The following is a 72089-nucleotide window of genomic DNA, read 5'->3' as shown; positions in this document are numbered from 1 at the left end:
TGCTGTCAGGTAAAATTGGGTAGTGAAGTTTGGGTTTTGAAATGTACAAAATTGACAACAAAAACCAAAAAGCAAAGATTAAAACTCTAGAGTAGAGGTTGGATTTTCAAAAATACAATATTAAAGAGAAGAAGCAGAAGGAAAAAAGAAAAAAGAAAAAAAAAAGAAAACAAGAATTATTTAAAAACACCAACAACAAACACACAAAGACTATATATGGTGTTTGCCTTAAAAAAGTAGAGTCTTTTTTTTGAAAAGTAATAGTAGGTTATAGAAATAAAAATTAGAGGAGAAATAGAAGACTTAACAATTTAAAAAAAGTTAGAAAAAAAGAGAAAAAAAAAGGAAAGAAAAAAAATAAGGAATGATTGTAAAAATAGTAAAGATATATCTGGCCCTTCTCTGATGTTGTGGGCCGTGTGGGGTCACTTCCAAGGTGGTTCCCTCTGTTTAACTTCTGTTTGCTGGTCTCTTCAGTGTCTCAATTCCGTCCTGACACAGGGGGGCGGTGGTGGACACTTTTTTTTTTTTTTAGGCTCACTAGTTCAGTCGCGCTGTGGGGAGGGGGGGATGCTGCAAACAAATAGCACTGTCGTGGGCACACAGCGTCTCAGCCCTGCTGGACCTGTCCCTTCTCACGGTGCACAAACCACTCCGGCTCTACGGTGCTCAGCCGGGAACCGTCTGAGGCCGGCCCTAGGCTGCGTGCACCTCCCCGGTCTAAGCCGCTCAGGTTTGGCGCTCAGGTAGCCCTCAGAGGCACAGATTCAGTTGGGACTGCGTATTGTGCCCTTCCCAGGTCTGAGTAGCTCAGGAGTTTGGCGAGCACAGTCGCTGCGACTTGTCACCTTTTCTGTCTCTGCTGCTCAGTTTTCTGGGTGTACTGCTGGCACTCCTTGTGAGGCGGATGGTGACTGTCCAGCACCCCCAGAAGTCTTAGCAAAGAAGCCTGCCTGCAGATTGGTAGGTAAAGTCTCTCTGGGGTTGCAATTGCCCCTTTCCAGCTCTTACGGCTCTGGCTGCCTGTCCCTGGCGGGGGATGGTCTGCAGCCGGCTATTTCTGTTCCGTCCTTTGTTCTGTGCGGTGTCTTACGGTCCTGGCGGTGTCTTACGTTCGAGCTTTTCGCGTGGTAGCTATCCCCCAGTTGGTTTGCTCGCCCAAGTTCGATTGCTCTGGTTACGCGTGGGGCGTTTCTGCCCGATTCTTACAGAGCGCGGCAGCCCACGTCTCCCGCGCTTCCCTGCCCTGCCCCCACTTGCTAGCGGCGGTTGCAGGCGTCTGCGCTGCTTTTCCGCTGGGGGAGTTACTGTTGGGCTTGTAATCTGTTGGTTTTAATTAGTTATTTATTTTTCCTTCCTGTTATTTTGTCCTCTGTGTTTCCAAGGCTCACCACAGACTCGGCAGGGAGAGTGTTTCCTGGTGTTTGGAAACCTCTCTTAGAATTCCCTTCCTGGGACAGGCTTCCCTTCCCGGGACGGAACTCCCTCCCCACCTTCTTTGTCTCTTTTCTCGTCTTTAATATTTTTTCCTACCTGTTTTTGAAGACAATGATCTGCTTTTCTGGTTGCCTGATGTCCTCTGCCTGCATTCAGAGGTTGTTTTGTGGAGTTTGCTCAGCGTTGAAATGATCTTTTGAAGAATTTGTGAGGGAGAAAGTGGTCTTCCCGTCCTATTCCTCCGCCATCTTAGGACCGCCCCCCAAAACAGTCTTTATAAAGAAGAACAGAACTGGAAGAATCTCACTCCTGAACTTCAGACTATATACTACAAAGCTACAGAAATCAAAACAGTATGGCAGTGGCCCCCAAACAGACATGCACATCAATGGAACAGACTAGAACCCAGAAATAAACTTATGGTCAATCTATGATTTAAAAAAAGAAAGCATACACGATGGAGAAAAGACAGTCTGCTCAATAAGTGATACTGGTAAAACTGGACAGTGGCATGTAAAACAATTAGAACGTATTCTCACACGATTACAAAAATAAAATGGATTACAGAACTAAACATAAGACTGGAAACTATAAAATTCCTAGGAAAAAACATACGACGGAAACTCTTTGATGTAAATCATAACACTATTTTTTGGATCTGTCTCCTAAAGCAAAGGAAAAAAAAGCAAAAATAAACCATTGTCACCTAGTTAAACTTAAAAGCTTTTGCACAGCAAAGGAAACCATTGACAAAATTTTAAAAAGGCTGAATGGGAGAAAATATTTGTAAATGATATGACCAATAAGGGGTTAATATTTAAAATATATAAACATCTCATACAACTCAATATCAAAAAACAATTTGATTAAAAATGGGCAGAAACCTAAATAGACATTTTCTAAAGAAGACATACACATGGCCAACAGGTATATAAAAAGATGCTCAATATCACTAGCCATCAGGGAAATGCAAGTTAAAATCACAATGAGATATTACTTCACACCTATCAGAATGGCTGTCATCAAAAAGAATACAAATAACAAATATTGGCAAGGATGTGGAGAAAAGGGAAAGCCACATAATCTCTTTTGGGGGATGTAAACTGGTGCAGCCACTAGCGAAAACATTGTGTCAAAAAACTAAAAACAGAACTGCCATATGACCCAGAAACTCCACTCTTGGGTATTTATCTCCCACGAAATCCAAAACACTAGTTCAAAAATAGACACGCACCCCACTACTGAAGCCTGTGTGCCCTAGAGCCTGTGCTCAGCAACAAGAGAAGCCACTGCAATGAGAAGCTTGTGTACCGCAATTAAAGAGTAGCCCCCACTCGCCACAAGTAGAGAAAAGCCCTGCAGCAACAAAAACCCAGCACAGCCAATAAATAAAATTATTAAAAATAAAGATCAGTTCAGTCAGTTCAGTCACTCAGTTGTGTCGAACTCTTTGCAAGCCCATGAATCTCAGCACGCCAGGCCTCCCTGTCCATCACCAACTCCCGGAGTTCACCCAAACTCATGTGCATCGAGTTGGTGATACCATCGAGCCATCTCATCCTCTGTCGTCGCCTTCTCCTCCTGCCCTCAATCCCTCCCAGCATCAGGGTCTTTAACAGTGAGTCAACTCTTCGCATCAGGTGGCCAAAGTATTGGAGTTTCAGCTTCAGCATCAGTCCTTCCAATGAACACCCAGGACTGGTTTCCTTTAGGATGGACTGGTTGGATCTCCTTGCAGTCCAAAGGACTTGCAAGAGTCTTCTCCAGCACCACAGCTCAAAAGCATCAATTCTTCGGCGCTCAGCTTTCTTCACAGTCCAACTCTCACATCCATACATGACCACTGGAAAAACCATAGCCTTGACAAGGCAGACCTTTGTTGGCAAAGTAATATCTCTGCATTTTAATATGCTATAAAGATACACACACCCCAATGTTCACAGCAGCATTATTTACAATTGCTAAAATAGGGAAGCAACCTAAATATCCAACAACATATGAATGGATAAAGAAGGTGTAGTATATGTATACATTGAAATTCTACACAGTCATGAAAAACAATGAAATTTTGCCATTTTCAACAACATGGATGGACTTGGAGGGGTTTATACTAAGTGAAATAAGTAAGATGAGAAAGACCAGTTCTGTATGATATCACTTATACATGTAATATAAAAAATAAACTAATGAATATAACAAAAAACAAATTTGCAGATAAACAAACCAGTGGTTACCAATGTGGAAAGGGAAAGGGGAAAGGGCACAATAGGAGTAGGGAATTAGGGGGTACAAATGACTATGTATAAAACAAGCTATAAGGATATATTTGTATAACACAGGGAGTATAGTCATATAACTAGAATACAACCTTTAAAAATTGTGAACCACTATATTGTACACCTGAAAATTATATAATATTGTACACCAGAAAATTATATAATATTGTACATTCAGTTCAGTTCAGTCTCTCAGTCGTGTCTGACTCTTTGAGACCCCATGAATCGCAGCACGCCAGGCCTCCCGGTCCATCACCAACTCCCGGAGTTCACTCAGACTCACGTCCATCGAGTCCGTGATGCCATCCAGCCATCTTGTCCTCTGTCGCCCCTTCTCCTCCTGCCGCCAATCCCTCCCAGCATCAGAGTCTTTTCCAATGAGTCAACTCTTCGCATGAGGTAGCCAAAGTACTGGAGTTTCAGCTTTACCATTATTCCTTCCAAAGAAATCCCAGGGCTGATCTCCTTCAGAATGGACTGGTTGGATCTCCTTGCAGTCCAAGGGACTCTCATGAGTCTTCTCCAACACCACAGTTCAAAAGCATCAATTCTACAGCGCTCAGCCTTCTTCACAGTCCAACTCTCACATCCATACATGACCACAGGAAAAACCATAGCCTTGACTAGACGGACCTTAGTCGGCAAAGTAACGTCTCTGCTTTTGAATATGCTATCTAGGTTGGTCATAACTTTTCTTCCAAGGAGTAAGCGTCTTTTAATTTCATGGCTGCAATCACCATCTTCAGTGATTTTGGAGCCCCCCAAAATAAAGTCTGACACTGTTTCCACTGTTTCCCCATCTATTTCCCATGAAGTGATGGGACCAGATGCCATGATCTTCGTTTTCTGAATGTTGAGCTTTAAGCCAACTTTTTCACTCTCCTCTTTCACTTTCATCAAGAGGCTTTTTAGTTCCTCTTCACGTTCTGCCATAAGGGTGGTGTCATCTACATATCTGAGGTTATTGATATTTCTCCCGGCAATCTTGATTCCAGCTTGTGTTTCTTCCAGTCCAGCATTTCTCATGATGTACTCTGCATAGAAGTTAAATAAGCAGGGTGACAATATACAGCCTTGACGTACTCCTTTTCCTATTTGGAACCAGTCTGTTGTTCCATGTCCAGTTCTAACTGTTGCTTCCTGATCTGCATACAGTTTCTCAAGAGGCAGGTCGGGTGGTCTGGTATTCCCATATCTCTCAGAATTTTCCACAGTTTATTGTGATCCACACAGGCAAAGGCTTTAGCATAGTCAATAAAGCAGAAATAGATGTTTTTCTGGAACTCTCTTGCTTTTTCCATGATCCAGCGGATGTTGGCAATTTGATCTCTGGTTCCTCTGCCTTTTCTAAAACCAGCTTGAACATCAAGAATTTCACGGTTCACATATTGTTGAAGCCTGGTTTAGAGAATTTTGAGCATTACTTTACTGTTGTGTGAGATAAGTGCAATTGTTCAGTAGTTTGAGCATTCTTTGGCATTGCCTTTCTTTGAGATTGGAATGAAAACTGACCTTTTCCAGTCCTGTGGCCACTGCTGAGTTTTCCCAATTTGCTGGCATATTGAGTGCAGCACTTTCACAGCATCATCATTCAGGATTTGAAATAGCTCCACTGGAATTCCATCACCTCCACTAGCTTTGTTCATAGTGATGCTTTCTAAGGCCCACTTGACTTCACATTCCAGGATGTCTGGCTCTAGATGAGTGATCACACCATCGTGATTATCTGGGTCGTGAAGATCTTTTTTGTACAGTTCTTCTGTGTATACTTGCCACCTCTTCTTAATATCTTCTGCTTCTGTTAGATCCATATAATTTCTGTCCTTTATTGAGCCCATCTTTGCATGAAATGTCCCCTTGGTATCTCTAATTTTCTTGAAGAGATCTCTAGCCTTTCCCATTCTGTTGTTTTCCTCTATTTCTTTGCATTGATCACTGAAGAAGGCTTTCTTATCTCTTCTTGCTATTCTTTGGAACTCTGCATTCAGATGCTTGTATCTTTCCTTTTCTCCATTGCTTTTCGCTTCGCTTCTTTTCACAGCTATTTGTAAGGCCTCCCCAGACAGCCATTTTGCTTTTTTGCATTTCTTTTCCATGGGGATGGTCTTGATCCCTGTCTCCTGTACAATGTCATGAACCGCATTCCATAGTTCATCAGGTACTCTATCAGATCTAGGCCCTTAAATCTATTTCTCACTTCCACTGTATAATCATAAAGGATTTGATTCAGGTCATACCTGAATGGTCTAGCGGTTTTCCCTACTTTCTTCAATTTGAGTCTGAATTTGGCAATAAGGAGTTCATGATCTGAGCCACAGTCAGCTCCCGGTCTTGTTTTTGTTGACTGTATAGAGCTTCTCCATCTTTGGCGGCAAAGAATAGAATCAATCTGATTTCGGTGTTGACCATCTGGTGATGTCCATGTGTAGAGTCTTCTCTTGTGTTGTTGGAAGAGGGTGTTTGCTATGACCAGTGCATTTTCTTGGCAAAACTCTATTAGTCTTTGCCCTGCTTCATTCTGCATTCCAAGGCCAAATTTGCCTGTTACTCCAGGTGTTTCTCGACTTCCTACTTTTGCATTCCAGTCCCCTATAATGAAAAGGACATCTTTTGGGGGGTGTTAGTTCTAAAAGGTCTTGTAGGTCTTCATAAAACCGTTCAACTTCAGCTTCTTCAGCATTACTGGTTGGGGCATAGACTTGGAATACGGTGATATTGAATGGATTGCCTTGGAAACGAACAGAGATCATTCTGTCATTTTTGAGATTGCATCCAAGTACTGCATTTTGGACTCTTTTGCTGACCATGATGGCTACTCCATTTCTTCTGAGGGATTCCTGCCCACAGTAGTAGATATAATGGTCATCTGAGTGAAATTCACCCATTCCAGTCCATTTTAGTTCGCTGATTCCTAGAATGTCAACGTTCACTCTTGCCATCTCTTGTTTGACCACTTCCAATTTGCTTTGATTCATGGACCTGACATTCCAGGTTCCTGTGCAATATTGCTCTTTACAGCATCGGACTTTGTTTCTATCACCAGTCACATCCACAGGTGGGTATTGTTTTTGCTTTGGCTCCATCCCTTCTTTCTTTCTGGAGTTATTTCTCTACTGATCTTTAGTAGCACATTGGACACCTACTGACCTGGGGAGTTCCTCATTCAGTATCTTATTATTTTGCCTTTTCTTACTGTTCATGGGGTTCTCAAGGCAAGAATACTGAAGTGGTTTGCCATTCCCTTCTCCAGTGGACCACATTCTGTCAGACCTCTCCACCATGACCCGACCGTCTTGGGTTGCCCCACGGGCATGGCTTGGTTTCACTGAGTTAGACAAGGTTGTGGTCCTAGTGTGATTAGACTGACTAGTTTTCTGTGAGTATGATTTCAGTGTGTCTGCCCTCTGATGCCCTGTTGCAACACCTACCATCTTACTTGGGTTTCTCTTACCTTGGGTGTGGGGTATCTCTTCACTGCTGCTCCAGCAAAGCACAGCCACTGCTCCTTACCTTGGACGAAGGGTATCTCCTCACCGCCGCCCTTCCTGACCTTCAATGTGGGATAGCTCCTCTAGGCCCTCCTGCACCAGCACAGCCACCGCTCCTTGGACGTGGGTTGATCTTCCTGGTCGCCGCCCCTGGCCTCAGGCTCGGGGTGGCTCCTCCAGACCATTGCCCCTGACCTCAGACGCGGGGTGGCTCCTCCCAGCCGCTGCCCCTGACCTCGGACGCAGGGTGGCTCCTCTTGGCCATTCCTGCACCGTCGCAGCCTGGCACTCTTGGCCGCTGCCCTGACCTTGGATGTGGGGTAGCTCCTCTCGGCCGTTGCAGCCACTTTATTGTACATTAGTAACAAGCAAAAACAAAAAAACAATGCTCTTACCTCCACATTATGTATCACAGGGCCCCATGGTTCAGCTGAATACCATGACAAATTCCTGCATTTCTCTGATGAATTAAGGTGTATTTTTACTAGTTGATTTTCATATATTAATAAAATTGACTGGAACCTTTTTTAAGATGAGATGTGAAACTCTAGCTATCCTTAGCAAAGATAGACTAATTTGTTAATAATTCCTATTTAGTGGGTTCAAAACTATATAAGAAAAAAATGAATGCCCCATCATCTCAGTTCTACAGAGAACTACATTCTATGATGGCTTTTATATAAATAGTTCTTGTTAACAATTTTCTATCCAAACCGAAATACATTAGACTCAAAAGCAGTGGCTGTCAAACTGTAGTGAACATGCGGCTCATTTGAGGAACCTGTCAAAATGTAGGCTCCTGTGTTCATTACCAAAGCTTCTGATTCAACAGATCTTTCATGGAGCCCCAAAATCTGAATTCTAAACAGGTACTCTTGTTAATTCTATGACTCTTGCTTCCGGAATTACTCTGAAAAACTGTCCCGGAGAAATGCCATATCAAAATTAGCTTATAACTTAGACCCAGAAGAAGAAAGTAAAAATTATCTGGAAGAAAGGAAGACATGATGTTTTTAAAACCAAAATAAACCAATGAGAAGAAGTTGTTAGGGAAAGGGGAGATTTAATTTTAAATCACTTTAATATTTTAGCACAATAAAATATGACTTTTCTTTGTACATAAGTTTAAATAAATGTATGATTCTTTCTTTGGAGAAACAGATATTGACAATATTATTTCCTTCAACTTTTGAAAGAAATACAAGTTCTTGTAAGTGATCGATTTGCTCAAGATAGCAGATGTAATAAAAAAAAAAGTTAACTTCGCTTAGGAAGTTCAGTGAGACCTAGTACATTTTTTGACAACAAACCTGTATACAGGAAGTCTGGTAAAGATTTATTATGTTGTGCTATACCTGACATACTGCAGGCACAAAATAAGTTTCTTGAGTAAATATAGGCATATGTATACAGCCAACGAGGGACCAACTCATTCTATTACGGTTAACCTTTCTATTGAATGAAAAGACCAAGATAAAGAGTGTTTCTGAAAAAGCGTGCTGGGAGTAAAATAAAACACATCTAAACTGAATGGATGTGTTTTGAAGTGTTAATTATTGGTTTTCATTCAATTGTCTTCTTTCTTCTTACGGGGAAAATCTCAAGGACTCTGATGATATTATTTGTGTTTCCCTTGTATTTTTTGGTAGACTTTGGCTGAGTGACGAAATAAATTCTCCAAAGCAGTTTTGATTCAGTTAGGTTTTACCTTTTTTTTTTTTCCTTAGCACCAGAAGCACTGCTGATGTATTAATAATTAGTATTCTGTAACTTGGGTTACATGGAACCTCACACAATACAACTTTGCACTTGAAACTCCAGAAACAGTTTATTTAAAAAGTTATGTCTCTTACATTCAAAATATCTAGTTGTTCCTATTTCATCTATATTAATTAGATTTCAGAAAGTAAGCCTTTGATAACACTGAATAAAATTAAATGACGATTTGGTAGACGTAGTTAAAACAGATAGCCAGAGATAACAGCTTTGCAAACTGGGTAACATCTGATTAACTAAATGTTTACTGTCTCAGATTCTTAATCTTGGGAACACAAACTTGAGTGGGAAAAAAAACCTACATCCTTCTTTTCACCAATCTCTATCAAAATGTATTTCTTTCAGTAAAGACAGGCAGCCAGCCACAGTACTATTAACAATTGGTAAAAAATGGAAATCACAGATTTGTTTTTTTAATGTTACAATTGTTGCATGTATCTCAAGTATTGTGAATTGTTATCTCTGCTCCAAAATTACCAGAATTATAAATTTACTGTTTGGTTTTATACTTGGAGAAGTAGGAAGGTTCTTCAGGTAATCTGGTTTAAAAGCTAAAGTTATAAAATTTTAATTTCTTACAATAATCCCATAAAGTTTAGTTTATCTAATTCTTTATCTTCATCTTAGTGAGATATATTTCATATATAATAACATATTTCAATTGACATATAATAACATATTTCAATTGACATATATACACTGATATTTTATACATAGTTAATACTATGTATAAAACAGGTAACTAATAAGAACCTACTGAATAGCACAGGGAACTCTGCTCAGCGCTCTGTGGTGACCTAAATGGGAAGGAAATCCAACAAAGGGGATATGTACATGGATAGCCCATTCACTTCACTGTACAGTAGAAACCAATACAATATTGTAAAGCAACTATATGCCAGTAAAAAAAAAAAAAAGAAAATCGTATTATATATTTCAGCAATGGAGGTAGAATCTTTATTGGGAGGAAGCTAGGCTAAGTCATCTGAAGTTTCCAAAGGGAGTCTGTTCTCTTTACCCACTAAGTGAGTGAAGTCGCTCAGTCATGTCCAACTCTTGTGACTCCGTGGACTGTAGCCTACCAGGCTTCTCCGTCCATGGGATTCTCCAGGCAAGAATACTGGAGTGGGTTACCATTTCCTTCTTCAGGGGATCTTCCCGACCCAGGGATCAAACCCGGGTCTTCCGCATTGGAGGCAGACGCTTTAACCTCTGAGCCACCAGGGAAGCCCTTTACCCACTAAAGTTTTCATTAAAAAAAAAAAAACAAACAGAAGTGGGGGACTTCCCTGGCTGCCCAGTGGTTAACACTTCACCTTTCAGTGCAGGGGGTGTGGGTTTGATCTCTGGTCAGGAAGCTAAGATCCCACATGCCTCATGGCCAAAAAACCATAACATAACAAATTCAATAAACATTTTTTAAGTGGTCCATATTTTAAAACTCCTAAAAAATTTTTAGAAGTGAAATAAGCAACATAAAAGCAAAATAGAGAAAGGGGATCAAGGTGGTGGAATATGAGGATGGATGTGGAGCTCACCTCCCCCACACAAGAATTGTTCTGCAATTCTCATGCAAAGCTAACTAGGAACTGGCAGGAAAATGCCTATACAACTACAACTAAGGCTGCAAGAAAGACACCTACGTAATTGGATAGAATTGGAAGGAAAATGTTGGGTTGCGACCTGTGCCCCTTGGAGGGTACTAAGAGGAAAAGGGAGATTATACAGGCAGACGCTTACCTTTTGGAGTAAGGAGGGGAAGACCCACAGACCTGGCATCCCAATCTTGGGGTCCTACATGGAGTAGACAAGCCCCTTGGCTGCTTGGAGAAATGCCAAGACAGAAAGAAAAGCTGGAGAGGCCTGGACTCCACTGAGCAAAGAGAGTCTGCCTTAGTGGGTGCTACCTCACTGCATTCTCCTGTCCCAGATGAATGGACACCACGGCCCTGCTCACTCCACACCACAGCATGGCACTGGATCTAGGGCAACTGGTTCCTGGGAAAAGACTCCACCTAGGGGTGCAGAGGCAAACTGGGGGGCCTCAGATGAGGTTCAAGTAGGGCAGTGGCAGCCACTGTTGGTGATGACTCAAAGAGCACCCCAGAAGCAGTCCAGACTTCTGACAGAATTCCTGTAACCAATACACTGTGACCCCCCCACTGCAGTCGCAGCTGAGCAAGTGCTCCAGCACTGCCCACTCCAAGCCGCAACACAGCACTAGATCTGGGTCTACCACAACAGGGGCAAAGATGCAACCTTGGGCTGCATCTGAGCAGAGCTACAGACACATATACAGGGTAGCACATCTTATCTCTATAAGTACACAGTTAGTTAGTGAAGTCGCTCCGTTGTGTCCGACTCTTTGCAACCCCGTGAACTGTAGCCCACCAGGCTCGGATCTTCCTGACCCAGGGATCAAACCCAGGTCTGCCGCATTAGGCAGACGCTTTAACCTCTGAGCCACCAGGGAAGGCCTATAAGCACATAAGCCCCACTTATTTCAGCACTCCCCTCCTTTGGGGCAGAGGCCTCAGTGGAGGGAGAAGGAAACACACACTTAAAGGGAACCAGCTTAGGCCCAACCGTCTGGGCACCGGCTCTATCAACTGGGAGCAGACCCTGCCCCTGACAGGGCAGTGATGGCCAGTGAGCAGACAGGAAGTCCTGCCTCCCACCACACACAGACTCTTGCTCCTCCAACACCAGCAACATGCCATACCAAGGTGATAGTGGACAGCACAAGGTGAGAAAAATGTGACTCCTGTCCACGTTAAATCTAGCCCTCACACCAAAGACACTGGGCATGCACAGTCTACATAGGGACACTTTCACATAAAAATGCCCCTTCAAGACCATAATAGATAAATGTTTCACCTAAATCCATAGAGACAGAGATGGCTACGTGAAAAGGAAAAGAAAACTTCTGAAAAAAATGATGAAACTGGTACATAATTAGTCTACCAGACAAGTTCAAAACATTGGTAATAAAAGTGATAACTGAATTAGGTGACAGAATTTATCTAAGCACGGGCTATTTTAACAAGGAACTAGAGACTATAAAGAAAACCCAATCAAAAATAGATAACTGAATTATCCACTTTTGATAAGGGCTTCCCTGGTGGCTCAGATGGTAAGGAATCTGTCTGCAGTGTGGAAGACCTGGGTTCAGTCCCTGGATTGGGAAGATACCCTGGAGAAGAGAACACCAGCCTGCCCCAGTGTTCTTACCTGGAGAATTCCATGGACAGAGGAGCCTGGCCAGCTACAGTCCATGGGGTGGCAGTCAGATGTGACTGGGCAACTAACACACACATTTTTGATAAAGCACTCTAGCAGTACTGAATCACACAGAACTAAATGACACAGAAGAAAGCATGAGTGACCTGGAAGATAGAATAATGAAAATCACCCAATTAGAGCAGCAGACAGAAAGACACACAAAAACAAAGCAACATACAAGATCTACGGTGTAACATAAAAAGTGCCAACATTCATACTACAGAGGTTCTAGAAGAAAGAAGAGGATCAAAAACGTATTTAAAGAAATCATGCCTAAAAACTTCACAAACCTAAATAAGGAAACAGATACCCTTATACAGGAATCACAAGGGTCCCAAGCAAGAAGAACCCCAACAGATTCACACCAAGACACAACATAATTAAAATGGCAAACATCAGAGAGAGAATTCTAAAGGCAGCAAAAGAAAAATAAATAGTCATATACAAAGGAACCACCATAAGGCTATCAGCTGATTTCTCTGCAGAAAGTTTGCAGGTCAGAAGGGAGGGCATTATACATTCAAACTCCTGAAAGGGAAAAAAACCTGCAACTTAGGATACTCTACACAGCAAGATTATCATTTAAAATAGGAGAGATAAAGACCTCAGACAAGTAGAAACTGAAAGAATCCAGCAATACGAAATCTGAAAGAAAAGTTAAAAGAAATGTCAAAAAATCCACTCTAAATGGAAAATAAGTAAGAATGTATAGGAAAAGGAAAATCCCAATAAGAAAGGCAAATATAAGGATAAAGATCACTTAAATAAGGCAGTACATAGATCAAAACAAAAGCAAAAATTTGTAAAAGCAACTATAATTGCAATCAACAGTAAAGGGTAAGCATAAAGATGTAAAGTATGACTTCAAAAACACAAAATGTGGGAGAGGGGAGTAAAAAATGTAGATCTTTTCAGTTTAAAACAAGTAGATACAACTCATGAACGAATATATATGAACCCATAGTACCCATAAATCAAAAACCTACAAAAGATACACAAAAACCAAAAAGGAAGGAATTTAAGTGCACTAAAAAAGAAAATTATCAAACCACAATGGGAGAAACAAAAAGAAGTGAACACTGAAGAACTACAAAAACAACTGGAAAAGAAAGTAACAAAATAAGTACATACCTATCAATAATTATTTTAAATGTCAATGGACTACATGCTCTGAACAAAACGCATAGGGTGGGCTCTCACATTAGAAGAATTAATGCTATTAAAATGGACATACTACCCAAAGCAACCTACAGATTTAATGTAATCCCTACCAAAATATCCACGACATTTTTTACAGAACTAGAAAAATAATCCTAAAATTAACATAAAACCACAAAAGAACATGGAACCCAAATTGCCAAACCAATTCTGAGAAAAAAGAACAAAGCTGAAGGTATCACCCTCCAGGACCTCAGACTCTACCACAAAGCTACAGTCAAAATAGCATGATACTGGCACAGAAACATAGATCAATGGAACAGAATACAGAGCCCAGATATAAGCCCATGCAGTTATGGTCACTTAATCTATGACAAAGGAGACAAGAACAGACAATGGAGAAAAGACAGTCTTTTTATTAAATGTGTATGTTCGAGTGTATTAGTCGTTCAGTTGTGCCGGACTCTTAGAGACCCCATGGACTGCAGCCCACCAGGCTCCTCTGTCCATGGGATTTTCCAGGCAAAAGTACTGGAGTGGTTTGCCATTTCCTTCTCCAGGGGATCTTCCCAACCCAGGGATCAAACCTGGGTCTCCGGCACTGCAGGAAGATTCTTTACCAACTGAGCTACCAGGGAAGCCCCTTTAATAAGTGGTAGTGGAGAAAATGGGCTGCTATAGGTAAAACAATGAGATTGAACATTTTCTCACACTATTACAAATATAAGCTCAAAATAGATTTTAAAGAACTAAATGTAATACTGGAAACCATAAAACTAAAAGAAACATAGAAAGACACTCTTTGACATAAAACAGCAATATTTTTTACTTTCTCCTAAGGCAAACAAGGAATGATGGTAAAGCTGAAACTCCAGTACTTTGGCCACCTCATGCAGAGTTGACTCATTGGAAAAGACTCTCATGCTGGGAGGGACTAGGGGCAGGAGGAGAAGGGGACGACAGAGGATGAGATGGCTGGATGGCATCACGGACTCGATGGACGTGAGTCTGAGTGAACTCTGGGAGTTGGTGATGGACAGGGAGGCCTGGCGTGCTGCAATTCATGGGGTCGCAAAGAGTCGGACACGACTGAGCGACTGAACTGAACTGAACTGAAACAAAAGCAAACATAACAAAATAAACAAAAGCAAAAATAAACAATAAACAAATGGGACCTAATTAAACTTAAAGCTTCTGCAGAGCAAAGGAAACCATCAAGAAAATGAAAAGACAGCCTACTGAATGGAAGTAAATATTTGCAAATGATGTGACTGACAAGGAGTCAAAATCCAAAATATACAATCAGCTCATACAACTCAACATCAAAAAACAATCCAATCAAAAAATCAGCAGGATTTGAATTCCTACTGGTAGGAATGTAAATTGGTGCAGCCACTATAAAAAAGAGTGTGGAGGTTCCTTAGAAAAATTATAAATAGAACTACTTTATGACCCTGCAGTTCAGCGGTAAAGAATCCACCTGTAATGCAGGAGATACGGGAGTCATGGGTTTGATCCCTGGGTCAGGAAGATCCCCTGAAGGAAGAAATGGCAATCCACTTCAGAATTCTTGCGTGGAAAATCCCATGGACAGAGGAGCCTGCTGGGCTACAATCCATAGGGTCGAAAAGAGTCAGACACAACTGAGCGTGTATGCAGACACACACTTATGACCTGACAATTCAACTCTTGGGTATATATCCAGAAAACGTGAAAACACTAATTCAAAAAGATACACGCAACCCAATGCTCGTAGCCACACTGTTTACAGTAGCCGAGGCAAAGCAGCAACCCAAGTGCCCATCAACAGGTGACTGAATTAAGAAGGTGTGCATATACAATGTGTATACATATACATATACATATACAATGGAGTATTAGTTAACCATAAAAGAATGAAATACTGCCTGCCACCTGGATGGACCTGCAATATACTACATTAATACTTGGTGGAAGTAAGTCAGAGAAAGACAAGTACTATGATATCATTTATATGTGGAATCAAATAATACTAATGTATTTATATGCAAAACAGAAACAGACTCACGGACATAGAAAACAAACTTGTGGTTACCAAAGAGGAAAGGACTGGAGGACGTAACAGATTAAGGGTATGGAATTACCAAACTACTATAAGTGAAACAGTTAAGCAACAAGGATCTACTGTGTGGCACAGGGAATTATACCCATTAACTTAAAACAACCAATAATGGCATGTAATGCAAAAATACTGAATTGCTATACTGTACACTTGACTAACATAATATTTTAAGTCAACTATACTTCATAAAAACAAGAGCAAAATAAAATGTAGCTTCTTACAAGGATAACTTATTTTAAAATTCCAAAAATTATTAACTATATAAATATACCACCTATCTTTAGTAGTACTCAATTGTTTCTTTTTAAATATTTTATTTAGTGGAAATAAGTTTACCCATTATTATAATGACATTCCCATTACTTGGTTCTTATCGTTAACACAATATTTAGTACTATCTTTACATAGTTATTGGATAACAAGATTTTATAATTCTCTCAAGAAAAATGAACGATATACTGAAGGTACAAAAATTCTATTAGTAAATTATTCACATATATTTTAGATCTTCAAAGAAAGGAACATTTTTTAAAACTGTAAGTGATGACATATATGGCTTATAGTAATTAGCAATAATAATTCAGTAATAAATAATCTGAAGCATTACTAGTTCTCAGTTTTCTTTAAATTGATTTATTGTATTTGTGTACCTTTTATCTCCATGTAAGGTATGTATATGACCTGATTAAATGTTCCAAAAAAGGAATATGGAGCATGATTTGTGAACCAAGTCATCTGTTGATGGGCACTTGGGTTGCCTCTTTGTCTCGGCTACTGTAAACCGTGTGGCTGTGAACAATGGGTTGCATGTGTCTGTTTTCCTCAGGGTCCTCTTTTAAGACAGTAAAGTCCAATCAACTTGAGTAATATTAACAAATACTCTTCCAGTGTTTGGAAAAATGTTTTATTTTCAAAATTTGTCTAATGTTTAACGTGGGGGTTAACTATGGGCACAGTGATATCAGTCTATAAAATAGGCTATGCTAGAAAAGTACAGAGCATATTATACACCACTCCCCTCCCACAGATTAGCTGCTGCATGGGAACTCAGAAGTGAAAAGAAACAGATGTAAATAGATGTCATTTAAATTAACAACTTTGGTTTCTTAGTTTAACTGAATCTACTCCAGTTAAAATCCTATTTCTCATTAACTTTACAGGAAAATAGTCAGGCTTCACACGATACAAACTTAACTTGTGTGAAATTCACAGCTTTGGTGAAACAGGTTGTGAAGAGTATATGAACTAAAAAAAATGTGAGAAAAACAGACTGCCGTGTAGGTCAAGAGTTCTGGGGAGGAGTGCAATTATTCCATGTTATGGATTTTTGTCAAATACTAGATATCTGTTCACCAGAATACTTCCCGTGTTGTGTTTCCTGCAGCTGACTCCACAAGCCTCTTCTTTCTCATGTCACATCCCAGTGCTATGCTTCACATTTTCTTCTTATTGGGAAACACTCTGAGGATGTCTTTTCTTTCTGAGTAAAGATGATTGTAGGTGAAATACATACCTAAGGTAGAGAAGAAAATGGCAAAATTAGATTAACCATCTCTTTGGAGAAGGCAATGGCACCCCACTCCAGTACTCTTGCCTGGAAAATCCCATGGACGGAGGAGCCTGGTGGGCTGCAGTCCATGGGGTTGCTAAGAGTCGGACCCGACTGAGCGACTTCACTTTCACTTTTCCTTTCCATGCACTGGAGAAGGAAATGGCAACCCACTCCAGTGTTCTTGTCTGGAGAATCCCAAGGATGGCGGGGCCTGGTGGGCTGCCGTCTATGGGGTTGCACAGAGTTGGACACGACTGAAGCAGCAGCAGAACCATTTCTTTGAAAAGAACCATGGTTTTGAAATACAGCGTACTGCCTAGAGTCCAGGAAGAAGACACTTGCAAAGGAGACTCAAAGAAGAATACTTAAAAAGTAACCAGATTTTCTGCAGAAGGGGAAGTAAATTCCTCCATCTTACTGTTCTGCATATTACAAAGAAGGAACTTTTCCCCTTTCTTTAGCTCTCTCCATTCCCCCCAAAGTTTCACATTTGTCTTCTCTTTTATGTGTTGTTCTTACATACCTGATAGGTGTTATCTTCTAGAGGTAATACTTATCTTAAGGATGTATGAGGGTTAGAGCTGATGAAACTAAAATTTAACAACAGAAGTCTGTTTCTCAATTTCCTGGACAGATTAATTAATTGATCAGGTTTTCTCAGCTTAACTCTTTGCTCCATGTATTTTTCTTGAGTCGTTAGCACCTACTCCCACTTGCCTGCTAGGAAATGCTAGCACATACGGCCAAACAAACAGGAAACAGAAACAGATACAAATGGGAAATCCAAAGATAGCCAAGTTTACTTAGTTTGACATCCTGATTTTCTTTATAGATGCTTGTGTCTGTTGGTGAAAATTTCATACACAAGGCAGTTACATTTTCTGCCAGTAAAACTCTTTTTGTTCATACTGTGATATATTTGATCTCATAATGTCCTACAAAAACCATTAGAAATAACTTCTAAGTGCTTTACTAATAGGTACTAAGGTCCAGTTCATCATTCCAGGTTTCCTCTTTCATCTCCCACGTGTTTACAGACCTTTCTGTCGATACTAAGGTAGATGGCAGCACAAACCGAAAAGCACAGGAAGAATGCAAAATCAAAACAGAAAAGCCACTTACCTACAAAGAGCATCATGAGATATATTTTCAGCACATATGGGAAATAGATGGATAAGTCAAAGGGCATCTTTGTGGAGTAAGTGCCAAATGATTCGAAATAAGGCAGCGACTGATAGATGGTAAATGCTGTTTAAAGAAAAAACGAATCATGAAGGTTTCCCTTCTTAACTTGCTACATGGATATGTGTATGTGTTAGCACAATTGAAGGATATGCTGAATTTAATAATGACAACCCTGTGAAAACTGTTGAATCCTTTTGCCAAAATATAATTTCGTATGGAAATGCACTGAAGATCAGATTGGCAAGGCCATTACAGCAGTGTGGTCTGCTGAATTTTTATCCTGCTTTATTTTATTGTGCCTACACAGAAAGAGTTTACTGTGTTTCTCTGTTTATTGAGGTATAGTTGATGTATAAGTTTCAGGTGTGCAACAGAGTGATTCACGATTTTGTATAGTGGAGTATAAATGGCTATACTCCATTTATAGTTATTATAAAACATCAGCCATATTCCCTGTCTGTATAACATATCCTTTTAGCTTATTTATTTTATACATAGTAGTTTGTACCAAAAATGGTATCTCAGAATACCTGTCCTCCTAGCCACAAGTAGTGGTGATAGATGAGGGAACATGGAAAATGCTTCATATATTTTCCTCTTAGAGTTTCACAACACACCTTGGTAGAATGGAGATTCTGTCAAGTTCTGCAATAAGAAACTGGTTTCACCCATTTCCTCAGTTTAACTGGTCTTGGAATAGCTCCTTCTTCCTCCCCATCCCAAGTAGTACTTAATAAAAATTCTGAGGAATAGTGTGAGAAATGCTGGCCTCCAATTACTTTGAAGGAGGAGGCTCTTGTCAAATAAAGAGTTGAATATTCTATGGAATTAGATCCCATATATAGACCTTTAATAACATTTCATGGGATAAAATGGCAATGTACTATAGTTATGTAAGATGTCATCATTGAGGTAAGCTGTGTGAAGGTACATGGGAACAATGCACTATTTTTGCAAACTTATTGTGAGTCTAAAATTATTATTTCTAATTTCTTTTCTTAAAAGATGGAGGAAAAGTCAGTTACCTACAGATTGTATAGCCAGACAGTGGCATCAGTATAGAGTCTGCATTTGACACCAAAAACAAAAAGGAACTATATAGAAACGTACAAACTTGCAGTCACCTACATTCCACCACCCAGAATTAATCATTATTGACATTTTGTTATATATGTTTTCAAAATTTTTCTGCATATGCTTTTTTGAATTGCAAGAATAAGTTTATGAATCTAATTTTAATAAAAGAATATGCATTTTACAGCAACCATATACAAACATAGCTTTCCTAAGAAACAAGAAGGCCTACAATTACAGAATAAAAAGAAAAGTCTACTACATATTTATTCAATCCCTTATTCTTAGGAAAATATTAGTCATATTTCTACTTTATTCCTTTATATATTCTTTACAGTGTTTTTCATATTATCTAACAAATGACTGTACTTAATAATAAATGTTTCAATGAGTGAGGGATTTTGTTCTCAAATAAATGTGCAAGCCATTTTTTATAGTTTTTAAGATTTTCTAGATTCTTTTGGCATAGTCTAATTTCAAAACTCAATAATTCTTCCTTTTGAAAACAAAACATATTTTAAGATTATACTTAATATGATTTACTAGAATATAAGCTCTTTTTCTCTGGTCATTGGTGGAAAGAAAACATGTGGGTATATCATATATACTTTACAATTATTATCAATGTCACCATCATTTTTTGTTAAATATTTCTGAATGTTTTCCCTTAGTTACCTTAACATGTGCTCTCTTCATTTCTTTATGCCTTTGGTTTTCAAAAACTTTTATCATGTCTGTTTCAGAGTTTCCTTCCTGTCTGCTAAATCTATTACAGAAGGAAGCTTATATTCCACAAATATCCTCAAGCTCTTTGCAAATAGATGTGTTTAATCACTTGATTTTAAGCTTAAGTTTTACATTTAGGTTTAGTAATCAGCTTACTTCACACTGTATTTAATAATTCTTTGTTTGTTGATCATGTACCTTGGGTTCATAAGAGAAAGGAAGGGAGAAACAAAGACAACCCCGTATTCCCGTGAAGCTTAGAGACTAGACAGGGAAATCTATAGTAATCAAAGAATCACGCAAGTGTCTAATTACTGCTAAGGTTTTACTAAAGAGATTCATAGGGGGACCTGGTGTAGAAGAGGAAGTTGAGAAATGTTTCCCTGAGAAACCGATGATTGATCTATATGTGGAGTTCACTGTCTCTAACAAAGTAGGCTGCACAATAGCTGGTAAGTGGGAAGGCTAGTCCTGCTAGGGGGAACTGAATTTCTATGCATTAAAAATAATCACTGAGTCACTAAACGTTAAACCCCCTTTGGATGAGGAAACAGACTTAGAGAGGTTAAATGATTTACCCAAAACTCAGCGAGTTAATGAAGGTAAGGGCCTACACTCAGATGTCCTCATTCCTCATCCCATATTTTGTCTACTGTGCAGAACTGCTTCCTCCTCTAACTTTGCTTTTTAATGCTTTGCTTCTTTGCATCAAGGGAAGTATGCCAGGAGAGATAACACTGAGTCAGCTGAACAGTGGCAAAAATAGTAATTTAATCATCAGAAAGTATCGTGAACCATTATTGCTTTGTCAGTAAACAATACAGAAAGTCACTCTTTTCCTACCTTCAGCAAGAACACACAAAGGATAAATTGGCATCCACAGTGTTTGACTGAACCATGTCAAGACAGCATAGGATATTCCAATGACTGACAACATGCTGTAAGTGTACCTGAAAGGAGACAAGTTTGCTCATAAACATTTGCTGCTGGTGTCTGGGAAATAACAGAAGAAAACACTTTGCTTTGTAACTGAATACACAGATAAAACTGGAGAGCATGCAAATTCCTTACTTTATTTTCTGTAATATAAGCAGGAAAAGAGGTAAAAAAACGGAGGGAGAGGAACCATGTCAGTCTGGCTTGTCTCATGGGGTGGATCATAGATAATTATAGAGGTAAAGAGAGAAAAATGTAACTCTTGTCCCTTAGCAAATTACAGTTACAAGTTTCCTCAAATAGTGACTTCAATTTCACTTGGAAGCCAACCCCATTTTATACAGCAGCTAAGTTTCTTAAGACAGACAGACCTATAAATATCTATGGAAATAATTTTAAAACTTTTTTTAAAAAATGGGCCATTCTGTGTAAACAACTAAATAATGGGCCTTAGGAGCGTGTTTTGAGTACAGGAGGTGATTTTAAACCTGCCTTTGTGATATAACAGATGAAGTAGTCAATATCCTTTTATTTCTCAAGCTTAAGCATATATCAGAATCACTCAGAGGGCTTGCTAAAGCACAAATTGCTAGGCATCTCCAGAGCATCTAATTCAAGGGACCTGAGAATTTGTATTACAAACAAGCTCCAGGTGATGCTGCCACTGGCCCAGGGACCACACTTAGAACTATTGGAGAAGGCAGGGCATACATATGGCGAAACAAAATCCAAAACTTTGAAAACATGAATGCAGTAAAGTAAATCTTTCATTCATTCCAGGACCCTCATTCCATTTCTCAGAGGCAATGTCCAATGCCAATTTCTTATATACTCTTTCCAAAATTCTTTGTGTATGCCTATCTCTGTGTATACACTATATATAATTTACATCAGTAGTGCAAGCACTCACCAAATATGGCATGTTATCAAATTTTTGTTCTTTACCAATACAAGGAAAAAATGGCATTTCACTACATTGACTTTTTTTTTCTCTTATTACAAGAGTAGGTAAGAATCTTTTCATATGTTTAGAAATCATTTCTGTAGAAGTCCAGTGTATCTCTTTTTTGCTGTTGCGTGTGGTTTGGGTTTTAAACCTAAAAATCCATTGTCAAATCCAAAATCAAAAACATTTACCCTTATGTCTTCTTCTAAGAGTTTTATAGTTCTAGCTCTTCTGTTTGGGTTTTTAATCCATTTTGAGTTAATTTTTATATATGGTGTGGAGTAACAAACCAAATTCCTTCTTTTGCATGTGGATATCCAGTTGGCCCAGCATTATTTGACTGAAAGATTATTCCAAAAGACTATTTTTCTCCACTGAATGATCTTGGCATCTTGTCAACAATCAACTGACCATAAATTTGAAAGTTTATCTCAGAACTATCAATTCTATTTCATGCTATATCCTTATGTCTGTATCACACCCTTGATGTGTGCAACTTTTGTTACTCTGTAGTAAGTTTTGAAATTCAGAAGTGTGAATCTTCTAACTATGTTCTTCTTTTTTGAGATTCTCTTGGCTACTCTGGTTTCTTGAGGTTTCCATATGTGTTTTAGGATCAACTTCTCAACTTCTGCATTGAAGCTGGAATGCAGAAGATCAACTTGAGAACTGTTCCATCTTAAAAACATTGTCTTCAACTCATAAACATGGGACATCTTTCCATTTATTTAGATCTCCTTTCATTTCTCTGAACGATGTTTCTAGTGCACTAGTTATGCACATCTTTTATTAAATTTACGTACAAGTACTTTTTAGATGCTATTGTACATGGAATTGTTTTCTTTATTTTAGGATAGGCCCTTGAAAATGGGTAGAATACATTTAATTTTTGTAAAACTGACCTTTGAAAAACACAGATTTGAACTATGTGGGTCCACTTATATGAAGATTTTTTTCAATAATATATACTGCAGTGCTACACTCTCTGGTTAGTTGAATGCAGACACAGAACTGCAGACAGAGAGGAACTCTATACATGAAAAGTTATATGTGGATTTTCAACTCTGGAGAAAGGCAGCACTCCAACCCTCACCCTGTTCAAGGGTCAAAAGTATATCAATTTTGTATTCTACAGCTTTGCTGAACTAGCTTATTCTAGTGCTTTTAGTGAATTCCTTATGATTTTTTTATATAAAATTATGTCATCTGCTAATAGAGATAATTTTACTCCTTCCTTTCTAATGTAGATGACTTTTATATCATTTTCTTGCCTAACTGCCATGCCTAGAACTTCCAGTGTAATGTTGAATAGCAGAGACAAGAGTAAACATTGTTGTCTTGTTCCTGATCTTTGGAAGAAAGATTAGCCTTTCACCATTAACCATCGTGTTAGCTGTAGAGTTTTTACAGATACTTTCATCAGGTTGAGGAAACTGCTTTTCAAAACATCATTCTAAGGTATATTTGGGAGTTAATTCTAACCCCATTTTACACAGGAAAAAAGAGTTTCAAAATGGTTAAGCAGTTAGGAATTTCACTCCTAGGTTAAGAGAAATGAAAACATATGTGCACACAAAAGCTTCTATATGGATGTTCATAGCAGTATTCCTCCTGACCAAAAAGTAGCAACAGCCCAAAATCAGCTGACAAATGAATAAATAAAAATTGGTATGTTGATATAATAGAATATTATCCAGCCATAAAAAGAAATAAAATATTGATACCTGTTACAAGATGGCTATACCTTGAAAACATTATGCTAAGTGAAAGACACCAATCACAAAAAGCACATGTTATGTGACTCCATTTATATGAAATGTCCAGAACAGGCAAATCCATACAGACAGTATATTAGAGGTTGCCAGAGGCTGGGAGGGAGAGGGAAGGGGGCATGACTGCTGGTGGATTTGGGGCTCCTCTGGGGGGCAATGAAAATGGTCTCAAATTAGATAGTGGTGATGGTTACACATATCTTTGAACAAACTAAAATCAACAAATTTTATACTTTAAAAGGGTAAATATTAAGGTCCATGAATTATCCCACTGCTGTTATCACTGCTGTTATTTTTAAGATTATGTGATTTGTCCAAGCAGTCACGTAGTAGAGGTGAGGTTCGTCTTGAGATCTTCTACTTCTATGTCCCAAAGTCTTTCCATCACATCACAATACCACTCTCAATGCCAAAACTACTTTGTTCTCTAATGGGCCTACTGAACTTATCTGAGACTGGACTGACACTGAAAGAAGTGGGTATACCAGAGAATAAAACGTCAGAAAGCCACAGTTCCCTGGGACTTCCCTGGCAGTCCAGTGGTTAAGACTTCGCCTTCCAACGCAAGGAGTGAGGGTTTGCTCACTGGTCAGAGAGCTAAGATCCCACATGCCTTGTGGCCAAAGGACAAAAACATAAAACAGAAGCAATATTGTAACAAATTCAATAAAGACTTTAAAAATGATGTACATTAAAAAAAAAAAAACAAGAAAGCAAGACACAGTCCCAGATGAGGCTCCATGTCTCATAAACAGAAAGTCACAGGCTATAAAAGTCCCTAAAGTTTGCCCTAAGTCCACAAATCTTTCAGTTAAAAGTGAGAAATAACTAAGTTATATATAACAAAGAATTATAGTCACTTTAATTCAACAAAATATTTCATTTTAATTCATTCTACTTAGAATATCTTAACTCAGCCAAGATTTTGACAATAAAGAATTTATATAACCTCTGCTAAAATGCTGCGCCTTTTGTTACCCATTCACATCCAGGTCTTTCAAGCAAGAGGGACAGTTCTCAAGAAGTAGCAGTTAGGGACCTCTCCAAAGTGAGCCACTGTGCAAAGAGGCTATTTTACACCATTGCTGGTAGCGATACTACTAGGCTCATCTCATTGCAAAGCTTTAGAATTTAGAGGTCAACACAACACCAACTCGGGCAAGGATTCTAAACCTGAGGTCGAAGGATTCCCAGTGAGTTCATGAACGAACTTCAGTTATTTGAACCTGCTGGAGTTGTATACACATATGTTTGTGAAGGTCTGTTTTTCACCCCAAAGAAATAAAGCCCTATATTTAAAATACTCTTGAATTCAAAGAAACCAACTTTGTAAATTGTGTCTATGATAGAAAAGTCTGGATTTATGAAAGTAACATGTACCAGAGCAATTGCAGAGAATGCCTTTCATTAGCAAACAGCTGTGAGGTTTATTCCCAATTGGTATTATGCCTAAATGCACTGATTTGCTCTTGTAATACCATGGTAGGTTTTCATTATCTTTGATATGCCCATTATGGAGAACACAAAAAATACATTTCCATATCAAGATAAAATAATATGAAAAGAGGTTATATATTTATCTCTGAGCAATCAAACACAAGCAACTAATACTGGTTTCACTGTAGAAAGTAATCTGGCTTTAAGAGGTTATTTTGCCTCCTTACCTAACCATATCCAACAGATTCCAAAAGATGAATAAAACACACACCACGTATTTCTCTTGGACTTCTTCTTGACTGGTGATCACCATAAAGAGGACAATTACTCTTTCTGTGAGCTAACAAAAGAAATAGCAAAGTCAAGAATTAGGATCATCTGTTTAGCATGTAGGTAATTTTCTAATTTTAAAAACCAAAGTTCCTCTTAAAAAATATGCTTTAACTCTAAATATGTATACTATACAATTAATATGATCTCTAGGGGAGTAAGGTTATGGGTGAATTTCATTTCCTCCTTTCTGGTTTCTTTTCTTCTGTATTCTCCAAATTGAACATAATGGATAAAAAGAGAACAGATATTTCATCTGAATCACAGCATGTCCCTTCTTGTGTCACATGAACACATGGTTTTACTCACTTCGACAAGCTTTCATTGGGTGTCCACTATATATCAGATGCTAAGACAACATATACAATGAAAAGCATCGTCCTTGCTACACAGGGTAGCAACGGTAGGAGAATGTGGGGCATTCACTATAGCACAGTGTGAGTAATGCTGTCATTTAAAGGGCCAGGTATGGGAGGAGAGGTGGGGGAGATAAACTGTGTGGGAAAAGGATGCAGAGAGACATATGGAGACAGGCAACATTTCAGCTGGATCTTGAGGAATGGACAGGGTTTGTCAGGTAGACTGGATAGGAGAGTGGGCATCCTGGGGAGCAGCCAGAGCAAAGAGGCAGAGCTGTGAAAAGACAGCTGGGCTGGGGGGCCAAAACATCCCTGAGGGCCAGAAAGGAAGGGCACAAACAGAACCATGGGAGATAAAATTGAAAACATGCTGCTTGTGAAGAGTTTTGAATGTCAGGCCAAGAAATTGCCATTTCATCCAACCAAGAAGCCACCATAGTTTTTTTGGGGGGAGGGGTGGTGCAGGGGTGTTGAGAGTTGAGAGGTGGGAGAAGGGAGAAAGGGAAGGGACACAGTACAACCCTAAGCTTCATAAGCTAGTGGGAAGTGAAAAGAATTCAACAAATTCATGTTTTTTCCAAGTCAGTAGGCATTTGTAAATCACTGAGAATGCACACACTAATGGCTTAGCTCCAATTACTGACCTCGAAATACACATTCCTCTTTCCAATCTAAATATATGTATTCTTATGCTGTATTAATATACTTCGTATATTCTGCATTTTTATTGGTTTTTAATAGAATATTTTACTTTCCTCCCAGTGGTCACAGGAAAGCATCCCTGAGATTGAGAAGAGCATATTAGTGATAAAGACGAGGGCTGACTTGTGTCTTTCAGTAGCTGTCTTTACTTTTAAAGCGGATCAGGGAGAAAAGACTTGGATAATCTGTGACTTCGAATCACAGCCTGTTAGTCCTGGAAAACCACCTAGTGCAGAGAAATCCAAAATTTGCCAATATCAGGCCAGAGGATCAGAAATTCACATGTAGAAGCTATATCAGCGTGTTTATAACCACATTGGTGAGTCAAGAGGGCCCTTACTTAGCTAAGGAAATTAGACACAATTCAAACCTTAGTCAATCAATGAAAGCTACCTACGTGGCAGTTTTTCTTTTGTTAGTCTTTCTTTCAATGCTCTAGTTTCTTGACTTAACCGTATTTATGTAATGAAGTAGACTTAACTGAAATGATTAATTACTGAATGATCCGAACTTGCTGCTGTGACACACAGCAACCTTCAGATAACAAGATCTTAGCAGCAAACAAGTACTTAGGCACTGCCTAATCTTACATTTCATCAGTGTCTGCTAATTGGGAAAATTATCTAATTTTTGATCAAAATCTCAGGAGATAAACACATGAATGCGTGCACACAAACACAGTTCTAATTACATGGCTGACTACTGAAATAAAGAACATTAGCTATTTTGGATAAGACAGATCTCTAGGAGCTCTGCTAGATACATGCCCAACCCCACCTTTTTACAAATAAGGAAATCAAGTGATTTGCCCAACCTAGAGGCAGACCTGGAAACATATATCCCGAGTCTCCTGGCTTCCAGAGTTGTAAGCAATCTCTGATGCCAGGCTGCCCCTCAATTGATGAGTAGGGAGGGAAAAGAATCTCCTAAGAGGGGCTGGAGCTGCCCAAAGAAACACTGTTGAAAATAATCACTTAAGGGACTGTGGTACATTGGTGATGGAATCCCAACTGCATAGAAGAGGCAATAAGCATGCCCCCCAAAACACCACCACATACATACAGGTATGTGCAGACCCGTCACCCCCTCTATGATGTCCATCTAATTAACAAATTATCTGATGGTTATTTAACTCTATCTTGACCATTCAATGGCAAGACAATGGGAAAATGTAGTTGACAATATTCCTAAATTGATTTAAAAAACCCAATATTTATTGATTACTTTGTGCCAGTATCTAAACACATGCCATCTCATTTAATCTCCATAACAACCCCAGGAAGTGCTACTGCTATTTTCTGCCTTTTACAAAGAAAGCTTTCTTTGTAGTCATTTTACAAAGTGAAAATGACTTGCCTATAGATGTGGAATCAAAATCTAGACCATGTCATTCTAAATTCCTTGTTCTGAGGCACTAAGACATTTTCACCTTTGCTTTTTAATGGGCTATACCCTTATATAATGTCTATCAGTGAACCAGTGAAGTTGCTCAGTCGTGTCCAGCTCTTTGCGATACCACGGACTGTAGCCTACTAGGCTCCTCAATCCATGGAATTTTCCAGGCAAAAGTACTGGAGTAGGTTGCCATTTCCTTCTCCAGGGGATCTTCCCAACCCAGGAACTGAACCCAGGTCTCCTACAATTATAGGCAGACACTTTACCATCTGAGCCACCAAGGAAGCAAATATAAAGTCTAGGTCATAGTCTATTCTGAAAAAAAAAAAAAAAAAAAGCCTCTCCTGAAAATTTAAAACTTAAAACTATCTCCTTGATTTTCTGAATCAACACCAAAACAATTTTCAAGAATAGATTTTTAAAATTTATTACTTTCTTTACATATAATAGTTGACTAGTTATTTAGAGCTTTATCCTTGGGACAACTTAGCACTTTGTCATTTTAGACAAATCCTATGAGAACATGATAATTACTAATAAAGAGTCTTGTAATGTTTTGTGCAACTCAAACAGGCAGAATAAAAGCACAGTGAAAACACTAACTTGGGCCACATTAAACATGGTGGTAATGTGGCCAACTCAAAATATATAAAAATTAACTCAAAAACTATAAAACTATTTTGCAGTATTATGTTCTGTTTGGGAATTCTGAACTTCAGATTAAGCAATGACTAAAATTAAAGTGTTCTTTGTTAAAGAACTTAATTTGATAAAATTAAAGTGTTATTTTTTAATGGCAGCTAGCAAATTAGTTAGAAACTATTGAAGGGGTAAAAATCATACTTCAACTATAAAAAGAATTTCTACAGTCTTAAAAATCAAGTAGTTGTTTAATTAGTCTTTAAGTAGTGGCTTCAAAGATTTTACATTACTAAAAGGATAACCCAAACTACTTTAATCCTATGAACTTTTCTTGAGAACTTCAGACACATACCCTTAAATTTGAAAAGTCACCAATTATTTTCTGTAAGACAAAAGTATTTAAATACTATTTGTATATGTTTATTTATTCATCAAACAATATATATTTATTGAGTGCATTATGCTGAATGCCAGTGAACATGGCAAGATGAACAAGATCAAATCCCAGCCTAAGAAGTAGGCTATGTCCCAGCCTATAAGGACATAGGTACTTATGTCCTAGTTTGTGAGATAGACACTGTAAACAAGTGTAGCATAATAGTTGAGTGTTCAGGAAAACTAACCCAAATCCAAATTTTTGCTCCACCGTTTACAATTTATGTGAACTTGGGTAAGTCATTTAACTTTTGTGTTAAGTCATTAGACTGGAGATAAAAATAAGTATAATTTAAAGTAGTAATTAGTTTATAAGAAATATTGTGGGGAGGGGGGTGGGAGGGGGGTCCATGTTTGGGAACACATGTACACCCGTGGTGGATTCATGTCAATGTATGGCAAAACCAACACAGAATTGTAAAGTAAAATTAAAAAAAAAATAATTAGAATTTAAAAAGAAATATAGTTTATAAGAAAATACATTTTTCTTGTAGATAGTCAAGACTATCAATAAATAAAAAAGCTAATCTCAGCATCTTTAAAATTATACTATGACTAAAACACTCTGATGCTGGGAAAGATTGAAGGCAAAAGGAAAAGGGGAGACAGAGAATGAGGAGGTTGGACGGCATCACTGATTCGATGGACATGAGTTAGAGCAAACTCCAGGAGACAGTGAAGGACAGGGAAGCCTGGTGTGTTGCAGTTCATAGGGTCACAAGGAGTCGGACATGACTTAGCAACTGAACAACAACAATAGCTTTATAACTATCACACTCAAGAACTTCACTGATGAAATACAAAAGGTACCAAAAAGAAAAAAGAAAAAAAAAAATCCTACCTACAGAGTGAACTGTGTATATAATTCATTTTCAGGAAGCAAAGTTTTGAGAATCTCATAGCATGACACAATCCTCAGCACAGTTTTTATCTCCAACAATATAATCCTGTTCCCAACTCAAAACTGGAGGGAAAATTATATGATTTCATAGGGGAAAAAAAGATTATTTAATCTACCAATGCAAAGAAGCACCTGCTTCATGGATTAAAAGAGATTAGGGTGAAACTTTGCTGTGTTTCTAAAAGGGTTTGTTTTAAGACACTCTCCTTGGGGACAGACTTTACATTTTTCTTACAAAATCTGCAACTGTGAAATCTTTGGAGTGATTTCTGACAACAGATTCCTGTTTGTCCTTATCAGAAACAGGATGTGCTATTGGCAAAAATAAGGATTGTTCTTACAATTTGAGCTCACAAATGGAATTTCTGTATCACAAAGTGGAATTTCCGTATCACAATAATGTGGGGGTAATAATTCCCAGGACTTTGATTTATAGATTTTAAAACTGTGTCAAATGAATACATGTGCAGCAGTGTTTATTGTGACGCAAAGGTCAGGGGACAGAATTTAGCCATTTTAATTCAGTTATGTACAGTCTTTGCATTTCAAGCCTCTCTCAAAAGCTAAAGGAGTAAAGTGGATAACTCTGAGGGTTTCCTAAAGGCACATCAGCCTAATGTCAATACACAAAGGTTAATTTTGTGGATTATTTTCCCCTCTCCTTGAGTTGAAACATCCTAAAGCTATTATATATCAACAAAAACCTCTTTCTCAGGCTTCTACACAAGCAAAGTCAGAACAGAGTCCTTCAAAATCAATATTTCAAGGTGTATGGCATTTCCGCTCCATAAAAGCCAAGTTGTTTTGATTAAATCTACTAAAATACTAGTTTCCAATTCAATGTTTTAAAAAAATCAAGCTAATGAAATAGGCACACTCATTTGAGAGCAAGGGATTGGACAGAAGAGATGCCTAGTTTTCAATGATCACTTTTAACTATAGTTATATGCTACTTTTGCACCTTTTTACTTTCCCATTTTACAATTTTAAAATATCAAAAATTTTTTTCCTGATATGATTTTTATTGCCATGTAAGTGTTTACAAAAATGGATGTATGTAAACAACTATTTGTTGCAGTTTTGCTCTTTTCCCCTAAACTGTATTTTTAAAAAATATATAAAATATACATCTCTGTTAAACTATCACAGTGTTATTGTCAATAGGTCTTACCCCCTTTCTCCTTTAGTTAGTGCTAGTGTGTTAGTCGCTCAGTTGTGTCTCACTCTTCGCGACCCCATGGACTGTAGCCCACCAGGCTCCTCTGTCCATGGGATTTTCCAGGCAAGAATACTGGAGTGGGTTACTATTTCCTTCTCCAGAGGATCTTCCTGACCCAGGAATCAAACCCAGGTCTCCTGCATGGCAGGCAGATTCTTTACTCTCTGAGCCACCAGGGAAGCCCTTTCTCCTTTAGCAACTGTAATATTAGAAAATCACAATGGCTTTTCCCTGTCAAATAAAGATGAGTATAAAAGATTTTAAAATGTACAGAAGAAAACAAATATATTTTTGTGAGATACAAAAATATATACACATATACATATGTATATATATATATACACATACCGCCATCAATCGATATTATACCTGTGATTCGAATTGCTCAACTAACTAACTGTTCCTACTGCTTTTGGGAATTACTCGTCTTCATATTTTGGCAAAGCAGTTTACAAAAAAGACAATTCCATTGTGACTTACCAGTGTCACAAAGGTAATGTCAAAATAATAACACACATGAGCAGAATTCTCTTCAATCTACTTCAAAGTAGCTAGATATTGGGCATTTTTTCAAAATACTGTATGCAATTAGCTATGAGTATTGTGTGAGTAGCTTAGCTACATTCTTAACTACTGTTTCTTCATTTAAAGATGGGGAAACAGGAAAACCAAGAACGATTACACAGCTTTAGCGTTTTGTTTGGTTATTTTAAAGAAGGGGCCTCAGAGTCATCTTATAATGTGGGAATTCTTCTAGTTGTCTGCAGAATTCTAAGGAAGGGGGTTAAAATGAAACTTTGGACCTGACCACATGGGTTTTTGAAGCTTTTTCGAACATCATGTCTATTTTGAAAACCATAGAAAAGATAGTAAATGAATATAAGAAACAGAGGACAGATAAAATCTCAAAGAGATAAAGAGGAAGACAAACATCATAGCAAAAATTTAATAATAACTGGCCCAGGATGAGAATAACTATCTTCCCTACTATGATGATTCTCTGATTCCTCCCAACAATAAAGACTTAAAAACCATTTGAGTCCCATCAACAGGAGACTTTGCCTCCTCACATTCAAATAAAAGTGCCAATATATACTTGCCATTATTTTTTAATTACCAAACCAGGATACAGTCCAATTACAAGTGATCATACTTCTATAAATCAATAGAGGTGCAATTAATAGGGATTAAAATCAAGCTTAAATATCCTGGGATTTCTAGAACTGCAAGAAATCAGATTTCTAATAACAATTTCTGTTATTGGACAAGCCTACATACTTTTGGAAAGCAGAAATACTGTGCAGATCTTTGAGACATATTTAAGATGCTTTTCTTTCTTACAGATTTACCTGTCCAGTTTCTCATTTGCATTTCCTACTCTGGAAATAACTAAAATAACACTGCTCTGAACTTTGAAACTGTTTTACCATAAAATTAGTATTATCCAATTTAGCCTAAAAAAGTACAAAGTCCAAAAAGGTATGCCAAAAGAAAATATGACTTAGATTCAGATGAATTTGATCATACTCCAAGAAAAATAATTCCATATGCTAGAATACAGCTTTCATTTAACCTGGGTTAATTCTGTTTTCTAAAATTAGCATTTAGTTGCTAAACTGTCCAAATCTTTTGTGACTCCATGGACTGTAGCCCACCAGGCTCCTCTGTCCACCAGATTTCCCAGCAAGGATATTGGAGTGGGTTGCCATTTCCTTCTTCAGGGGATCTTCCTAACCCAGGGATTGAACCCATGTCTCCTGCTTTGGCAGGCAGATTCTTTACCACTGAGCCACCTGGAAGCCTGTACATTTAATGTTAAGCAGTACTATATGCATCTTGAGTTGTTTACAGATAATACATATCAATACATCTTGTTCCTAAATAATATGCTTCTTCTCTGGTGGCTCAGAGGTTAAAGTGTCTGCCTGGAATGCAGGAGACCCGGGTTCAATCCCTGGGTCGGGAAGATTCCCCCGAAGAAGGAAATGGCAACCCACTCTAGTACTCTTGCCTGGAGAATCCCATGGAGGGAGGAGCCTGGTAGACTACAGTCCATGGGGTCACAAAGAGTCAGACACGACTGAGCGACTTCACTTTCACTTTTTCTGGGACAGATGTGTACCCCTTTTCATATTGTAAGAACATACATTTAAGGCAATTCCATCTAGGGCTTAGCTAGCTAACTAACTATTCTTAGTTTGTACTCTAGATATTGCCCCAATTTTTACTTTACATTTGATATTTCAACACTAAAGTAACTTTATCCTAATACTATTTTTCCACTTCTAATGAAGAAGCAAAATTTAAAATCTCCCACCAACTTGTAACGCAGAGTTCTCGATAGGCTCCTCAGGTTTATACTCTGATTTCCATCTTTTAAACTTTCATGATATTTCAGCAAATTTTAATATAAGGATCTATGCCGCTATTTCATTCAACAAAATTTAAGGTGTTTATGTTCTAAGCACTTTGCTAGGTGCTGGCAATACAATCAGATTCTAATATTTTAATTATTTTTACAATGCAAATCTGTCACATTTAGTTATCCACTTTTAAAAATTTATTTTACAAATAGTTAAAATTATACTAATGAAAATACTTTTTTCTGTAAATTTTAAATGTATGTTCATATAGCCACGCTTATCTCTCCTTATGGAAAATATCACTTTTTAATTTTTCTTGCCTTAATTCAGCAATGATTACCTATACTAAATCTCTACCAGTGAATTTCCCATCTTCCTTCAACCTGCCTTTAAAAGGAACATAGTCATCTAGGGCTTAAGACATGGCAGAGGAACAAATAATACCTAAAATAACAGCAACAGCTACCAGGTATTGTATCCTTAACTAAGTGCTAGGAATTTATCCCACCCACTTTCTCAGTGACTCCAGAATATACATGCTATTTGCATATCACATGAGAAAATGAAGCTCAGAACAATTACATTACTTGTTTAAACTCATATAACTAAGAGATAGAACTGGAATTTGAAGCCAGTTCAGTTTAGTTCAGTCGCTCAGTCATATCCGACTCTTTGCGGCCCCATGAACTGCAGCACACCAGGCCTCCCTGTCCATCACCAACTCCCGGAGTCTACCCAAACCCATGTCCATTGAGACGGTGATGCCATCTAACCATCTCATCCTCTGTCATCCCCTTCTCCTCCTGCCCTCAATCTTCCCCAGCATCAGGGTCTTTTCAAATGAGTCAGCTCTTCTCATCAGGTGGCCAAAGTATTAGAGTTTCAGCTTCAACATCAGTCCTTCCAATGAACATCCAGGACTGATCTCCTTTAGGATGGACTGGTTGGATCTCCTTGCAGTCCAAGGGACCCTCAAGAGTCTTTTCCAATTTGAAGCCAAGTCTACAGCATTCCCAGGTCTGTACAAGTGGTGAAAGTCACTCAGTGGTATCCAACTATTTGCGACCCCATGGACTATACAGTCCATGGAATTCTCCAGGCCAGAATATACTGGAGAAACCCCTTCCCTTCTCCAGGGGATCTTCCCAACCCAGGGATTAAACCCAGGTTTCCCGCATTGCAGGAGGAGTCTTTACCAGCTAAGCCACAAGGGAAGCCCCTGTACAAGTAGATGCTATACCAAGTAAACACAAAAGACCACTCCTTTGCAGCTGCATTCAGTAACAGGGGCAGAATGGACAGGAAATGGCTGGGGAGTACACTAATCTCTGGACCTGGATGAAGGGTACCTTTTTTTGTTTTTTGCAAATTTATTCTTTTCCAGGTAATGTATGTGGCGTCCTTTTCCCTAAAGAACTGGATGATGGTGGTTAATGTATCCCAGTGTAGGTAGAGGAGCCAGGCACCAAACCCCAAGTCTGAATGGCTCCCATCCTATGCCTTTCCTCTGCACTACACTGCCCGAGGCCGTGGCATAGTGAGACTGAGCAGTGGATATGAAATCTCGTCCCAGCAGAGGATCACTATAGTGCTGCACAAAGCAGCAAGCATCATTTCTCTGCTTCCAGCTGGCAATTCTGACTGTGCAGTGTTTTAGGATGAGGTCACTTTTTCATGGAATTCTCCATGTTAGTGACTTGGGTTGCACATTAGCAAAGGTTGGCTTTTTCACTGCCGTAAAGTCGAGAGGCTGTAAACAGAACAAAGTTACATATGCAACAGATTCTATCATACAAATAATGTGATTAAGACCTACCTGCAAAAACCTAGGAAGAAGATGGTTTGATTCAATGCCAACATATATGTGCAGCAACTCCAAGAGGGAAACAGACTGGCAAAGTTGCATCACAAGTCCAATTGCATAAAAAGTGTCAACCATTGAATCTGTGTCCAGTGAATTAAAAATACAGACATAGTAAGTAAAATAGATCACAACCCAAATCTAGGAAGCAGTTTGAAATACAACTGAGATTCCTAACTTCATTTTCCTTTGTACATGTGAGAAATTTCCTAGATTTCTAAATTACAAATACTATGAAACCAAAGAAAGCACTTCACATCATTATACAGTTTAATTGCTCCTCTTCCAAAACGAATTTAAAACTTGAAAAAGAAGGCTCTATGACCAAAGCTAAAGCATTTATTCCCCATTTATATGATTCTAAAGGAATTCCAGCATAAAAGTAAACAGTTAGACTCTAGACTACATCAGTGAAAACAGGCTGAAAGCGAGTTTATTAGAGAAACTGCTGTGCTCACTCCTTGTCTATGGACAAGAAAACGAGAGAGATGAGAAAATACGATTTCAGAGAAGATTTATGAAAATGACATTAATGATGCCATGATATCAAATAACATCTTCCATTTATATAGCATTTATGTCCTGCACATACGTGATTAGTGCTTTCTGGATTTTTGTGAGTTGGGCCCATTGCAGAGGGCTCCAAACAAATACTACATTTGAGAGAGCAGAAATGGACAGAAACAAATGTCTCTCTAAATAGAATAAATGTGCTGGTTTTTAAATGAAATCCTGCCATATTAAGAAACGTCTAGGGAAATCTTTATCGTCTTCACTCCCTAGTGACCATTCACATGATAGTAATTTATCAAAGGGTTTCTCTTCTCAGCAGCTCTATGAGGTAGACGTTATCATTCCCACTTTATGGATGATTCCTGAGGCATATACAGTCCTACTTGCCATAAAAGCATTCACACGGCTCCCTGAAGGAAGAAGGCAGCTGGTGTCTACTCCAGGTGCTTGAGTGCTATTGAGCTACTTAATTTATACAACGATTTGGAAATTGTAGTGACCCCCCACATAGTTCTTTTCAAGCTGCCTTCTGTAGAAATGGGTTGTGTTTCTTTAATAAAATGCAACTTCTCTAATTATGGATGGCAAGATCACAATTAAGAAATAAGTATACTGCTGACTAAGGCATTTCCCCCCACTGGAAAGGCCAGGCAGCATAAGAATAAATTCACGTCTTGTTACTCATGTTGTGAATGACCTATAACAGGCCCTCCGAAGCCACAGCTAACTTCCAAGGTCTAGAAGTGATGCTTTTTTCCTAAAAACAAAAGGAAGTTTTCCAAACACCTGTGTTGTCCTCTGCTTGAGGACTCCCAACACTCAAAATTGAAATACAACCCTCAAGTTATATCTTTGGAGGTTCTTAACAAAGGCAAGAATTTATCCGCAAATCTGCAGTAAAAAAAAAAGCAACATCAAATAGTTTATGGTATCACAGAAATAGATTAATTTTCTCATGATATTGAAGGCTGAATTGATGAGCAGAGCATGACTTATCCCAGATATATACTACATGTTTGTTTTTAGCTGCAACCAGCAATTGCTCAAATTGTCAAGTCATGCAACAGTTGGAAACTGTGATGACCCTTATCCATGTTGGGATGGAAAATGAAAAGAATTTTATTTTGACAGTCATTTAATCATTCATTTTTTTGAAAATTTAAATGTATTTAAAATCTTTACTTTCAGGAAACTGGAGAAAGCTTATAACTTAAACCTTTAACACTAACTCCTCTATATGTGATGAGTCATCTACAAAATGTGTCATTTTCCTATGGACACATTGCCTTTTAAAAGGATTAAATAGATGATTGGGGAATATAGAGTTTGTCTTTCATTTGTTAGTAGTTTCCAGTTACCTTAAACCTGGGGAATAAGAAACAAGAACTGGTTAATTTCTAATTTCTATGTGGAAAAAAAAAGTTACACAGGAATTTACAGATTTCTTCAACACACACCAGATCTGCTAAGGTTTGGTGCAGAACCAAAAAAAGGAAGAGGGAAATGGTACACCCCAATGCCATGTCTATGTTTTCAGGGCCAGTGCCTACTCAAAGAGAACTCACTTCCCTTTCCCTCATTTTACTTACCGCCTCCTCCAAAAAGGTTTTGGTTTTTGCATTAAGAATGAAGCATGCTTACTGAAAAATATGGTCACTAAATTTCAGAGAAGTGAAGGATATTAGGTGAAGTTCACAGAAGTTAAATTATAACTAGGAGTAGGTGAAAATGAGGATTAAAAGTTAAAAATTCAAAATGTTGTGGGCTTTTACCTTTTCCAAATGAAAAGAATCTGACTGTCATATTTGTAAATATCCAGGAGTGGCCACAGAACTGGATTAAGTAGTAGATGAAAAGATAGGCATTCTTCCTATACCTACAAAAAATACAAGAAAATACTTCCTTTAAACACATTAAACACTTCCTTTATAATCACCTTTTCAGCATTATACACAAGTATTTTAATTAATTTACTGGCCAATCTGAGCGAGCAAGAGACAATTAATCCATATCCGAGTTTTTAATTTGGATACTCTTCTAACCCCCATGAGATTTCAAAAGCACACACTATCTGTTACAGTGACCATCCTGGGTTTGTTTAATGCCAGATATGGTTCTAATTCAACATTCACTTTCAGCTGTGATAAACCTCTAACTTTGCTGCTCCCCAAGGGATAAAAGCAAGCATTGCAAAATTAGCTTTGAGTATTTTCGAAAAGAAAATATGGATGGAGAGAGGCCCATGTGGTCAACGTGTTCCTGCTAAGTGCATAACTTGAAGGATAACTAGTTTATAGTTACAGGAAGGGAGTAGCAATGGTGGTATTCCCAGGCGGGGTAATTCAGTCATTGGAATGTTAGGTCCATGAATCAAGGCAAATTGGAAGTGGTCAAACAGGAGATGGCAAGAGTGAACATCGACATTTTAGGAATCAGCAAACTAAAATGGACTGGAATGGGTGAATTTAACTCAGGTGACCATTATATCTACTACTGTGGGCAAGAACTGCTTAGAAGAAATGGAGTAGCCATCCTAGTCAACAAGAGAGTCTGAAATGCAGTACTTTGATGCAATCTCAAAAAAGACAGAATAATCTCTGTTGGTTTCCAAGGCAAACCATTCAATATCACAGTAACCCAAGTCTATGCCTCAACCAGTAATGCTGAAGAAGCTGAAGTTGAACGGTTCTATGAAGACCTACAAGACCCTGCAGAACTAACACCCAAAAATTTGCCCTTTTCATTATAGGGGACTGGAATGTAAAAGTATGAAGTCAAGAAATACCACCTAGAGTAACAGGCAAATTTGGCCTTGGAGTACAGAATGAAGCAGGGCAAAGGCCAATAGAGTTTTGCCAAGAGAACTCACTGGTTATAGCAAACACACTCTTCCAAAAACACAAGAGAAGACTACACATGGACATCACCAGATGGTCAATACCAAAATCAGCTTGATTACATTCTTTGCAGCCAAAGATGGAGAAGCTCTACACAGTCAGCCAAAACAAGACCAGAAGCTGATTGTGGCTCAGATTATGAATTCCTTATCACCAAATTCAGACTTAAATTGAAGAAAGTAGGGAAAACCACTAGACCTTTCAGGTATGACCTAAATCAAATCCCTAATGATTATACAGTGGAAGTGAGAAATAGATTCAAGGGATTAGATCTGATAGACAGAGTGCCTGAAGAACTATGGATGGTGGTTCATGACATTGTACAGGAGGCAGGGATGAAGACCATCACCAAGAAAAAGAAATGCAAAAAAGCAAAATGGCTGTCTGAGGAGGCCTTACAAATAGCTATGAAAAGAAGAGAAGTGAAAGGAAAAGGAGAAAAGGAAAGATATACGTATTTGAATGCAGAGTTCCAAAGAATAGCAAGGAGAGATAAGAAAGCTTTTCTCAGTGATCAATGCAAAGAAATAGAGGAAAACAACAGAATGGGAAAGGTTAGAGATCTCTTCAAGAAAATTAGAGATACCAAGGGAATTTTTCATGTAAAGATAAACACAATAAAGGACAGAAATGGTATGGACCTAAGAGAAGCAAACGATATTAAGAAGAGGTGGCAAGAATACACAGAAGAACTATACAAAAAAGATCTTCACGACCCAGATAATCATGATGGTGTGATCACTCACCGAGAGCCAGACATTCTGGAATGCGAAGTAAGTGGGCCTTAGGAATCATCACTATGAACAAAGCTAGTGGAGGTGATGGAATTCCAGTTGAGCTATTTCAAATCCTAAAAGATGATGCTGTGAAAGGGCTGCACTCAATATGCCAGCAAATTTGGAAAACTCAGCAGTGGCCACAGGACTGGAAAAGGTCAGTTTTCATTCCAATCCCAAGGAAAGGCAATGCCAAAGAATGCTCAACTACCACACAATTGCACTCATCTCACATGCTAGTAAAGTAATGCTCAAAATTCTCCAAGCCAGGGTTCAACAGTATGTGAACTGTGAACTTCCAGTTGTTCAAGCTGGACTTAGAAAAGGCAGAGGAACCAGAGATCAAATTGCTCGTGGGATCATCAAAAAAGCAAGAGTTCCAGAAAAGCATCTATTTCTGCTTTATTGACTATGCTAAAGCCTTTGACTGTGTGGATCACAATAAACTGTGGAAAATTCTTCAAGAGCTAGGTATAGCAGACTAACTGAGCTGCCTCCTGAGAAATCTCTATGGAGGTCAAGAAGCAACAATTAGAACTGGACATGGAACAACAGACTGGTTCCAAATAGGGAAAGGATTACGTCAAGGCTGTATATGTCACCCTGCTTATTTAACTTATATACAGAGTACATCATGAGAAACACTGAACTCGATGAAGCACAAGGTGGAATCAAGATTCCCAGGAGAGACATCAATAACTTCAGATATGCAGATGACACCACCCTTGTGGCAAAAAGCAAAGAACTAAAGAGCCTCTTGATAAAAGTGAAAGAGGAGAGTGAAAATGTTGGCTTAAAACTCAACACTCAGAAAACTCAGATCATGGCACCCGGTCCCATCACTTCATAGCGAACAGATGGGGAAACCATAGAAACAGTGAGAGACTTTACTTTGGGGGGCTCCAAAATCACTGCAGATGGTGACTACAGCCAGGAAATTAAAAGATGCTTGTTCCTTGGAAGAAAAGTTATAACCAACTTTTAATATGCTAGACAGCATATTAAAAAGCAGAGACATTACTTTGCTAACAAAGGTCTGTGTAGTCAAAGGCTATGGTTTTTCCAGCAGTCATGTATGGATGTGAGGGTTGGACTATAAAGAAAGCTGAGTGCAGAACTGATGCTTTTGAATTGTGGTGTTGGAGAAGACTCTTGAGAGCACCTTGGTCATCAAGAAGATCCAACCAGTCCATCCTAAAGGAAATCAGTTCCTGAATATACTGAAGATGAAACTTCAATACTTTGGCCACCTGATGCAAAGAACTAACTCATTTGAAAAGACCCTGATGCTGGGAAAGACTGAAGGCAGGAGGAGAAATGGTCGACAGAGGATCAGATGGTTGGATGGCATCACCAACTCAATGCACATGAGTTTGAGTAAACTCTGGGAGTTGGGGATGGACAGGGAGGCCTGGCATGCTGTAGTCCATGGGGTCGTAAAGAGTTGAACACGACCAAGCGACTGAGCTGAACTGAACTGATTTCTGAATGCATTTTTGTGATTGGGGTCAGTATCTTACCACTGCCTATTATAGTTTGCAAGAGTAGATAGTTTCCTTCACCAGGCACACATAGAAAGCAGTTTAAGGGCCAGAAAAGGGAAGTGAAGCTGAGTTTGAAAATTGGTTGATGGGGATATGACTAAGAAAAGATGAACAGATACACGTTTGAGGGGGTCAGAGGAAGCACTGTTTGAAGTGTTGTCTCTGGTTCTAAAAAGTGGTAGAAGTAGCCAGATCGGGGTAGACAAGATTTTTTTCCTAGCTGGAGATATGAAATCTTTGAGAAATAAAGGAAATAAATTGAGAAGCAGATAAAATGTAGCTTGATGAGCGCACTCGGGTACCCCTACAGATGACTACGGCACTACTAAAAAAGTAGGGGAAAGGAATGCCTCCCTGAAACCTAGAGCAGTCACTTGGCTTGTGGGATAAACATAGACATCCCAGGCTCTACCCTCATAACACTGAATCAGTTTTTCTGGAACCGGGGGCCCTGAAATCTACACTTGTGCTTGGTGCTTCTGCAGCAGGTAGAGAAAAGGAAAGGGAAGGGCTCCAGGTTGGAGGAACGGGAAGAGAAGAAAGACCGCAGAGAGCGTACAAAAGGAAGGGCGGCCACGCAGCCTGTCCTTTCTCTGCTGTAACATGGGGAAAATAACAGTTATTCCTAGGGTTGTCGAGAAAATTGTATTAGCTAATATCTGTCCAGAGCCCCCAGGGGAACGTGAGGCGTAAGGCCGCTCCGGCGCTGGCGGGTGCTCGCCCCGCGGGACTATGTGGGCACCACCCACACCCCCCCACCCGCACCCCTCCCCCTGGCGGCCCCTCCTCCCGACCCCCTCCCCACCCTCCGGGCCGAGCGCCCTACCTGGGCTGCAGCCAGGCGGGCAGCGCCACGGGTCCCATGGGCCGCCGCCACCAAGTCTTCCAGCGTCGTCTGGAAAGGAACACCCACCGGGGAGCGCGGGAGGAGTGGCTGGGCGGCTGGGCTGCCAGGCGCGGAAGGGCGGGGCCTCTCCGCACTCAGCAATTTACAAAAAAAAAAAAAAAAACCACCCAGGTCGTGCAATGGGCACCAGAAGAAAACCAAGTTCGTAAAGTTCCTGAGGCGGCGGGAGCCAGCAGCACTACGACTGCCAGCGGGGTTCGGCTGGTGCGCGAGGCTGGGCTGGCTTGGCGGGGACCCCAACACACCCTAGTCCCAAGTTAAGGTTCACCGGGCTCCTTACCCAGCTTCCCAGTCTTCGGGTTGAGACTCCCAGTTGCAGCCTGGAGGAAGTGAATAGATCCCACGCCTGACCCCTGATCTCCAGAAGCGTGCGGTCAAGCGGTCCCAAAGCCTTCCGGGATGCGTGAGCCCCAGCTGGGCGCTTCTCAGGACGCTCAGCTGTGAAAGTCACGATTCGGCGAGGATGCTTGTGAGCGCGCCTTCCCTCACAACTTTTCAGGCAAAAGGCCTGATTCCTCAGTTATCAGACTCCCTTGCCGTTAATCTCTCCTGGATGCACTCAGTTCTTGCTCTTGGGGAGCGTTTGGTCTAAAGGGAACACTGATTTACAGGCAAACACTGGTGGCTAATCAGTCATCGGTGTCATCAGTGCCCAGGCCAAGCAGCGAGAGAGGAAGAAAGTCCTGGATGGCCTGGAGAGAGGGGAGAGAAGGCAGAAGGACTGCCAAGAGGGAGTGATCTTTTATCATCAAACACAGCCCCCATCTACAGCTCCTCCTTCTCTTCCACAAGTCCAAGGCATTTACCAGTTTCACCCCTCCTCCCGGTGCCATGTTGGACTTTGCTTGCGCCTCCCTCCTTCCTCTCTCTCTAGTTAGGTACCCTCCCCTCCTCCCCCCACCCCCACTCTATTTCTCTAAGGTCTAACCGCCATCCCCACTCTATTTCCTCTAAGGTCTAACCGGGACCATCTTTTCCCTTTGCCACCCACGTATGCCATAGCACCGACACTTCCACATATGGCTTTATCTCCATGCAGATGACTGACTGTCATGGCAGTAACATATTGGCTCAAGATTTTTTAAAACCATACATAAAAAGTAACAAAGTATACCATTTCACAGTGATCTTAAGAGAAATTAAATCCAGTGGTTGAATATCCTGAGTTTGGATGTTTATCCATCCATCTATTCATCTTCTTGTTCCTGCTTTTTTTCCCCTCCCATTCCCTGGCAGTCTCATTTTTGAATGCTGGTACTTCCTGTGATAGTCACTGAGGGCAGAGATTCTGGAAAAGTGCCCTATTGCCCCTTTTTCTTCCATTACCGGCAAAAAGCTCTGTAAGGAACCAGTTATACTCTGATAACTTTCTATCCTGAATTTCCTGTTTATTTCAACCACTTGGAATTTTCAAGGACCACAGCCTCTCTCACTTTCCACACCCAGTCCCATAGCACTGGTTGGAAATTTCACAGGCTGCTAGATCCACGTAGAACCTTAGAGATTATGTGGTCCAGTCTCTTATTTCACAGGCATCAAAAATCTAGTTGAAATTGTGTTGAGATCTCTTTCTATAGCATTGTGAAACTTTTCTGCCATATTTGCCTAGTTATCTTACTTGGGCATTAATCATAGTCATTTATTGTAATCTTTGCCTGTAGACACTCTCAGCTTCAATGACCACTCTTTTCCAGCTGATCCAAAGCATTGCTTCTACTTCTCTGCTAGAACTTTAAACTATTCATCCTTTAAATGGCTTCTGTCTTTGCTACTCCATTCAGAAGACTAAACCTCCTACTTCTTGGACATCATTACTCCCCAATCTATCCTATGTCTTATTCCAAGACAAATATGTTCAGTTGTGTAATTGGTTTATTCAACCATGCAGGAGCCATTATAAAAATCTCTTAGCTCACATGATTATATTATTTTCCAGAATCTCTGCTCTCAGTGAATATCACAGGAAGTACTGGCATTCAAAAAAATCTCTTAGTTCACTGTAAAGCACACTATGTGTGTGCTTGCTTTCTGTGAGTTATCTCACTTAATCCTCAGAGTGACCCTATGAAGTGAGTGGGAACTATTCTTAACTAATTTTATAGGTGAGAGAAAAAGGTCAAAGCAGTTAAATATCTTGACCAATATCAACACAGCTATTTAAATGCTGGAACTGAGATTAAAACTTTAGTCCATCTCTAATCTAAAGAGATATGATACAAATGAACTTACTTATAAGACAGAAAGAGACTCACAGACTTAAGAGAATGAATTTACGGTTGCCGGGGAAGGGAAAGTTAGGGAGCTTGGGATGGATGTATACACATTGCTATATTTAAAACTGATAACCAACAAGGACCTACTGTATAGCACAGAGAACTCTGACAAGGTTATGTGTCAGCCTGAATGGGAGAGGAGTTTGGGAGAGAATGGACACATGTGTATGTATGGTCGAGTCCTTTTGCTGTTCACCTGAACTATCACAGCATTGTTAATGGGCTATACTGTAATAGAAAATTAAAAGTTAAAAAAAAAAAACCTTTAGTCCATATCCAGATATTGAATTCTTAACCATCATGCTATATTAACTTATTTCATGTGATTTTTCAGTGTTTGTTTGCAAGTATTGATTTTCTTTCTATACATATAGTAGAGTCAAAATGTGACACTCTATGTAAAACCTAACACTATATAAATTCTAATTAAAAAAAATAGGAGAAAATCCTTGTGCCCTTGGGTTAGGCAGAGGTGTCTTAGATCCAACCTTTCGCATTTCAGATACTTCTTAAATATCTAAGCAAGTATTTTTTAGGTGCTCGGATCTTCAAAAGTCACTTTTAATAAAATGAAAAGATAAGCTATAGATTGAGAGAAAGTATTTATGAAGCATGTAACTAATAAAGGGCTTGTATGCAAGTATACAAAGACCCCTCAAAACTCAATAATAAGAAGACAAACAACCTAATTAAAAAACAGTCAAAGGATTTGAACACACTTCACCAAAGAAGATACACAGATGACAACAACGTGAAAGCTACTCAACATCATTAGTCATCCAGTTCAGTCAGTTCAGTGGCTCAGTCGTGTCCGACTCTTTGCGACCCCATGAATCGCAGCACGCCAGGCCTCCCTGTCCATCACCAACTCCCGGAGTTCACTCAGACTCACGTCCATCGAGTCAGTGATGCCATCCAGCCATCTCATCCTCGGTCGTCCCCTTCTCCTCCTGACCCCAATCCCTCTCAGCATCAGAGTCTTTTCCAATGAGTCAACTCTTCGCATGAGGTGGCCAAAGTACTGGAGTTTCAGCTTTAGCATCATTCCTTCCAAAGAAATCTCCTTCAGAATGGACTGGTTGGATCTTGCAGTCCAAGGGACTCTCAAGAATCTTCTCTAACACCACAGTTCAAAAGCATCAATTCTTCGGCACTCAGCCTTCTTCACAGTCCAACTCTCACATCCATACATGACTACTGGAAAAACCATAGCCTTGACTAGATGGACCTTTGTTGGCAAAGTAACATCTCTGCTTTTCAATATGCTATCTAGGTTGGTCATAACTTTCCTTCCAAGGAGTAAGCATCTTTTAATTTCATAGCTGCAATCACCATCTGCAGTGATTTGGGAGCCCCAGAAAATAAAGTCTGACACCGTTTCATTAGTCATTAGGGAAATGCAAAATAAAACCACAATGAGATGTCATTACACATCTATGAGAGTAGCCAAAATGAAAAAGACTCAGCATATCGAGGTTGAGAGGAAACTCAATCCATCCTTTTGCAGCTTTGCTACAACCAGCCCAAATCTAAGGCAAAGTCAGCAGGCTAGGAAGAAGGTGACATGCAAAGAAATGCAAAGGAGATAAATCACATTAGTGTAATTCCAAACTGTTATCCCTGTAGGTACCATTAAGGTTTTATTTAAATTCACATACAATTTTCCTTTCTATTTATTCTTGCTCCATGCTGTTGTCTATGATTACTAACAACTGCTTTCTTTAGGTTAATTCACTTTCCAAACTACTTAGAGGAGCCACTCACAGAAAACCAACTTAATACAGTAATTTTTAGATAAGGTGTAGTGTTCTAATGATGGAAACATTATTTGGGTCATAGATATGAATACTTTTAAGATCATTTTTATATTGATCTCTTTAGATAAAATTATTATTGTTAACATATATCCAAATCACTTTAAAGGCAGGGTTGCTTTTTGATAGTCTAGGATTAAATTAAAATGTATTTGGCTTTAAAATTTTAAGACTTTGTGATTGTATGATATACACAGAGTCAAAAAGCAAAGCTGCAGCATTTTTTGTAATCATTTTTTTGAATAAGGAAAGTTATACAACTGAAGGGAAAAAGTTAAAGGAAGCAATTTAAACATTAATTTATCTAAAAGTTATTGAATTTTATTGTATATTTAAATAGATGAGCATAGCTCATATTGTGTATTTTTACAGCTTCATAATGGTAAGAAATGCTTGTCCTCAAAGAACACTGACTAGAAAGAATCCTTCCTTAAATAATGAATTTCTGAAAAACAAAAAGTCTTGCCTCTCAGATTGTTTTATTCCATATTGCTTTCTCAATGTTAGCTATTCTGTTAATTGAGGAGGATTAGATAAAAAGATCATAGAGATCTCCATGATTTGGTTATGATGTTCTATAAACCCAAAATCTATTCCTTATCTCAAATACTTTTAATAAGTGCTGTTCTTAGAAAAGCCATCAGCAGTAAGAGATGTTAATGTTCGTACTTCTTTATTTATGACTGATTTGATACTTTCATTTTGCTCTTTGTGTTTACTTTCCCCAGAATTAATGTTTGTTTATCAAAATATTTTGTGCTTGACCTTGTACTATGTGAGCTCTTATTAGCTGTTTGGGAGATTGGATGCATTTAAAGACAAAAAGACCCGTTATCCATCCTCAAGTTGTTTATAAACCTCAAAGTATTTTTTAATTTACTTTTTACTGATGTACAGTTGATTTACAATGCTGTGTTAATTTCTAATGTACAGCAAAGTGACTCCGTTATATACATACATACATCCTTTTTTATATTCTTTTCCATTATGGCTTATCCCATGATATTGAATATAGTTCCCTGTGCTATACAACAGCACCTTGTTTATTAATTCCATATGTAATAATTTGCAACTGCTTATCCCAAACTCCCTCAAGTCATTTTTAAATGGCTGTTTTTTTTTTTTTTAATCTATGCTCAGAAACAGAAAGAAGTGATTTCAGGGAGCAAGGAATTTTCAGTCAGAAGACCTGGGTTCAAGTTTAGATTTCACTTCTGTGTGATGTTGGAAAAGTAATAATCCTCCCTGAGTCTCAGCTCCCTCATTTTTTAAGGTATGATACAGACCCTAGTCAGCTTGCCTTATGAGGACCAAATGTGATAATTGCCAAGCCTCAAACGCAAACGAAGTCAGGGTCCCTTGCCAAAGGCCAATGGGATGAACCACTTGCTCCAGCAGTTGAAGGTGGAGCCCTGGTTTTTATTTTTTTTTCTAGTCACTAAGTCCTATCCATGCCTATCAAATTGGGCAGAAACCTGGGGAAGACAGAACAAGAGGATGGAGCAGGGAGAGTTGTGATGGTTGGAGAGGGGTCAAGCTATGGTGAAAGCGAAAGTGTTAGTAGCTCAGTTGTGTCTGACTGTTTGCAACCCTATGGACTGCAACACTCCAGGTTTCCCTGTCCCTCACCATCTCCCAGAGTTTGCTCAAACTCAAGTCCTTTGAGTCAGTGATGCCATCCAACCCAACTCGAAAGGGTAGCCATTCCCTTCTCCTGGTCTCCTGCATTGCAATCAGAGTCTTTACCATCTGAGCCACCAGGGAAGCCCCAAGCTATGGTAGACAAAGGAATTAAAAGGAATTTTCATCCTAAATGAAATTCGAGTTAGACTTCCAGCAATAAAATGTTCAGTGAATGTTCTGGATTGGGAGCAAGTTATAGAAGAGGTCATAGTAAGTGTATTGGTGGGATGGGGGTGAGGGGGTAAGAGGATTGAGAGGAGGAGGGGAGATCAGCTCAGAAGTAGAGAGTTCCATTGTGAGCCAGGTCAAAAAGCCAAATTAAACTCAATATGAAGTGTTGGTTTTCTAAATAAGAACTGTCTACACAGAAGCAGGAAGCTGTCGTAAGTCAGATGTGCTTGTGTTTGCCGGTTGTTCAGACAAAAGTCTGATTTCTCTGTGTCTGGTATTTCTCTGAGGGTATTGGAAGTAGTAGAGATTGGACCTTTGCAGTGGGTAGCAGTAGGGGGGAGACAAGATGGCTAAATTGCATTATTATCATATTAGATACCAGAGTCAAGAGAAGATAAAGGAAACTTCCCTTACTTAACATTATTTTTGAAGGCTAACCTTGCATTGAGATTTAGTCTGTTAATTTATAAGGTTTACAAGCTGGAATCAAGATTGCCGGGAGAAATATCAATAACCTCAGATATGCAGATGACACCACCCTTATGGCAGAAAGTGAAGAGGAACTAAAAAGCCTCTTGAGGAAAGTGAAAGAGGAGAGTGAAAAAGTTGGCTTAAAGCTCAACATTCAGAAAACGAAGATCATGGCATCTGGTCCCATCACTCCATGGGAAATAGATGGAGAAACAGTGGAAACAGTGTCAGACTTTATTTTTTTGGACTCCAAAATCACTGCAGATGGTGATTGCAGCCATGAAATTAAAAGACGCTTACTCCTTGGAAGAAAAGTTATGACCAACCTAGATAGCATATTCAAAAGCAGAGACATTACTTTGCCGACTAAGGTCTGTCTAGTCAAGGCTATGGTTTTTCCAGTAGTCATGTATGGATGTGAGAGTTGGACTGTGAAGAGAGCTGAGTGCCGAAGAATTGATGCTTTTGAACTGTGGTGTTGGAGAAGACTCTTGAGAGTCCCTTGGACTGCAAGGAGATCCAACCAGTCCATTCTGAAGGAGATCAACCCTGGGATTTCTTTGGAAGGAATGATGCTAAAGCTGAAACTCCAGTACTTTGGCCACCTCATGTGAAGAGTTGACTCACTGGAAAAGACTTGGATGCTGGGAGGGATTGGGGGCAGGAGGAGAAGGGGATGACCGAGGATGAGATGGCTGGATGGCATCACTGACTCGATGGACGTGAGTCTGAGTGAACTCCGGGAGTTGGTGATGGACAGGGAGGCCTGGCGTGCTGCGATTCATGGGGTCGCAAAGAGTCGGACACGACTGAGCAACTGAACTGAACTGAACTGAATGAACCAAATATAACCACATTTAAATGGCCATCCTTAGCGTTTATAATGACTTCTTATCTGCTATTAGAAATAATCTTTACTGCACAGATAACTTTTAAGACCATTGTAGAGATAGTTAACTGTTTTACATCACTGGTATAAAAGTCTTATTCCATAATAGCTGAGATCGCATAAGTGATGTCTATCAGGTTACCTGTGAGATGGGGTGAATCTGGTCCTCTACTGGATCGCAGCCCTTAAGAAGCAGCATCCCTTCAGGCTAGCCTGAAGGGCAAGTATGGCATTGAATGATGACAGGTAGAATTCAGTCAAGGAAAAACAGAAAAGAACTGCAAAATAGTTGTCCAAATAAGAGAATAGACAGATAAGGGAGCTACTGGGAGACAGAAATTTAGAACAAAATTTGGGACTAAACTTCATTAATCCTAATTGATAATTTTGTTAGCTCAGGCTTGCCTCTACAGGGCTGGGTGATCTCGTTCCACATTTCCAAAAGTCCAGCTATGAGCCTTAATTTAAAAAAAATTTAAATCCTTTCTCTTTAAAAGTGATAATCAATTTAAAACAAAATAGAATTATAATTTCATTCACAAAAGTAACAAAACTAAAGATACCTAATATAAAGAAGAAAGATACACATTCTTTAAGAAGGAAGTTATAAAATCTTATTGTAGAAGACTAAAAAATGAAACATTGGAAATTATATGATCTTTTTGAATGGAATCCTTAATAGCTCCCAAATTTAAATATTCTCTGATTAATCTATCAATGGAAAGCAATTATAGTTAGAATCACAAGAAAAGTTTTTTATTGGAGAAAATAATCTTAAAGTCATACAAGGAAACAAATTTATAATAATAACCAAAAAATTAATTAAGAGGAATAGTGAGGAGGATATGCATTGCCAGACAATAAAGTATAAGATATTGTATTGGTATAAGAACAAACAAATTGAACAATGGAAGACAATCAAAATTCCAGGAATATATTTCAACATATGTAGGAATTCAATGTTTGATAAAGCTGAAATTTCAGTTCCACGAGAAAAGGCTCACATATACCTGATTAATCCATTAAGAAGAAAATAAAATTGGAATGCTATCACATACCACGTGTTGTTATTGTATTGTTCGGTCACTAAGTCATATCCGCCTCTTTGTGAGTCAATGGCCTGCAGCACGCCAGCCTTCCCTGTCCTTCACCATCTCCCAGAGTTTGCTCAAACTCATGTCCATTAAGTTGGTGATGCTTTTCAAACATCTCATCCTCTGTCATCCCCTTCTCCTCCTGCCCTCAATCTTTGCTAGCATCAGGGTCTTTTCCAGTGAGTCAGCTCTTCACGAAGTATTGGAGCTTCAGCTTCAGCACTAGTTCTTCCAATGAAATTTCAGGGTTGATTTCCTTTAGGATTGACTGGTTTGATGTCCTTACTGTTGATGGGACTCTCAAGAGTCTTCAGCACCACAGTTCAAAAGCATCAATTCTTCGGCACTCAGTCTTCTTTCAGGTCCAACTCTCACATTTGCACGTGACTACGTGACCATAGCTTTGACTATATGAACCTTTGTCAGCAAAGTGATGTCTCTGCTTTTTAACACACTATATAGGCTTGTCATAGCTCTCCTTCCAAGAAGCAACCGTCCTTTAATTTTATGGCTGCAGTCACCATCCACAGCGATTTTGGAGCCCAAGAAAATAAAGTCAGTCACTGTTGCCACTTTTACCCCTTCTATTTGCCATAAAGTGGTGGGAACCAAATGCCATGATCTTAGTTTTTTGAATGTTGAGTTTTAAGCCAACTGTTTGATTCTCCTCTTTCACCCTCATCCAGGGGCTCTTTAGTTCCTCTTCACTTTCTGCCATTAGAGTGGTATCATCTGCATATCTAAAGTTGTTGCTATTTTTCATCCTTTTTTGTCCCCTTCTCCTTTTGCCTCACTTATCCACCTTACCTCTCCTTATCCACCATTATCTTCTCTTCCCATGCTTTCCTTTGTTCTTCTATGAAATCACAGTGAGAAATGCAATGTTTCCTGCCATATCAGTAAACAAAAGATGTCATAGTCATCAGTGACTGCAGCTTTCTATTGTGAGCTGGTGAGCCCTGAAGAAACACAGGGCTGAAAAGAATACCTGCCATCTAGCAGCCATCAGACAGCAGCTACTCCCTATGCTGAGCCCAGAGAAAACTCAAGATAGGAAAATACAGGATATTGGCACCAGGTTGCTGAGGTGCATATCAAAAGAGTCATTTCAGTGAGCTCAGATTCTTGCATCTTTCCATACATAGAAAAGCTCTAAATTCCTTAACTTGGCATATCTGGTTTCTTTAATTAACAGTAATATTTTGATGCTCCCAACTACCTGCCCTTTGATGAAAATTCTTATATATCCTAGCTCCTGCCCTCGCCTCCTCAGAGAAGTTTCTTATAGTTATCTGAAAGCTGTCTCTAGGCTACAGTCCTCATTTTGCCCCCAAATAAAACTTAACTCGCAACTCTCACATTGTGCATTTTTAAAATCAATACATGTAATGTTCAGAATACAAAGAGAACATGCTCAAGATTGGGATGATGCTAGGGTGGAAGACATGTTTCTGTCCCTGCTCATGTTTATGACTTTTTGATGTTAGGTAGTTAGAATAGGAAAAAGGAGTCCAGAATGGCAGTGGCTAAAAGACAAGGAAGGGGAAAACCCAAGAAAATAGAACAAAGGAAGGTCCGAGAACCAGAGTGAGGACCTCAGATAGAACCAACAGCACTCCTGGCTAGCCCAATGTACATAGGGCAGGTCCAGGTGGAGGAGAAAAAACATATAAAAAGAGGAACCAAAGGGCGGGGGAAGGGGGCGTGCTCTCTGTCTCTCCCGCTCTCTCTCTCTCTCTCTTCGCATCGTTTGGGTCGTCACGCCCTCATGCCTCGAGGATGTATTTTCCTTTATTTTCCAAATAAAACTGAGCTATAAGACGGAGCTGTGACGCTGGTCTGTCCAAGAGCTGTAATGCTGGCCCATCTGAGAGCTATAATGCTGGTCTCTCACTTCAAATTTTTGCTGTGACGAGACAGAATCAAGGAAATTACACACTCCCCTGACACTTCCAAGAATATTAGGAGACATTCAGGCTTCAAAATGTTGGAGTGCCGTTGTAGCATTTCTTGGATGGCCATGAAAACACATTCCTTTGGAAACTGGTCAACTTTTGAAACCTGGAAGAATCCGAAGTTGCTCCTGTCCTTTAGATATCTCAGAGGAAATTCCTCCTAGGTTTTCAAAATGTTGTAAAATCTTCCAGTTGCCCCTCTTACAAAAGTGACAGTCCAGCGAGTGGGCAGTCAGGGAGAGAAGCAGCATTCAGGACCAAGATGCCAAGCTCCAACTGGTCATCGTGGGCCCCTCAACAATGTATTCCTTCCTTGTCGAGAGCTTGGCTGTGGATCACCTCTGATTGCACCGTCTCCACACTTCTGAATTTGTATCTGTGGGAACTTTGGTTTTGCGAGATATTTCAGAGTCCCCCTAATTTCTTGTGACCTTTTCCACTTATTGTTTACTATTTTTCAGTGATAAACAAAACTATAGCATCTTTGACCATCCATTCACACATTCTGTTTTAGAATCACGATGAATATAAACTACCTCCTGTGAAAGACCAACAGTCAGTCAAGTGAAAACAAAACTGAATGTTTTTGCCTTAAATATTCTATGCATCTTATCTCTCATCCCTTGCCTTCCTCTAGTTATATTGCCTGTTCTTGTTCCAATCAAGCAAGACTGCCTCTGGGTGAAACACTTGTTTAGATATTTGTTATGGCTTTCAAGGCTTTGTTTTAGCTGCTGCTGCTGCCACTAAGTCGCTTCAGTCTTGTCTGACTCTGTGTGACCCCATAGACAGCAGCCCACCAAGCTCCCCCATCCCTGGGATTCTCCAGGCAAGAACACTGGAGTGGGTTGCCATTTCCTTCTCTTGATCTATCACAAACTTGCATTTCAAAGCTCTTCTAAAGTGATTACATACATTGAGATTTTTGTTAATTTCTTTTCCTAGAAAAATCAGAATTGTGAAATTTGTCTTTCTTCTCCTCTCATGCCATTTAGTCGTGCTCATGTCCTTTCTACTCACAACCTCTTCCTTCCTCAGCAGTAAAGCAGAGTGATGGAGAGAGCCAATGCTAAAGCCAGGCCATCTTGGTTTGGATTAGTTTTATCTCCTACAAACCCAAGCAGCTGATTAACTCTCTGAGCCTCAGTTCTTTGCTTATTCACATAAAAGGCTTAGGACAGTGACTAGCAACTCTCGATGTTCATGAAATTAGCTGCTCTTGTGATTAATATTTATAGTCTCTATCATCCTGACCCACTCTCCTCTGGCTGCCATGATCCCTTGTGTGCTATGAACTAATGAAGACTCAAGATGCTAACAGTCCCCACTCTTCCTTCTAATTTCATTGAAGATTAGCCATTGTAGGTCTCTAGATAGAGACACAATGAAGAAAAGGAGCTAAGACTTCTGCCTTCAAGATGCTCACATCTTGACCAGAAGACGGCAAGGACCTCTAGGGGTGTGATAAGAGCCATTAAATATAGTATGATGAGTTATAATAAAAGTCTGCAGAAAATTCTAGAAATGTTGAGTCATCCATCTGGGAATGGAGATGGTAGTGAAGAGCCAGGGACATCCTTAGAGAGTAGCTGGTCTTTTGGGAGGTGAGCTGGAGAACATTGTCCAGGTGGAGAGAATATTCTTGTCAAAGGCATGGAATGGTCCATTTTGGAAAGGCATGGAGAGGTCAGTGGGTTAAAGTGAGGATGAACTATGCTCAGTGTGCTTGGATATAAGACCACAAATAATTGCTTAAAGGCAGAAAGCCCTTCTGGTGAGACCAGTCAAGATGTAGTTTTTTTTTTTTAATATAAATTTATTTATTTTAATTGGAGGCTAATTACTTCACAATATTGTTTTGGTTTTGCCGTACATCAACATGAATCCACCACCGGTGTATACGAGTTCCGCATCCTGAACCCCCCTCCCACCTCCCTCCCCATACCATCCCTCTGGGTCATCCCAGTGCACCAGCCCCGAGATATAGTTTTAAAATTCTTCTTTAAGGGCTTCCCTGGTGGTCCAGTGCTTGGGACTTTGCCTTCCAATATAGGGACATGGGTTTGATTCCTGGGCAGGGAAGATCCCAGGAAGATCCCGAGCCCCTGTTTCACAACCATTGAGCCCATGCTCCCTAGAGCCTATGTTCGGCAACAAAAGAAGCCACTGCAACGAGACATTCAAGTATGGCAACTAGAGAGTAACCCTGCTTGTCACAAGTAGAGAAAGCCCTTCTGCAGCAACAAAAACCCAGTGGAGCCGGAAATTCAAAAAAAAAATTTATTTTCTTTAAGACATTACGTTTTGTAACTTAACTGGGACAGGTGATAGTGTGACCACCAACAATTGATGAGTGAGTAACATTACTAGGAGTGAGTCACAAAGAGGTGGTGGGGGTGGGGCAGGGCTAACGTTTATGGGGAACCAATTACGCTCAGGCTTTGTACGAAATGACGCGCTACTGTGTGGAAGGCAGACCAGAATTGTTTGAAGGAGAAAGCCAATTATGGTAACAATTAAAGTGAATAGAATAAAACAAGCTATTGTACATATTTTCATAGTATTTTCATATACATTATCTTATTACAGACTCAGTGTGGGTCTAAAATAATCCTCATTTTACTGGTAAGGAAAGCAAATCTCAGGTTAAATGTACCAAAGATCACATAACCAGTGGAAGCAAAGGAATGAGCTACAAGATTAGGGGGACTGTGCTCTAAATTGGAGATGACAGAAATAATTCACAGCAAATCAATTGGTCTTAGGCTTCTGGAGTCAGAAGGATCCTGAGGCTTCATCTGGGATGAATGGTAAGAGTACTGTAATCAGCTAGCAATGTCTGTCATGAGATAGGGGGAAGGTGAGTTGCCATCCTTGTGTCTTATTTGCTTGAGCATGAATGAAGTAGGCTTTAAGTCTGAAGTAGATGAAGGAGGTTACATAAAGGTGACCACAAGCTATAAAGGAGGCCGGGAAGCCCAACCTGGTGCTCTTGCCGACCTAGAGGGCATGGGAGAGGAGAAGGGAGCTCAAGAAGGAGGGAATATAATTACAACTGATTCATGTTGTACAGCAGAAACCAACACAGATTTGTAAAGCAATTTTCCTCCAATAAAAAAAATAAAAGAAGGTTGGAAGAATGATATAGGGATTTTTCTAAGTTAATACTGTTTTTAAACCTGGTATTGTAAATATGGGGCTTCCTTGGTGACTCAGCAATAAAGAATCCACCTGCCAATGCAGGAGACCTGGGTTTGATCCCTGGGTCGGAAAGATCCCCTGGAGGAGGAAATGGCAACCCACTCCAGTGTTCTTGCCTGGGGAAATCCCATGGACAGAGGAGCCTGGCAGGCTATATAGTCCATGCGGTCAAAAAAGACTTGCACAGGATTTAGGGACTAAACAATAGCAACATCAACCTAGGAGGGACAATTGAGAAGCCTTGACTGCACACACATTTATTTACTATTCATCATAAACTTGTAAATTCTACAGCTTGTCATATGCAAGACATTCAAGACACAGTGTCTGCCTTCAGGGAGTTCCACCTCATTGGAGAAGACAGTTAGAAGGCAGATGGCAGCCTCAGTCACATAGGTATGAGAGAGTTGCTAAGTACAGAGAATAGAGAACAGTCCTTCTTGGCATACATGACTAGATTCCCTATCTGGTGAAGCAAACAGAAGCAGCTTGAGACTATGAATTTCAGTTCTATCACTCAAAGATTTCCCATTTTACCTGGTATTCACCTCTCTTTAAGATTATAATTGAATGTAAAAGACTTTTCCTGCATTTTAAAAATAGGTTTAAAGCAAAAGGTCTGGATTAATATATATCTACATAAGAATCCTTATATTTATGTCTTATGTAAATATGTCTACATAAGAATCTTTATATTTATATTGTATTTTAAAATAATCCTTATATTTATATTTATGTCAGATTATATTTATGTCCTTATATTTATAAATTCTATTTATTAAATCCTTATATTTATATTTATCCTTATATTAAATCCAAATATTTAAATCCTTATATTTATTTATAAAAAAATCCTTATATTTATGTCAAAATTATGTGACTTTGGACAAATTTCCTAATCTCTCTGAAGTTCGGTTTCATTGCTTTAAAAATGGACTAATGATATGATATCACTTATATGTGGAATCTAAAATATAACACAAATGAATTTATTTCCAAAATAGAAACAGACTCACAGACATAGAAAATGAAACTTTTGGTCAGCAAAGGGCAAAGCGGGGAGAGAGATAAATTAGCAGTGTGGGTTTAGCAGATACAAACTACTATATATAAGATAGATAAACAACAAGGTCCTACTCTATAGCATGGGAGCTATAGTCAACATTCTGTAATAAACCATAATGGAAAAAATATGAAAAGAATATGTGTATATATATATAAAAATATATATATGTATAACTGTATCAGTTTGCTATATACCAGAAATGAATGCAACATTGTAAATATACTATGCTTCAATTAAATAAATTAAAAATGGGCTAGTGAAATTATCTGTCTCTTAAGATTTAAAATATGAGATATTCTAGCTAAATCTCTGGCACAATTCCTGATATATACATATAAAGTGCTAGACAAATATTAGCTACTTTACCATTGGCTACATCAACTACTCGCCTCTACTCAAACACAGATTAAGCCCCAGTATATTCAAAAGCAGAGACATTATTTTGCCGACTAAGGTCCATCTAGACAAGGCTATGGTTTTTCCTGTGGTCATGTATGGATGTGAGTTGGACTGTGAAGAAGGCTAAGCGCCGAAGAATTGATGCTTTTGAACTGTGGTGTTGGAGAAGACTCTTGAGAGTCCCTTGGACTGCAAGGAGATCCAACCAGTCCATTCTGAAGGAGATCAACCCTGGGATTTCTTTGGAAGGAATGATGCTAAAGCTGAAACTCCAGTACTTTGGCCACCTCATGCACGGAGTTGACTCATTGGAAAAGACTCTGATGCTGGGAGGGATTGGGGGCAGGAGGAGAAGGGGACGACAGAAGATGAGATGGCCGGATGGTATCACTGACTCAATGGACATGAATCTGAGTGAACTCCGGGGGTTGGTGATGGACAGGGAGGCCTGGTGTGCTGCGATTAATGAGGTCGCAAAGAGTCGGACACGACTGAGCGACTGAACTGAACTGAACTGAAGAAGAGGAAAGCTGAGGTTTTCATTAGCACATATGTCTTCATTATGTTAAATACAAACTGACTTTCATGCTGATGGCAAGCGGGAATAAAGGAATTGATGGCAAAAAGAAGAAATGATTCTCAGTTAGAATCTCCTGATAACATCAAAGAAATTCTTAACACATAAGAACTTTAGAGTCATCCTTTCTTATCATTAGTCAAAAGAATTTGGTTTAAAATATGTAACAGCAACCAAAACTTTTTGAATGCTCTAATGAAATCAACTCATTTCATGATAGTAGTTAAACAATGATTTAATTCCACTGTTTATTTCAGTACATTCTTTAATGGATAAATAAATGGTTCCATGCAAAAGTCTTCCTCAATAAATTGCATCTATACAGTTTTAATACTTAGGCTCATACAAAAAATTGTCTGTGATTTGAAATAGACAGCTGTTTTTTTAAGCAACACTTGAAAGTGCTCTTGTAACTTAACCCCCAAATTCTGATTTTCAAATGGACAGCAGGGAATTTACCAAATATGTGATGAAGAATCATGTTTTCATGTTCTTTAATTTTGGCAGGAACTCCTGTTTCAATTGAAAACATTCCCTTACCATCGTGGAAACCCAGCGGGCAATCATGAGTTTAGACCTGAAAAATAAAACTGAGAGAAAAGACTGGAACAACATCTGGTTGTCATTTTGAAGGCCACAGAGAGGGGAAGTGGTTTTCCACTGCTAGTTAAGCAAAGGCAGGCACACGTTCCACATAATGTGGAGGGCAGACAGTAAAAATACAAAGAGACGGAAGGTCCCCTTTCATTCACCATGAATGAAGCAGGTGCTGATTGTGAATGAAGCAGTTAGGATTGCTTAGTTTAGGATCCTGATGTCATTTTATATTTTTAATGTAAAGGTTTTCTGTGTACATTTGGGGCCTCTCAAAACCGCTTTGAGAGATATGACCATGTCACTCAGTTGGGCTCCTCCATCATAAAGATGAACCTTAGTAGGTCCTCAAAGACCATAATTAGAAATATGATTGCAAATCACTATCTCTGAATTTTCAGCCTTACCAATTATTCTATGTCTAGAAAGAAACTAAGGAAGGAAGGAAGGGGAGAGGGAGGGAGGAAGAAAGAGGAAGAAGGAAGGAAGGGGAAAAAGTGATGCTTTTGTTTCAAATACACATTTACAGTTGTTGTTGCTGTTTCATTGCTAAGGCGGGTCCAGCTCTTTTTGTGACCCCATGCAGTGTAGCCCACCAGGCTCTTCTATCCCTGGGATTTCCCCAGCCAAGAATACTGGAGTGGGTTGCCATTTCCTTCTCCAGGGGATCTTCCCGACCCAGGGATCAAATCACATCTCCTGCATTAGAAGATGGATTCTTTACTGCTGAACCACCAGGGAATCCCCCCCCAAAAATGTGTGCTAAATTCAGTCCCTTTGTTGGCAAAGTAATGTCTCTGCTTTTTAATATGCTGTCTAGGTTGATCACAACTTTCCTTCCAAGGAGTAAGCATCTTTTAATTTCATGGCTGCAATCACTATCTGCAGTGATTTTGGAGCCCAAAAAAATAAAGTTAGCCACTGTTTCCACTGTTTCCCCATCTATTTGCCATGAAGTGATGGGACCAGATACCATGATCTTAGTTTTCTGAATGTTGAGCTTTAAGCCAACTTTTTCACTCTCCTCTTTCACCGTCATCAAGAGACTTTAGTTCTTCACTTCCTGCCATAAGGGTGGTGTCATCTGCATATCTGAGGTTATTGATATTTCTCCCAGCAATCTTGATTCCAGCTTGTGCTTCCTCCAGCCCAGCGTTTCTCATGATGTACTCTGCATATAAGTTAAATAAGCAGGGTGACAATATAGAGCCTTGATGTCCTCCTTTTCCTATTTGGAACCAGTCTGTTGTTCCATGTCCAGTTCTAACTGTTGCTTCCTGACCTGCATACAGGTTTCTCAAGAGGTCAGGTGGTCTGGTATTCCAGTATGGTTTTTCCAGTAGTCATGAATGGATGTGAGAGTTGGACTGTGAAGAAAGCTGAGCACCGAAGAATTGATGCTTTTGAACTGTGGTGTTGGAGAAGATTCTTGAGAGTCCCTTGGACTGCAAGGAGATCCAACCAATCCATCCTAAAGGAGATCAGTCCTGGGTGTTTATTGGAAGGACTGATGTTGAAGCTGAAACTCCAATACTTTGGCCACCTGATGCGAAGAGCTGACTCATTTGAAAAGACCCTGAGGCTGGGAAAGATTGAGGGCAGGAGGAGAAGGGGACGACAGAGGATGAGATGGTTGGATGGCATCACTGACTCAATGGACATGGGTTTGGGTAGACTCTGGAAGTTGGTGACAGATAGAGAGGCCTGGCGTGCTGTGGTTCATGGGGTCACAAAGAGTCGGACACGACTGAGCGACTGAACTGAACTGAAATACAGTCCCATCTCCCTGTTAGGAAATAAAGAATTTGGGGCTTTCCTGATGGCCCAGTGATTAAGAATTTGCCTTGCAATTCAAGGGACACCAATTTGATCACTGGTCCTGGAAGATCCCACATACTGTGGAGGAACTAAGCCCGTGCATCATGACTGCAGAAACCCATGCACCCTAGAGCCCATGCTCTGCAACAAGAGCAGTGGAGAAGCCTGTTTGCACCACAACTAGAGAGTAGCCCCCACTCGCCACAACTAGAAAAAGTCCTTTAGCAGCAACAAAGATCAGCACAGCCTCAACAATAAGTAAATAAAAATAAATTTGAAAAAAGAAATGAAAAATTACTAAATAATACCATTGTCTGAGCCCATTAAAGTTTTACAGGTCTTTGAATCTTGCTGCTACTACTTATTAACCACTTGACTTAACTACTGAAGTCTGGAGTGTTCAGATCTCTAATCTGCTCTTTTTTTGAGCCTATTTTTTTTTTAATTATTATAAAATGCTGTATTGAGAAAGATATGATACATGCAGAGGGCTTTGGAATTACATGATTATTTTGGCCGGGAAGGAAACAGTATTACAACTAGATAAGGATCACAGTATATTTTAGAGCCCCTGCAAACCTTGTTACTACATGATCGGACCAGGGAAAAGCCTATAAAAATACGTTTTTCTCCTATTTTGGCTGTTAGTGGTGGGCAAGATCTCTGACAGGTCATTCTCTACTGGAGGCAAGATGTGCGTCACACACAGCCAGGTAGGTGACTACTTAGTGTCACAGCCAGGAGCATTTGGACAATGGGTTCCACAGGGAATATCTTCTCCAAGTTGATCACTGACAAGTTTATTAAGATCAACAAATCAGAATTGTAAACTGTTCTCCCACTGCTTCCTCTACTATGGTTTTCTCTGAGTTATTACCATTTATTTCTGCCAATCAAAACAAAAAAAAAAGAATAAGAAGAAAAAGTCAGGAGATTTTAGACTTGTTGATGAAAAATGTGTCACCAATGAGTGAGATGATGTCTCCTTGGAAGTTATCACAGCTTAATAGTCCATCATCCTTGCTCAGAACCTTCAAAAGCCTTTTGGGTTCCATCTCAGTGTTTCCTAGGCTTCCCAGGTGGCAATAGTGGAAAAGAACCCACCTGCCAATGCAGGAGATGTAAGAGATGTGGGTTTGATCCCTGGGTTGGGAAGATCCCCTGGAGGAAGGCATGAAAATCTCTCCATATTCTTGCCTGGAGAATCTCCATGGACAGAGGAGCCTGGCAGGCCACAGTCCATGGTGTCACAAAGAGCTGGACACAACTGAAGCGACTTAGCACGCACACATGCACGGTGTTTTCCAATCACTCGGCCTGTGGGCTGCCTGTGTTTTTCTATTCCCAAGTGATAATCAGAGAGGGAAGCAAGACAGAAAAGGGAAGAGAGGCTCATTAGGAACTGGTAACAGCTCCCTGTGACAAGACATCTAAAAATGGAATGCTGTCTCTGTCATCTTTTTCACTGCAGCATTTATTTGGCTGTGCTATCAGGGAATGTGGAGTGAGAGTCAGCCTGAAAGTCCCATATGGGGCACCAAGCCTAAAGTGATTTCCAATAGGAGGCTGGGTTCAGGCAACAATGTCTGTGAAACTGTATGATGAAAGACAGAGAGTTTATTGCATGGGAGTCAGAATAAAACAAGTCCAGCTCAATTTTTCTTTCTAAAAATACATTTGAGATTGTCATGGCTTCATGCTAAATTCTGTCTTAGTGGCCAACCAACCATGCTGTTGATTTTACTGACGTAGAAGAGAGTAATGGAGGTATCTGGGACTTTCTGCAAATTTTATGAAATTCCATTTTGCCATAAAGGTGGTGGTGCTTTGTAACAAAGGCTCCCATGCTTCAGCAAGGGAAGACAGATGGTAACAGTCAGTAAAGAAAAAAAAAAATCTTCCATCTTTAAGCTCTTATTTGTGCTGAACAGGTCCTACACAAATAGCGATTCACAATGCAACAGTACTCCACACCCACTTCACACCTGCCTCCCCAGGACTGACCTGGGGGTAAAACCAAAGTTACCAGATGAAGCAGCTTGAAAATGGAAACTTCTTTGTTGATCATCACAGAAAATATTTTAATGCAGCTCAGAAAGGCTGAGCTTACTCTTGGCTTAAAAAATCCGAGGTTATCAGCCCTAAGAAATAAGACCAAAATTAACAGAAAGAAAATATCTTTCATGCAGAACACATTTATCATTTCAGGGGTAGGGTGTAGAGTAGGAAATCAATCCATGGGATTCAACTATGTTGGATTTTAGGAGGGTTCAAGTTGTAGACCGAGGTGAAGAAGCTAGTATTGAATGTTATCCCCCTCCCCACCTGTGGTTCCCCTTCCTCAACAGTTGCTAAGATTCACACAGAGGCCAACTGGTCTGAGGCCCTTTCCTCAAATATATTCTGGTCTTTTAGACTATAAAGTTTACAGCATATATGACGGAAGGGATGATATTAACAGACTTTGAAGATTTTTATGGCATTTTAGTTGACCATTTTTCCTCTTGGCTTCCTAGCAACATTTCAAGGAAAGTTGAAGTTGTCTGTGCCCCTGTCTGTTCCAACTAGAGGAAGCTGAGGTGGGGGATAAGTGACCCTCTTTCAAAGGCAAGATCCAATAGAAAAGTTGATAAACTTCCTTCTGCCCCACACAAAGAAGTACTTAAGAGAGTAGGGGAGAAGACACAGAGGTACTTTATCTTCTGTATTATGTGTTGATATGTGTCCCTGGTGGCTCAGATGGTAAAGAATCTGCCTGCAATACGGGAAACCCGGGTTTGATCCCTGGGTCAGGAAGATCCCTTGAAGAAGGAAATGGCAACCCACCAGTATTCTTGCCTGGAGAATTCCATGGACAGAAGAACCTGTCCATGGGTTTGCACATGGGTTTGCAAAGTGTCAGACACAACTGAATGACTGACACTTTCACTTTCCCCTAAATTTAACTGTTGAAATCTTAATCCCCAATACCTGAGAAGGTGAACTTATTTGGAAATAGAGTCACTGCAGATGTAAATAGCTAAATTGGAATGAAGTCATTTACTGGACTAGGGTGGGACCCCTAATCCAATAAGACCGATATCCTTATAAAAAAGTGAAAATTTAAATACAGATGTGCACACAGAGGGAACAGCAGATAGAGATAAAGGCAGAGATCAGGATGATGCAGCAGAAACTCAGGAATGCCAAAGCTTCCAACAAACCACCAGAAGTTAGGAGAGAGGCACGGGGCTAAGATTCTCCTTAACAGCCCTAAGCCAACACCTTGATTTTGAACTTCAAGCCTTCAAACTGAGACAGTAGATTTCTGTAGTTCTAAGCTACCCAACTTGCAGTACTTTGTTATGGCAGCCGTAGCAAATGAATACAACCTGCCACCAAATTCTGAATTTCACCAGGGTTAAGAGAATGTCATCTGTAGGTGAGAGAGCAGACATTAAATAGAACTATCATAGCCTTGTTGGATGAGCTAAAGAGCAGACTACATGTCCTATACCATCAGTTGAAGGCTTGGCAAAACCTGCCACTGAATAGGAAAGCCTTCTCAGTGCTCCTAAGAACAACAGTTGAAATGCAATCAGACAGGAACGATACTTTTTTTTTTCCTTGGCTGCACTGCACGGCATGTGGGACCTTTGTTCCCTGACCAGGGATTGAACCTTGCCTCTTACATATGAAGTGTGGAGTCTTAGCCACTGGACCACCAGGGAAATCCCTACTCTGTGTTGTACAGAGATAGCTTTATACCCAGTACGTATATAGAGGATGGTGATCTCTTTAGGTGGCTCCCTGTGTCTAGCCAGTCACACACAGTTCCGGCTTTAGAGATCCCTCACTAACTTTGTGGTTTAAGAAGAGGTTCTAGGGTCATGAAAGTAAAAGTGAAAGTGAAGTCAGTCAGTCGTGTCCGACTCTTTGTGACCCCGTGGACTGTAGCCTACCAGGCTCCTCCATCCATGGGATTTTCCAGGCAAGAGTACTGGAGTGGGTTGCTGTTTCCTTCTCCAGGGGATATTCCTGACCCAGGGATCGAACTCAGGTCTCCCACATTGTAGGCAGATGCTTTACAGTCTGAGCCACCAGGGAAGTTGATTCTAGGGTTACAGGGGTGTTTTATTAATAACACCAACTGTTGCTTCTCAGTCTGATTGAGAATTATAATTTTGGTCACTTCAAAGATTAATCCCTGTGATACTGGCGACATCGGAGTAAAGTTGTGAATATGAAAAGAGCATATTAAGGCTAAGAGGGTTCTACAAAAAAAAATTTCCATCATAGGTGTCTATAAACTGACCCTTTCTCAGTCCTCATTCAGCTACCATCTCCTCATGCTCAAACCCTCAGTAGCCTCTCGGCTTCCAGCCCCAACCTGCTCTAATCCACCCCTTCCAGCCGTGACCAAAGTCCCTGTTATACAAAGTTCTGACCAGGCCACTCCTCTCTTAAATACTTGACTCTCCAGGCCCTCAGCATCTATACCAATTTGAATTCCAGCTTCAGTTCCTTCTCACTCTTACCCAATTCCTACCCTTCGTGACATTCCCTGAACAGGTCACTTGTTTCATGATTCTTTTGTTCAGGTTGCTCTTTTCTGAAACGTTCTCTCTCCCATCCTTTTTATTTTTAAATGCTACTCTGTCTTCAAATCCAAGTTTGAATAGTTTCTCTGTGAACGTTGCTCAAGTCTTGTCAGACAGAATACATCTTGGCTTCTATAAGAAACTGTTCATTACATTAAAATGACATCATCATGCTATCATTTTTAGTCATATAATTACCCGTTTCTTTCCTTGAAAATGAGCTTCTTGAGGATAGTTCCTGTACCTTGTTTATGGATATAAGCCCAGTGCTTAGCAGTGTCTGATGTGTTGAGGTTGTAGGAAGTCTTGTAAATCACTGACTTGATTAGTGTGTAAACAGCAGCTCACACCGGACGCACAAGGAAAAAGTCAGCACTGTAAGCACCTCTTCTCACTTCTAAGGATGGGCAGACCTGCCTGCAGAACTTCATGAAAGTTAGAGTGAAGCGATGTATAGATGGGGTTACTTCCAAAAGCAGGGGAGATCGATGAGGGAGTGGGTGGGTTTCTGGCTTCTTTTCCAGTCCCCTATTTCAAGGCTCAGATAAGAAACACTTAAGAAGGTTCATCTGGCTTCAGGCGTGGATGAAACAATATATTCAGGAAGGTGTCATCATCTACCTCTCCCTTCCGCTCTCCTCTGAGTTGGTTTTATTCCTCAGCGTTTCTTCCAATGTGGGACATGTCAGACTCACCAGAGAAGGGCACCATCTAAAGCTGTGCAGAATGTAAGTTGTGCAGCCAGAAGTGGCAGTCCTGGTCCCAAGCTTACACTGAACCAGGCACCCGCTGCCGTAGACAGAGGCTCCTTCTTCCTCAGCATTCCAGCCGGAGTTCTCCTTGTCACTTTCACGGCCTCAGCTTGTGTCACGTAGCTCCTCCTCACCAGTCACTGTGGCCATGACGACGCCTGTGCTCTCAGTGCCCCAGCCTGGGTCAGAGGCCCATTCACACAGCTGGGTATGGCTCCAACCCACAGCTGTCAGTGGTGGTCCTAGATGCCAGGTGGGCCATAGCAGATGTCCAGTGTAACAGCTGAGCACAGTTCAGGCCATCGCAGGAGACTGACAAAGGCTGGCTCTTCTTCCTATTCACCCTTTCCTACAGTCTTCTACCCATCTCTTTCCTTGACATTTCAAAAATTTGTAAAACAATTGGTCTTATTTCTTAAGACCTCTTTGCAGAGGCCACTTACAGAACGTTGAAAGTTGGAATTTTAGGAGCGTCTTATTTATACTTTGTAATCAGAGATGCTGAATGTTCTTTTCCAATATCTGTACATATGACTTTGGTAAAAATGACATTCCTTTATTATCCCAAAGGACTTGCCTTTTGTGTGAGATTTGGGGAAGGCTGCTCCTTAAGCTCACTGAATTTTACATGAGTAATTTCTACAGTCTGGGGGACTTCCCTGGCAGTCCAGAGGTTAAGACTTCACCTTCTAAGCAGAGAGTGCAGGCTCAATCCCTGGTTGGGGAGCTAAGATCCCCAGCCAGGGGCTGAGCCCATATGCCTCACAGCCAAAAAGCCAATACATAAAGCAGAAGCAGTATTGTAGCAAATTCAGCAAAGACTTTAAAATTGACACACATCCAAAAAATCTTTTACAAAAGGGAAATTTCTACCATTTTTATTCATGTGTAATTAAGTTAAACACTGGGCACCTTCCATAGGCGAGGCCAGGTGCTAAACCAAATCATACATCCTGGACATTTATTCCTCAAAAGTTTGAGATATGACTATCCCCCATTTGCATAACTTGCCCAAGATGATACAGCTAGAAAATATCAGAACCCTCATTAGCTCTCAAGTCTATAAAACCTGTGCTTTTTTCACTAAAATAAGCTTTTTTTTTGAATATTTGGATTTTTAAATTTACAGATTGCCACTTCATTCTTTTCTGGATTAATAAATCATTTTCTGCTTTGAAAACTATTTGTTTTACCTCTGGGTTTTCCTTAAAAAAAAGGAAGGAGAAGGAGCCAAGTTAAAAGGTAAAAGGAAAGAGAAACTTTGTTGTGTATTTCCATTAAAAAATAGGGCGGGGACCATTTTTCTTACACATGCCTATGAGATAACGAAAGCCACTGGTATGAGACTTGAAAAGGAAACTGCACGCAGAGCCTTCTTGCTACAACAAGGATTAAACCATAGTGGTCAAGAGAAGGAAATGCAGCCTTACCAAGGAAAACTGTGACTCACCCTTCAGACAGCTGCCTCCAAATACCTGAAGAGAAAATGTTCTCTGTAGAAGCTGGTAAAGAGCAGATGGGAATTTCCTGCTAATCTCCATAGAGCAAGGGAGTGAAAGTCCTTTTCTGAATGGGTGGGGCTGGAAGGGAGACAAACTTCTTGAGAGCAAGGAGCAGGCCTTCTGCAGAAGGCCCTGATAAGCCCTTGGGGCAAAGCCAGGAGCTGGAGCCCCTGGACCACAGAACTCCTTGTGCTCTCTTTAAACCACAAGATCAGTGCTATGATGTTGCATAAAGGTTAACAGTTTGACCAGTTTGACAGCTCCCAGGTGATCAGTGGTAAAAGAATCTACCTGCCAATGCAGAAGACACAGGTTTGATTCCTGGGTTGGGAAGATCTCCTGAAGGAGGAAGTGGCAGCCCACTCCAGTATTCTTGCCTGGGAAATCCCATGGACAAAGGAGACTGGTGGGCTACAGTCCATAGGGTTGCAAAGAATTGGACATGACTGAGCGTGCGCGCACACACACAGATTATTACAGGGTGTTGAAAACATGGTTTCTGGTTCCAAATATATCTTTCTTCTTACCAGCTGTAGACTTGGGTAAGTTACTTAATCTTACTGAGTTTTGGTTTTCTTATATGTAGAAAGAAGACAGTAATACTTTCCTCTATGGTTTTCAGAAGCATTAAATAAGATGGTATACATTTATATAACACATTTAGCAGAGTCCCTTGAAGAACAAATGTCCTTAAGAAGTGTAGTTGTTATTGTTGTGTTTGTGTTATGCTATTATAGCAGATATTCACATTATAAAGACATAAATATAGTTACCTTGATGATTCCTCAAAAATTAAATATGGAATTACCATAGTGGAATCTAGCAATTCCACTTCTGGTTAAGCTTGTGTCTTTATGTAAATTACCCCCAGCCACTTAGCTATTGAGGTCTAAAAGATCACTAATGCAATAAATTCAGGTTATCATACTCAAAGATTTAGAAAAAATACAAATGCCTGGGGCTGAAATAGATATTTTCACACTCACATTTATAGCAGCGTTAATCAAAATAACCAAAAGTTGGAAGCAACTCAAATGTCCATCAGTGAAGGAATGAATAAACAAAATGGGATATATACTTACAATGGAATATTGTTCATCCATTAAAATGAAGGAAATTTTGATACATGTTACAACATAGCTGAAACTTGAAGACATTATAAGTGAAATAAGTCAGTCACAAATGAAATAAAGACTACAAGTCCACTTATATGGGGTAGCTAGAGGGTTCAAATTCATTGTTGTTATTTAGTTGTTAAGTCATGTCCAGTTCTTTTTCAATCCCTTGGAATGTAACCTGTCGGGCTCCTCTATCCAAGGGATTTCCCAGGCAAGAATACTGGAGTGGGTTGCCATTTTCTTCTCCAGGGGATCTTCCCAACCCAGAGATTGAATCACGTCTCCTGCATTGCAGGTGGATTGCTTACCACCTAGCTGCCTGGGAAGCCCCATTTGAATTCATAGAGATAGAAAATAAAATGGTGATTGCCATGGTTGGGAGGAGGGGAAATAGAGAACTAGTGTTTCATGGGTATAGAGTCTCAGCTGGGAAAGAGAAAAAAAACTCTGAAGTTGTGTGGTGATGATTACATAACAGTGGAAACGGATTTAGTGCTATAAAACTGCACACTTAGAAATGCTTAAAATGGTAGATTTTATATTGTGTATATTTTACCACAATAAAAGAAAAAAATAGTTTGTTCTTTGTTTTCTGCAACTTGAAATGCAGTTGGTGCAGGTGTGTAACATAGAAAGTGCTCTGGGCTTTTTTCCAGAGTTTTAGTAGGAGAGGATCAACTTCTTGGGCAACCTTTTAAAATATGAGAGACTATTGCAATGTGACATAAAAACCTCTTACAATCTAACTGCTGACAGTGTTGAACTTAGACTGTAAGGGCCTATTGGGGCTTCTCTGGAGGCTCAGCGATAAAGAATCCGCCTGCCAATGCAGGAGACATGTTTTTGACCCCTGGGTTGGGAAGATCCCTTGGCGAAGGAAATGGTAACCCACTCCAGTATTCTTGCCTAGGAAATCCCATGGACAGACGAGCCTGGCAGGCTACAGTCCATAGGGTCACAAAGGAGTTGGATATGACTTAGTGATTAAACACACATCACAAGGGCCTATTGATTTAATCTTATCTTGGAATCTTATTAAGAGATACTAGGCCATCAAACAATGTATGCTGATTCTGAAAAAGGGACACAAGATACTGCGGCTTCATTTTATATTTCTTCCTTCTTATCTGTTTTTAAGAACTTTAATGAAGCATAATTGATATCCAATAAACTGCATATTTAAAGCGAACATTTGGTTTTGATGCACATGTACACTCCCGAAATCATGGACACCAACACAGAGAACATATTCATATCCTTCCAAAAGTTTCCTCATGTCTGTTTGTAATTCCTACCTCCATCTGGTTCCTTAGTCCCACCACACCCATCCTCAGGTAACCATTGATCTGCTTTTTGTCATTATAGCTTACCTTTCTATTCCTTTGTATGAATGGGACAATACAGAATGTATTCTTTGTCTGTCTTGTATTCAGCGTAATTTTGAGATTTATCCATGCTATTGTGTGTATCGAAGATACATCCCTTTTTATTGCTGAGTATTATCTGGATCCCATCATTTCTTTAATCATTCATTTGTGATGGGCATTTGAGTTGTTTCTAATTTGGGGATATTAGAAGTGAAGTTCCTACAAACATTCATATACAAGTATATGTATAGAAAGATGCTTTCCTTTCTCTTTGATAAATAATTGAGTGGAAAAGCTGGGTCATATAGTAGGTGTGTATTTACCTTTTTAAGAAACTATAGAATAGTTTTCCAAAGTGATTCTACCATGGTTTACTTCTACCAGCAGTGCAATGAGAGTTCCAGTCGTTCTATATCCTTGCCAATGATTGATGAAGTCAGTCTTTAACTTTAGCCTTCTGATAAGTGTGCAGTGATGTCTCATTGCGGGTTTAATTTGCATTTCCTTAATGACTAATGAAGTTGATCGATCATCTTTTTCTGTCCTATTAGCCACCTTATTGGGTTGACCCAAAAGTCCATTCGGGTCTTTCCATAAGATGTTATCAGTTCAGTTCAGTTCAGTCTCTCAGTCGTGTCTGACTCTTTGCGACCCCATGAATCGCAGCACGCCAGGCCTCCCTGTCCATCACCAACTCCCGGAGTTCACTCAGACTCACGTCCATCGAGTCAGTGATGCCATCCAGCCATCTCATCCTCTGTTGTCCCCTTCTCCTCCTGTCCCCAATCCCTCCCAGCACCAGAGTCTTTTCCAATGAGTCAACTCTTCGCATGAGGTGGCCAAAGTACTGGAGTTTCAGCTTTAGCATCACTCCTTCCAAAGAAATCCCAGGGCTGATCTCCTTCAGAATGGACTGGTTGGATCTCCTTGCAGTCCAAGGGACTCTCAAGAGTCTTCTCCAACACCACAGTTCAAGAGCATCAATTCTTCGGCGCTCAGCCTTTTTCACCGTCAACATTTTGGCCAACCCAGTATCTTCTTTGGTGACATGTTTTCAAGTCTTTGTCCATCTTTTATTGGGTTGTTTTACTGTTTCTGAGATTTCAGAGTTCTTTATCCATTGAAAAATCCTTTACCATGTATGTGTCTTAAAAATATGTCTCCCAGTCTGTCATAGATCTTTTCATTTCCTTAAGAAGGAAGGAAACTTTTGAAGGGAGCTCCATTTTTTCTTATTCCTAATGAAGTTTGAGTTTCCTAAGAACATGCTACACAGGGAATTATAAACCAAAGCAGAAATTTTGAAACAGAATGCCAACTGAAGATTTACTAATAATTGTTTGATGGGAACAAATTTCTGGGGTATTATCCATCAAGTCAGTTAACAAGGTAAGTGATGAACTTGGTCCTGCTAAATTAAGAGAGTATATTTCTGTGCTGGCAATTCTAGTCCAATGTCAGAGTTTGATTGTTTTAAACTAACTAGTCTAAGAGATTTTAGACAATTAAACTGAGGTTCATAAAGCAACAATCTATGTTAAGAAAAAAGGATAAATTCATAAACTGTTACTTTTTCAAGCTCAATAAGCATCAGTGCAACAGATTTAGAGAAAATGTTTGCAATTAGCAAGACCTGATTCTGGGTGCCCTTCACCTTCCAGCTGCACTACCAGCTGCTGGCTCTCTGTCTATGTCTCAGACCAGTCAAAACAGAAGTCCATATCAGTGAGGGCCTTGCCTATGGCTGGACAGACCTCAAGTGTGTCACTTGTAGAAATGGATCAGGATGGCTAGTGGACATTCTGCAGGAAGGGTGGTGGCTATGGTAGGTCCTCATGTAATCAAATGGGTTCCTGTGTAATCAAAAACCATTTCACACTCATTATCTGATCTAAATCACACACACACACAGCATGAAGCAGGATTTCATGTTTCCTTGACCTATTTGTTATTCATTTATCTCTTTGGTGTAGCATTCATTCAAATATATCACCCATTTTTTATTGGGTTATTTTCTCTTGTTGAGTTGTGAGAGTATTTTTAATACATTCTGGATACAAGTCCTTCATCAGATATGTGATTTGTAAACAGTGTCTCCCAGATTATGGCATGCTCTTTTCATTTTCTTAAGAGCACTTTATGAACAAGTCCCTGCATCAGATACATCTGGGACCTAAAAGTGCCTAACGACACCAAAAATTCCTAAATACCAGCTTTGTTAAGAGCAAAAACTACCATACAAACGTACACTGATATTACACCCGTAGCTACATGTCCGTTTGGTTAGGCAATGTTTAAGTTCTTATGTTAACTGAGATGTTTGCCAGGGCCTCCTAACTGCTTGACCCCTTAATCCATGTCTTCTGCATGATTTCCTTGGGAGGTAGAGCAGTGGGAGTGGGAAGCGGCTCTGCCTTCTGTCCCCACTGATTTGGTTCATGTACAGACGTCTAGACACCCTCTGCTTGCTTGCCATATGATTTCACCCTTGAACATGTGCGGCCTTTGTATGGGCAGCCTTCTCTACTGAAGGTTTGAAGAAGATGGAGGAGACAATTTCATCCCATGAACGCACATGATTTCAGGTTGCCTATGAGGCAACGTTATTTGCCCTCGCTAGAAATTTTTCACTGCTGCCTTATTCCAGGGAGCATCTCAGCTCCAAGTGCTTCTCTGTCTTTCCTCCTCAAAAACAGATGCCCCCAAACATGCGATTGGTGTGGCAATGTCTTTTGTGTTGCCATATGCACAACCTCAAGATCTCACCTTGTTTCA

The 72089-nt window shown here is 39.7% G+C and overlaps 1 protein-coding gene across 1 annotated transcript; it reads right to left on the bottom strand.

Moving 5' to 3' along the window:
* Nucleotides 1-15905: 15905 nt before the first annotated feature.
* HACD4 (3-hydroxyacyl-CoA dehydratase 4) lies at nt 15906-42088 on the bottom strand. The gene is made up of 7 exons (XM_040238375.1): nt 41910-42088; nt 37639-37742; nt 35309-35436; nt 25374-25486; nt 20899-21005; nt 18193-18318; nt 15906-17031 (listed from the first exon to the last, which is right to left on the bottom strand). Exons 1-7 carry the CDS (start codon nt 41945-41947, stop codon nt 16952-16954), a joined length of 696 nt encoding a protein of 231 aa, XP_040094309.1. The 5' UTR covers nt 41948-42088; the 3' UTR covers nt 15906-16951.
* Between the last annotated feature and the right edge of the window lie 30001 nt (nt 42089-72089).

The sequence above is a fragment of the Oryx dammah genome, unplaced genomic scaffold (assembly GCF_014754425.2).
Source record: "Oryx dammah isolate SB20612 unplaced genomic scaffold, SCBI_Odam_1.1 HiC_scaffold_1, whole genome shotgun sequence".
NCBI classification, from domain to species: domain Eukaryota; kingdom Metazoa; phylum Chordata; class Mammalia; order Artiodactyla; family Bovidae; genus Oryx; species Oryx dammah.
Note: the sequence above shows the minus strand (reverse complement) of the source record. Positions and strands in the feature narration are given on the sequence as shown.

Excerpts from the sequence above, each read along its gene's own strand:
- HACD4 (XM_040238375.1), bottom strand. The coding sequence starts at position 41,947 with ATGGGACCCGTGGCGCTGCCCGCCTGGCTGCAGCCCAG. Across the intron at positions 37,743-41,909 it reads CCCGCCTGGCTGCAGCCCAG|GTATAGGAAGAATGCCTATC; the intron begins GTAGGGCGCTCG and ends TATTTTTTGTAG. Across the intron at positions 17,032-18,192 it reads TCTCATGATGCTCTTTGTAG|GTATGTATTTCACCTACAAT; the intron begins GTAAGTGGCTTT and ends TCTCTACCTTAG.